This window comes from Pyrgilauda ruficollis, unplaced genomic scaffold (genome assembly GCF_017590135.1).
Source record: "Pyrgilauda ruficollis isolate IOZ18807 unplaced genomic scaffold, ASM1759013v1 scaffold233, whole genome shotgun sequence".
NCBI classification, from domain to species: Eukaryota; Metazoa; Chordata; class Aves; order Passeriformes; family Passeridae; genus Pyrgilauda; species Pyrgilauda ruficollis.
In genome coordinates, this window is record NW_024522873.1 from 225,606 (window position 1) to 295,342 (window position 69,737).

General features: G+C 47.1%; 2 protein-coding genes across 2 annotated transcripts; both read right to left on the reverse strand.

Annotated features, from left to right (window-relative positions):
• Positions 1 to 1,278: 1,278 nt before the first annotated feature.
• LOC121354675 (serine/threonine-protein kinase TNNI3K) lies at positions 1,279 to 25,675 on the reverse strand. The gene is made up of 24 exons (XM_041469440.1): positions 25,543 to 25,675; positions 24,869 to 24,977; positions 23,462 to 23,547; positions 21,571 to 21,668; positions 20,988 to 21,098; positions 17,491 to 17,589; positions 17,075 to 17,213; positions 14,485 to 14,629; positions 14,293 to 14,397; positions 13,504 to 13,598; positions 12,774 to 12,923; positions 12,160 to 12,246; positions 11,717 to 11,773; positions 10,612 to 10,704; positions 10,469 to 10,526; positions 10,160 to 10,354; positions 9,718 to 9,822; positions 5,834 to 5,886; positions 5,603 to 5,676; positions 4,984 to 5,178; positions 3,380 to 3,439; positions 2,999 to 3,168; positions 1,986 to 2,065; positions 1,279 to 1,879 (listed from the first exon to the last, which is right to left on the reverse strand). Exons 1-24 carry the CDS (start codon positions 25,580 to 25,582, stop codon positions 1,809 to 1,811), a joined length of 2,475 nt encoding a protein of 824 aa, XP_041325374.1. The 5' UTR covers positions 25,583 to 25,675; the 3' UTR covers positions 1,279 to 1,808.
• Positions 25,676 to 29,547: 3,872 nt separating this feature from the next.
• On the reverse strand, positions 29,548 to 36,274 carry FPGT (fucose-1-phosphate guanylyltransferase). Its single transcript, XM_041469441.1, has 5 exons — positions 36,173 to 36,274; positions 34,077 to 34,253; positions 33,648 to 33,894; positions 32,710 to 32,802; positions 29,548 to 31,950 (listed from the first exon to the last, which is right to left on the reverse strand). Exons 1-5 carry the CDS (start codon positions 36,272 to 36,274, stop codon positions 30,488 to 30,490), a joined length of 2,082 nt encoding a protein of 693 aa, XP_041325375.1. The 3' UTR covers positions 29,548 to 30,487.
• Positions 36,275 to 69,737: the final 33,463 nt, after the last annotated feature.

Here is a 69,737-nt window from a genome sequence, read left to right on the forward strand (position 1 = left end):
AGGGTAAGAATCCTCTTAGCATCTCATTCTTGGTAAATATTTTGGTGTGCTGGGGCTTTTCTGGAAACAGCACAGGCTACTTGCACTCTCACAAACTGCTTTGGAACATGTTCTACTCATTTACATTTTTCAGAGATTTTGTTTGTTTTACTAAGTGATGACTCCTGTGAAACACATTTTCCCCCTGAGCCTGATTTTCTTCTATAGAGAGCAATTAACTAAGACATTGTATCCTTCAAGGAACCAGCAATTTTAATTAGTATTAAAATTAATTGCAAGCACTTATCTTTGTAAAGAGCTTTTAAACTAAAAAAAGTTTTGCATTCTGGTATTTTTGTTGTTTTTGTTTCCGTGTGTTCCCCTCTGACGTGTTCTGAGAAGGTGCTCAGGGATGACACCAGCAGCTCAGGTATCAGTGAGTACACAGAGATAGTAATGCACATGAAGTCTGCTTCCTTGCTCCACTTTTGTTTCTCTAATCCAGTTTAGTTTCTGGTTTTCAGGCCTAGTCACTGAATGCAGAGTCACTGCATGGTTACTTTAAGCAAGGGAAAAAGAATGCAGAGATATTTGTAAGAAAAAAGATCCTGTTGAAAAAGAATCAGTGCTGGAACTGATTTTTCAGATATGACAGTGGATCCTTTCTGCACCCATGGTGTTTCTGGCCAATGCAAAGACCAAGGAATGACAGCTAATCTCTATCCACCCTCTTTCATCAGCCTATTCCCTGCCTGTGCTTCTGTAGCTCAGCCATGTGGAGCAGATCATCATCTGGCCAATTAGAGTCAGGTAGGCAATTCTCATCAGCATCCCAGATGCAGCTTCTCCCTTCTGCTCAGCCCCTCTTCCCTCACAGCATGCAAACTGCCAACCTTGCTTGTACTCCTAGGAAAAATACAACAGATTTCCTCCAGTTGTAGACAAATATGGATGTTGTTTAGTTGTGGTTTGCTGGAGCTTTACAGTTGCTCTTGTTCAGCCCCTTCCACGAAAATCTCGTGACTTTTTGGGCCAGGAGATTGCAGACAGGGTCCAGCAGGGTCCAGGTGAGCCCCATCGCAGGCTTTCCTGTGTATTTATTCTGACATTTCTATTGTCCCAGCAGCTGCTGGTGTAAATGGAACAGCACCTGAGTCGTGAGCCCAGTGGAGCAGTGGTAACCACTGACTGGTACCAGGGGCAGTGCTGGGAGAGCTGTGACAGAGCTGTAGCAGCTTCTTCCCATTCAGCTTTTCAGCAAGTGAAACAGAACAGATGGAAAACGACCTCTAAGCTTTACTTAGTGAAATCTTCCCCATTTTTATTGCTTTAGCACTATTGAAGCAATGACAGGTGTGTCATTGAAGCATTATCAGAGCCCACCATGCAGTCCTAGCTCATGTCTGCCACACTGCTTGAGGCCTCTTTGCAGGCCTGCTTCAGGGATCATGGCTGGAGAAAAACAACATCCTCAATAACACCACAGAACCCTGCCATCAGTGGGAAATACTGATTCCTGCTCAGCCAGACAGTCTTACAGATAACTTTTGTTAATTTGAAAAAAGACCCCAGAAAATACCAGTGTGATTAATTCTGTAATTGCTTCTAGAGGAAGAGTTCAACTTCTGCTGCCCTGCCTCTGTTCTCTTTTTAAATGCCCCATGGTCAGAGCTGCTGCTGCAGGGCACGGGGTGATCAGCTGAGGGAGATGCAGGAGCAGAATGCAGGACAGGGACATCTGTCAACAACATTAAGCTGCTCAGTCCGGGGATGTCAGTGTGACACTCAGGGTTCTGTGGTGGTGGCCGGGCTGGGGGATGCTCCCTCCCTCAGCTGCTGTCCTCCAAGCTGCTGCTGCAGGAGTGGAACCTCATGGTGCTCAAGGGGTCGGACACGTACCCTGCAGGAGCAGAGAGGGTCCCTGCAGCTGGCACAGAGCGCTCCCTGCCCTGAGTGCCAGCACAGCCTGTGCCCGGGAGCTCGGGGAGCGCTCTGCAGTAGCTCACCGTTTTTGTCCACGGGTGGGTACTGGAAGTTCCTTCTCATGTCATCCAGAGACAGGCCCTGAGACGGGGGTTGCCCAGTGCTGCAATTTAAACAGGAGGTGTCAGTTTGTAAGACTGATGATGGCACATCTCCAGACCATGAGAACTTTTTTTCCTGAGTGGAAGGAAGGAACAGTACCATGAGGCATCAGCCTGGGGCCCGGCCACAGCAGTGCAGTAAACAAAAAGAGCAAGAAAAAGTCATGAAGTGAGATCATGACCCCCAGGCATGCTGGCACTCACCTACCCTTCTCAGAGTAACTGCCCTCAAATACCCCATTTGGGCCTTCACAACTGTCTCTGGATTGCCATTTGGAAACAATTCCAGGCATCAGTCCAGGGTCATTGACATGTTTTTTATGTGTCACTGCTAAAAGGTTCTTGCAAATACATTTCTCAGGCAAGGAAGATGGTGGAATTATCTTCCAGTCATAGATCAAATCCACTGTCCTGCCAACCCTGATCCTAGAGATGACGGTTGCTGTGTTTGCCCTTGAAACCAGTTCTCCGAGTGGTAGGGTATAATAGTTCAGGTATTTACTTAATGGTACAATAATATAGAACCCATGTGTGTTCCTGCCTTAAAAAACATCAGGAGTTCTTCTTACCCTTCTGTAGCCATGAAATCAGTGATACCCACTTTTAGGATGTACCCTGGTAGGACGAGTCCCAGCAATGCTGACTCCCACAGACCTCTGTCAGGCTCTTCCTTACACAGCTGTCTCCGGCCTCTGTACCTGCTGGAAGGCTCTGGGCTCTGTCTGTCTGTCCCTTCCCTTCTCAGCAAGGACACTTTCACCTCGCCCCGCTGCCCTCCCCGTGGCAGCCTGCGCTCTGGGATGGACAAGCTGCTGGCCTCGAGAGAGAGCAGAGGCGCAGTGCTCTCTCCTGGCCCTGCCACGCCAGCTCCCAGTGCCACAGCCTGGTTCTGGCTCCAGCCTGCCAGGGCAGCCGCGGGCCGGGCTGGCACGCACCGCTGCGCCCAGGCCGCGTAGGCCCGCGCGTTGACGGCGTACTCCAGCTCGAAGCGCGAGCGCAGCGCGGCCACGTGGCTGCGCCCAGGGCCACCGCGGGCCACCAGGCAGTCCGAGGAGGACGAGGGAGACAGGGACCCGCTGCTGTTGCTGGAGGCCGGAGACATTAACTGCATCAAAAAAAAAAAAGGTACCATTATGGCATATTTACAAGTCTTGTCTCATCTCTCTCTCCTAAGTCATATCCCACTTTCCCTTGGACTTTTCCAGCAGCTCCAAAGCCACCGCTGTCCTTGGCTGCTGCCACTGTCCCTGTCCCCACGTGCACTCCCATCTGCTTGCACACACGCAGACCTCCCCTGCTGGTAGCTGGGTCCTTACCTCAATATTGCACAGACACTCCTCTAACTTTGTGACAACTTCTGAAAACTCTGGTCTGCCCTGTGAACACACCAGGAAAACCAGAGCTGGGTTAAAAATAGAAGGGGGCAGATGTGATGTGATTAGATTGACACACAGGGAAGGGATGAGCCACAGCCCCCATCATTTTCCCTCTCTGAATTTCATGGCATAGCTGTCAGTCTGTTTGGGAATCTGATGAAATCTGCAGGTTCAGTGCTGAGCTACAACATGAAGACCTGTGTGCATACGAACTTTAACTGCATTTCATCTTTTTTTTCTGTAACAATTAGATTTGAGCTAATGATGACTAGATCACAAAAAAACTATCAATAACTTATTGGCTCTGCTCTTTAGGTTGACTTTCTCTTTGCCCATGAACAGGACTTCAGACACAGCAACTGCAGAGATAAGCAGTGGACAAGTTCCTGGCCAGCCTGCCTGTATGGCCATCCTCCTCCCTCCCTTGTCCATGAGAGCTGCACTTAATACAACTAAATGTTTACTTCTTTACAGAGCTCAGCCCTAGACCTTATGGCAAATTCTCTGGCTCTAATTAAAGCTCACAAATCCAATTAGCCAATGAAAAAGGCTTCTCAGGAGATGCTGCTAGTCTTCTAATCACCAGCTTGCCTTTGGAAACAGCTGCTGTCAAAAGTTTCTGGGAAACAGATGTTCAAGTACCTGATAAATAGAAACAGGGACATGGCACATGGGAAGTAGTTTTCAGCTGGGATGAGCCTTGAATGAAATGAAAGACAAATAAAAGGATACATTTTCTAACTTGGAGGCATTTCATGGCCATCCAGCAAAATCTCTGCAGGTATACTCCATTTTCTGGCTTTTTTTTCTTTAAACTGAGCAGACCTTGTGGAGAATTTTGACCTGTGAACACTCATTGAGCCCCAAAACTCACCTAACAAATGGTAGCAAAGTAAAATAGAGCCTAATAAAGAACAGTAGCAAAAAACTCTTAATAAAGATAATTTTGACAAGGTTTTGCTCACACCTTGTGCAAAGTTCTGGCCATCCATGGGCTAAATGAGCCATCAATTGTTTTATAGTTCTGTCCTGAAGCTCTAAAACACTGGCAAGATGAAGTGACATGGAGTCATACTGATGGGTAACAAACTGCACTGGGACTCTAAAAAGAGTTTGAAAATGGTTTCTCCTTATAGGGGCTGACTGGCTGTGGGAATGCTGACAAGACACAGGGACTGCACCCACCTCAGTGCCTGCTTAAGTCAGCACTTTAATATGACACCTTATTAATGAATTTTAAATGAATGTGTGTTACATGCTGTCATTAACCATTGCTTACAAAAATCTGAGAGCAGCAAGGAATTTTCTACTCATTCTGTAACAGCTCAAGTCATAATCAGCATTACGTGATTAATTAAGTTTTGTTGAAAGGCCAAATGTTAATTTACTTTCCTCCTCAATTCACCAACTCTGCTGCATTTCCTGACACACCCCATTGTCTGCCTGGGGGCTTTCTGCAGTGACCCTTCCCACAGGAAAAAACTGTGATTTTGGGGGCATCAGCCGAGCAAAGTGCCCATTTTCCCTCTGCTGGGGGCACTCACCTCAGGACAGGCGTTCCAGCCCCTCATCAGCAAGGCAGAGATGGGCTTGGGGATGGAGTAGCCGATGGGGGGGCGGATGTGGTGATAAGCCATGTCTGCTGCTGCTGCCGCTGCAGGGCACAGCCAGAGACACCCGTCAGCACCCGGAGTCACCCATCCTGGCCCACATTGATAGCTGGGATGGTGTGAACATTCCTGGCCATGGAGTGACACACAGGACACACCAGGACTCAAACCCATGAAGACAACAACTGTCTTGTAAATCTGACTGTGAGCAACAGACTGTGGTGAAGAAAAGAACTGCAAAATAAGGGAACCAGTGCTGAGTGGCTGTTAGAAAAGAACCACCTGCCAACAGCATGTGAGTAGGGAAAAGAGGATTAAAAATAACTCTTTAGTAAGGAATTGGAGCAAGAGAGCTCCAAAGATAGCCTTAAAAAGCATTTTGTTCTGCTGCAGATGTTATGTATTCCTTCATCTGTGTTACTGAAGACAGAGGAAAAAAATAAAACCAAGACAGAGAAACATTAAGAGTACACCTGTCTATCTATTCCAACAAATGTATTTCCAATGTCTTCTCCTATGCCTGTATGTTTGATATTAATTATGTGCATCAAAAAAAGAAACAAAAGAAACAAACCCCAGGTTGTTTTGTCATGTTGTCTTCATCCAGGGATTGCAGAAATCGAGATTCTGAAGCAGAGCAAGAAAAGTAATTACTCTCAGGCCAATACACTTATTATACAGAAGTCCTACCTTAGGTACAATTCCAATTACCCTCTCAGTAAGCACATGCTTAGTTTTAGAGAATTTGGGGTTAATTTATAAGTGTTTAATAAAAACTCCTTACCTCCAAAATCAGCGACTACTGCATGACCATCCTCATACAGGAGAATATTGTGACTGGGGAAAAAAAAACTATAGGTAATTGTTTGATAGCATCTTAAAGATGGTGAAAATGCTACAGTTTTTGGGTCACAGCTAAACATTTGAGTTCAAATCACCTCCTTGGATAGCTAAATGTCTATAGGCATGCTCATATTTACTGTTATAAACTACACATTACCCCAGAGAGGGCAAGCCAACCTTTGAGTGATTTGCATGCAACAAATCCAGAGAGACTTTTAGAAACTGGCAACAAAAACACAGGGTTTCAAACAAAATAGAAACTTGGGGAAAGACCCACAAGCTGCTTTAGCTAGGTCACAAGTTTCCAGTACCTCTGGAGATGAAGATTTCCCTGCCCCAGTCACTACACCTTCATGGCATAGGGCTGTGGAAGGGCTGAGCAAATCACAACAGAAGGAATGTGAACACAGCAATGCTCTCAGGATGTTTATCAAATGCTGACTGAGCCAAGAAAATTCAGAAGAGTGAAAAGTGTATGAAAAACAGAAATGAAAAAGCTGGCAAGAGTTTACATGAGGAGGGAAAATGGAAGTAATATTGATGGTCTCAACAAAAAGCACAACTTGCTCATATTAGAGCTGTGGATACAAACAAGAACAGTCAAGTGAGGAACACAAATTTTACCAGATAACAGTCTTAGGACAGAAAAAAATTTAAGCTTTCCCAAGCAGGACTCCCACAAATCACTGTCTTCAAGATTTCCACCTTCACCTAAACCCAACCCTTGGGATGATAAATTTAATCATAAAAATGTAACCATGACTCTCTTGATTTATATTCAATCTGATTTTAGCTCTCATATGTACTTTCCATCAAAATATTGACGTGATTTTAGTATGACATGTGGAATTGTTTTGAGACCCACACCATATGCCACATGAAAATATGAATCAAACACAAGGCTGAACTGGAGAGACTCGAAGGCTGTGCCCCAGGGTGGGTGTAGGTGCACAAGTCATACACAGCTACAGACTTTGCTGTGGTCTTCACTCAAATTTGGCCTCTGTCAGTAGGGACAGAAATTATCACCATGTCTCAATGTGAATAAACTGCACTGAGCTCCAGCTTCAACTTCAATCTATTCCAGGATTGTGTAGAATAAATCCAACTTGACAAGTCAAGACATAATGAAGACCTAGACTGACAGTTTGTGTGGAGAAGCAGAGAAATAAACTGGAATTCCCTTTCTCCTCATGTCATGCATCAGCCTTTCATAGAATCACAGAATCTTTGAGACTGGAAAAGAAGTCTCCAGGACCTCCAGGATCACAGAGTCCAACCTGTGACAATCCACAGCCTGTCCCCAGCCCAGAGCACTGTGTGCCATGTCCAGCTGTTCTTTGGACACCTCCAGGGATGGGAATCCACCACTGCCCTGGGCAGCCTCTTCCAATGCCTGAGCACGCTTTCAGTGAAGAAATTCTCCCTGATGCCCAGCTTGAACCTCTCCTGGCCCAGGATCTGAGCCACAGTGCAGAAATGCTCATCTTGGTGCTGAGTGCATTGATGGGCATGTCTGAGAGCAGCAGGCTCTGGGGGGGTTTGTCAGACTGGCACCTCCAGGGAGCACTACAGTTACTGATCTTCCTTTTCTAAAGTAAAAAATACACCCCACAGAAATAAGGCTTGGAAGGTACATCTTAAAATGTTGTTATTGCCTCAGTTGCACTTGAAAATTTGAAAACCTCAGATGAAACAGGTATCCTTAAGCTTGTGTTTTGAGAAATACAGCAAGAAAAATCCAAGGTGAACTGAGCTGGCAGAAGACTAATACTGCATTCAGCAGAATCAGAAATTAATTGCCTTCTGTTAAGGTCACACAGGGATTGCAGTGGTGAGAGGAGGCATTGTTCTCTTCATGAAACCATGGAAGGAAGAAAACAAGATAAGACAGAGGAGTGTGCTTTGTGAAAGGACAGGGTGCTGGGGTCTGCCAGGCACGGAGGCTCCTCTCTCCCATGGCAAGTGACAGGCTCAGCATGTCCCTTTCACAGGGATTCGGGCCATTAAAAGATCCTTCTGCCTTTAACGTGCTGTGGGTGTAATGAAAAGCAATGGATATTTTAAGATTTCACAAGGGATATTTCAACAAAGAGGAGTCGCAGACTCCATCCTCATTACCACCAGGCTGCCATCCTCTCTTTCATGTCCCTCACCAAGCAGCTCTCAGAAGTGTTCACACATAGTTAGAGTCATCAAAAGCAGGTCAGTCGCTCAAAGGCTTCCTCCAGCCATGTTCAGCTGTTATGGCTTAAATTAAATGGATAATAAAATGGTCTCTCTTTTATTAAAGTGCTATAATCATTGTGGCTGCCATCCCTCACCATGGTGTAAGTGGTAATAAGTTGATGCATGTCACCATTTCTGATGGCTGTCAGAACTGAAAAGCAAAATAAAACTCCCAATTATTCTTCAAATGGAAGGATAACCCCTTTTCCAGGGTATAGACACGAAAGATTAATTTTCTTCTCTATTCTGTCAAGCCATATTGCAGGTTTATTTAATGCATTATATGCAGTGCATTAGATTTCAGAATTCACAAAGGTGGTTATGAGTTATGCAAAAATTTAAGGTAAAAAATATGAGGCTCCTGTGAAGCCACTGGCAAAACTTAACACAGAATTTCACTCTTAGTCTTTCTCTTAAACTGTTGCAAAGATTTTCATCTGGTAATTGTGCCTGTGGGTTGGCTGGGACTCATGCTGCAAACACGACTGCTGCTCTTGCACTAAACTTTCAGAAGCAGCACACATCAATGGCACCAACAACCCCAGAGCACATTATCTTCTGACCCTGACAAATTTGATCTGTGCACTGCTGTGGGGCTTTCTGGCTCTCTAGGAGGACACTGGCTTGGGTTTTCTTTTGAGGAAATCATTATTTAAAATCCTTCAAGGCAGAACCGTTCTCCTAAGAGGCACCAAGGCATGGAGCTGCACTGTGAGGTCTCAGCCCTGGCTGCCCTGCTGCGAGCCCTGGCTCCCCCAGAGCAGCTCCACAGGCTGCAGAGTCAGGCACGGGGCTCCTGGCTCGTGCCACTGCCTCGGAAGCAAGGCTCTCCCTGGAACAACACAGGTCTGTGGCCTGGAAGGACTGGGCAGGGATGCAGGTACGTGGAGGAGCCTCAAAGGACAGTGGGGGATGCCATTCCAGCCTGCCTGCTGCTCTGCAGGGCTGACAGAGCTAAGAACCACGTTTTGGCTTCAGCAAAAGGATCATTTTCACCTCCAATCCTGCAATCAGTGCAGCTCAGCTGTTTCATCCCCTGCTGCTGCAGCATGCACAAGACTGCTCCCACAGCTAGAACAGACAGAACAGGCTTTTCCCTGCAGACACCGAGGCCTCAGTGCTCCCACTGGGACACACCAAAGAGATGGATGAGTGCCCAGTCCCGTGCAAGATCCCAGCTCCCAGGGGCAGCAATCAGAGCTGCTGCTAGCTGTAAACGAGCCAAGCAAACCAAGGAACAAACCGAGGAGCAAACACCAACTCCGTGATAGCGGGGAAATATTTACAGTAAAAGGGACAAAGCAAAGGGATGGAGATGAAGCAATGAGGGAATGTGACCAAGTGCCCTCTGACAGACCGTGTTAGGCTGAAACTCAGCACTGGAAAACAGAGATTCAGGAAAACAGATGCAGGAAAACACTGTGAGTGACTGCAGCCTTCCAGGACAACCACAGCTCAGCTACTGTGACTTGTACAGGTTTGTATAAACCCCTGAGATTATTTTCAGCTGAGTGCTAATGAGGTTGCAGGAGACTGCACAGTGTCCCTTTGAGCTTTCATGTTGTCTAAATTTTTAGGTTAGAGACAGAAACTGACCTGTTCAGATCCCGATGTATGATGGGCTGCGTGAGATTGTGGAGGTACTCCATGCCTTTGGCCACATCTACAGCAATGATTAATTTAGACTGCAGATCAAGAATTCTGTATTTTGTAAAAAAATAAAAGATTACTTGAAGTTAATAGACAGTTGAAAATTATTCTGATCTGTAAATCATGCAACATTTAAAACTGTTTTACATACAAAATAATGTCACATAATCTCTGTAAAGTAAATCTATGTACTGTAAAATAATGACAATAACAAGTTTGTGAAGACTTATCAGTTTACCTTGTATACCCAATAAACTGAACCAAAGGTCAACATTTTCTAGGTGTTCCTTTCTCTGTTGTCCTATGCTAAAATGAATATTTACATCAGCTTAGGTCCCCTGCTCTTCCAAACTCTGAAAGCAGGCCCGCTGGTGGATGAAGGCAATACCTCTTCTGCTCATGGAGCAGGGAGAAGAGCGATCCCCCAGAGATGTACTGGGTGACAATGGCAAACTGGCTGGGGTCATCCAGGCAGGCTCCCACGAACTGGATGACGCAGGGATGGTTCAGGCGGCACAGGATGGAAACCTCGCGGCAGAACATGTCCACGTCAGACTTGGAGCAGTAGGTGTTGGCTCGGTAACTTAGAATTGACACCACAGGAAGCAGAAGGCAAGGGTTTTACAAAATGTGGGCTTTTGAAATGCTTCAAACCAGGTGATTGACCAAGCAGGATGGAAAAGCCTGACGAACTTACCGTTTGATTGCAACAATTTTATTTCTACATCGTCCCTTATAGACTTTTCCAAAAGACCCTAAAATAGTTTAAAATAAATAAGCTCAAACATGCTTGTTATGAACATCAAACATTTAAAGTGAATGCACTTTCACTTCTGGTACCTGAGCCAATGATCTCGTGGAACTCTATCTCAGAGAGCTGCAGGTGGAAGTGTGACGGCAAACCAGCTCGGAGGAGGAGCACATCAGCCTTTTCTGCAAGAGAAACACCCACTCTGTTTGTAAAACATGGCCAGGGGGAGGACCAAGCACAAAAGCACTGCACTTCAGAACTCTTGCACTGGGAAAGCTGATTTTTGCTGTAAATTGACTGCTGATCCTGCTCCCTGCTACAGCAAAGCCCAGTGACAGACACACCCTTGCAATGCCACAGGGCTCTCCTGGCTTTAGCACCTGCCAGCCATCAGCACTGCCCCACATTCCCAAACTCTGCCTGCACCACGGGATGGCAGCACAGAATTCCTTACTTGGAGAATTCATCCCTTCCCTCTGGGTAGCCTGTGCTCATTGCTGGGGATGCTATTCCAGAGCCGACTTGGTGACATGTGGAATCTGAACTTTGCGAATGAATTTAGTTGTTAAATGTCTCTATCTTGTTGATCTTTTTAGTTTATTATTATAAAGTTCATCAGAATATTTCTAAACAGAGCATTTTGATGCTGCTATGTAAAGGACATAAGGACTTTATTATATTCAGAGTGAACATTTAAAGTGGAAAATTGAAACTACCAAAAAAAAAAAAAAAAAAAAGGAAATATCTTAAAATACCTTAAAATATTTATCTGAATGTTTCAGCTGTATTTGTTTCGGAGCAACAAATTATTAATTTTTTTTTGACAGAATTTTTGTTATAAGGATAATTCAGGCATTCTATGTTGTGATTTAAATGATTCTTATTTGCATTCATGGAGAAATGGGTATTTCATTAGTGCTATTTTTTTTTTTTCACATCACAGCCTTTCCTCAAAGAAATAGAAAGAAACAAATATATATTTTTAAAGTGAATGAAAACAAGGCAAATACAGGAATTGTCATTATACTAAGTAACAAAGCTAAGTATATTGTTTCCTAATATTATCCCAGGGAAATGGAACAATGTACCATAAAAAGTCCAGGAATAATGAACCTGTGCAGGATGTTCAGGCTGACAAACACATTGGATCAAAGGACCACAAAAGTTCATGTTTTCCCTTGCCATTGCAAATACCTTTTGTCATGCTTTTAATCTTCCCCAGCGGGGATGGCACTGACACGTAGGAGCCGTCTGAAATAAAGAACTGAGTGAAATTAGGGAGTTCAGCGACAACATGGTGATGGTGTTGATACATTAACGAGTCAGTGATGCCAGAAAGAATTAATAATAAAGGGTGAGAATTCAGATAAACACACTGACACATCAGATGGGAGTGGTTTGGGCTGGGATACAGTTCATTTTCCTCACTGTGCCAGGCACAGCAGACTGGGGTGTTGTATGGCTGCAGCCTCGAAAGGAATCTGTGTGTGGCCAGAAAATGGTGAGTGCCATGACTGTGACTTTATTTGTGCTGGACAGGACTGACCCAAAGCTCTCTGACAGGGGTGGAGCACTTCCAGAGATTTCAGCAGTCTTTGGATCAGGCCCTTTGAATAAAATGATGGCTCAGCCCATACCTCCTCCAGGCTGGGAGTATTCGTTGCAGGGGGATTCATCCTGAGGTCTCTTGTAATGCTTCAGGAGGGTCACAATTGCATCGTGACCTAGGAAAGAAAGAGGAATACAAGGATTTGCAGGTAACTCAACAGACTTTTAAAAAAATTAATTTATACGAAATCAGGGGATTTTTTAAAAAATGTAAAACATGACTAAAAAATATGCAAATACATGGTGATATTAATCTAAACCTACTGTGATTCCAAATTGTACAAATATGGGAAATTTCTGCCAGTAAAAACAAGCATGCTATTTTCTCGAGTCCAGCTACTCCTAAAATGTAAGATATGGAAAAGGAAAACCCTGCTGCAGAAATCCTGCAGTGGAAGTTGAAGATAGTCTTCAGTGAACTCTTCTTGAGTTTGTGCTGGATTAAACTAATGCTTAGCAGAGATCTGAGATGACAAATTGAAGGGCTGGTGTTTATAACCCTTAGTGCCCGGGCAGCAGGTGTGGGAGCTCTGTCTGCAGGCACTGGCAGGTTATTTTGCAGCGTTATCTCCTTCCCAAGCTGCCCTCTCCTTCCTGCACAGCCTCTGTGGGTTTTGTAGCAGAAACCGGAAAATTGAAATACCTTTCTCATAAGCCCACATCAGACAGGTCTGCTCATCCTTTTCTCCACTGGACCTGCTGGGATCACAAGCTACAAGATTCATATCAGCTCCATTATCCAGCAAGAACTGCACAAGGCGAATGTGGCCATGGTAGCAAGCACAGTGCAATCCTGCAACATCAGAGAAGTGTGGGGAGCACAGCTGTCAGAACGTGGCCACGGGACTGCAGCAACAACTGTAAAGTGCAAACTGATCTCCTCGATAAACAAATATGTTGTCAAAAAAATACCTGAGGCAAGAGGTGAAACATTAAGGCTGCAAGAACCAATCTATTGCCTCTGCACAATGTGCCACCACTTGCTTTGCCACCTGCAAACCACATTTAATGACTCTGTATGTGAGAAAATCAAGTGGAAACAAAGGCAGCTCTGTGTAGTGGGGACAGGAAGGTGTGCAGCCCTTCAGACAATACATTCCAGAAGCCTATCTCTTTGCAGAATAATTTCTAACACTACTTAGAAGCCTTAATATGGGAGGAACAGTTTACACCAGGTTTTGTTACTCATATACACCCTAATGAGCCTGACACATACTCACTGAAGTCTTATCACTTCTATGCCTCCAGTAAAAATATTTCAAAAAAGCTGTGCTCTGAAAGGTACTTGGGTGCTGGAAATCCTGGTGGTGTATGGCTTCCCAATATTTGGTGCTGGTATATACCCCCATACACAGTAAGTAGGGTGATGTTACCTGTGTGCCCATCTCTCCCCTGATGATTGATGCTTACAACATTCTGGTCAAGAAGAAACTTGACAAGTTCTATGTTCTTTCCATAGGTGCAAGCACTGCAGAAGTAAAGGGAGTGGTGAATGCTGTAGTCCATAAAAGAGGTACTTTGGGTAGCCAAAAAAGAATTACAAAGAGTAAAAATGCAGTAATAAAGGATCATTAGAAATGTGCAAATGCATGATTAATCCACCAGAGCCTATTCATTTTTATTGTTTCAGAAACATTCTAATTATTGCTGAACCACCTAATTTTGCACAGTTGTGCAAACCCTCTGTGTTGCAAAGTGTCTCTTAAATAGCCCTTTACAAAATTCCAGCAGGCCAACAAACAGTCTTCTGCCACCTGGTTTCTCGTTCAGAGTACCGGGCTCCAGCAGGCATCCAGGTGGAACAAGCTCTGACCCCAGCTCCCAGACTTGACAAGGAGAGGAACCATTGCCCAGCCAGGTGTTGGGGAACCTGATCCTGCTTCTGCCTCTTGCTTCATGCCCTGTCACATATCTCATGACAGAAATCACCCTCCCTCTGTAGCTCCCTGCTCGCTCTGTCCCTCACCTGGCTGCTGGGGAGACATCTGTGATTCTGGGTGGTGTGAGACATTGGTAATTGTGGGTGTTGTGTGACATTTGTGATTCTGGGTGTTGTGAGACATTTGTAATTCTGGGTGTTGTGAGACACTGGTAATTCTGGGTGTTGTGCTGCACATTTGTGTAAGTGGAGCTCCACTGACAATGGCATTTGAACACCTCACCTGTGGAAAGCTGTTTCACTGAATATATTTTCTTTAGTGAGACTTTCTGTTCCTGAGAGCTGAATTATTTCCTTGACAACTTCAAACTTCCCATTGTAACAGGCACTGAAGAGGAAGCCAGTACAGAGGTGTTACAAAACCAGCCTTCCCAAGAGCCCCAAACCTGTCCAGCTGCTGCTCCAGGGCACTCACAGGTGCAGAGGTGTGTCTCCATAGATATTCACCACGTGGGGCTGCACCTCGAAGCTGCTCTGCAGTAAGAACTTCACAATATCATGGTGCCCAAACCGAGAGCAGAAGTGCAGAGGCACATGATCTTCGTTGTCCTGAGCATTCACTGCCGGTTGACCCAGAAAAAGATCACAGAAAGGATTTTATCCTTAACACAGTGTGTCTGGGATTGTTTGGGATATTTAGTAGAATTTTATGTGCTGTGTCTATGCATTTTGAAACCTCCTGGAAAAAAATATTTGTGAACGTATTTGTTTAAAATTGAAATTTCTGTATCTTTTGGATATCAAACCCACATTGCTCTGTGCCACCTGCAGTGCACTGTCAAGGTGATTTTTCAGAACTTGGAGCATGACTGCTTTCTTCCAGCTGCAAACTTCTTGAGTCTTTTGACAAAGCTTTCCATGAAGGAAACATGAGTTATAAAAGACCCTTAGAAAGAGCAATTTTGAAGCAAAAGTAAGATAGTAGCAACACCAACAGAACTGAGAACGTCCAGGCAGCACAGAACTGCTGGCATCTACCAGTAGCAGCCAAATATTCCAAGGGCAGTTGCACAGAGTGTCCCTGGGGGGTCCGTGGCCTGCAGATGGGAATGCTGGAGGCTGCCAGCTGTCACGGAGCACATCCATGCCAGGGAGCTCCTGCCTGCTCGTGGGTGGGACGGGCAATGGCTGCGGCTCTGGGCTCACTAGCGAGTCACACCGTGTCAAAAGAAACAGTTCAAGTTTGTGACCCCAATTACTGCTCTGCACTGAGCAGTGCCAAATTTATTCCGGTTCTTTCCCCAGTTCCTTTCATTCCTGGGCACTAAAGACTTTTCCTCTGCTGCTGCATTTACAGCAAGTTTCAAAGTGTGCTACTTTAAGAGCAAAAGGCTTCCCGCTTCCAGTCTCCCTTTTCTTTTTTTCTGTGCTGAAGATTTTGAGTTTAAAGAAAAGGACCTGAAACGGTGCCCCAGATTCTTTTCTTTTGGTATAAACTCTCTAACAGAGGGCAAACCTCCCACTGCCTTGTCATGATGAGAGAACGTGTCTTTTTTCCCCCCTTTATTATAATTATATCAGCCCAGTGCACACACATCGAGGCTGAAACACCCTGAGCTCACTCCTGAAAACAGCACACAGACCTGACTGTGCTGCTTCCCTTTTTATTGCAGGAGGAGGATGTGTGATTGCAGGCAGGACTCACAGAGAACATGGTAAACTGATGTGCTAACGAGCAGTACGTTTCCAAGCAATGTACTGATACTTCCCAAAAAACATTTCTGTCTCTTACTCTGAGGATAAGAAATTAATTTTTAAATAATTTGGAATTTGCTCAGTATTTAAAAGAATTGTAGAATGGCCTGGGTTACAAGGGACCCTGATCTTTAAGTCAGGGACACCTCCCACTGTGCCAGGTGCTCCAGCCCCAGTGCCCAGCCTGGCCTTGGGCACTGCCAGGGATCCAGGGCAGCCACAGCTGCTCTGGGCACCTGTGCCAGGGCTGCCCACCCTGCCAGGGAAGGATTTTTTCCTGGTCTTTAATCTAACCCTGCCCTCTGTGAAGCCAGTCCCCTCGTCCTGGCACTCCAGGAGTAAATAGTCTCTCTCCATCCTTCTTTAAGGCTCCCTTCAGGTACAGGTAAGAATCTCTGCACTGATAATCACAACATGCCAAAAATGTCACCTGTAAGCATTTGTATGCCTTGGTGGGTGTGCCAGCAGTATGCAGGGGCACACCTGTGACACAGGTGACACACAGGTGGCACAGCAGTGGAGGAGAAAGGCTGGAGTGTGGCACATTTTGTGCTTTCAGCATTACTGAAGCAGCAAAAGGAGCGGGAACGGAGCAAGAACAAGAACCCAGCAGAACCGCCAGCTGCACGCTGACATTAGCCACAGGAGAAAATATTTTACATTTTATATTAATGCAGAATATAAGCAATGAAGTGCAATGTCCCAGCCTGAGTGACATCACTGTGAGGCCACCTCAACTAAGAACTCATCCAATGCCCAAAGTGTGCTAAGACACTTTTGTTCAGCCCATCAAGTCTTCACACAGGAAATTTCTCAGACAGAAAATGGCCCACAGTGAAGAGCGGGAAGTTTGTGGAGCATAATAAATCATGTGCTAAAAAATCCCCTTTTCTGTGGAATTTTGACTTCCATATGAATTATTTTAAATTACCTGCTGCATAATTTTGACTTAAAATTGTTCTCCTGTACCTCATTCACTAGTTCTCTGTGCATTTGAGTTGCTTTGACTACACATCCCCTCCACATATTCCCTGCTTGGATCAATGTCCAAAAAATAATCCACCTCTGTATATTCATCTTAATTTTGTTTTCTGCCCCGTTTTTCACCTCTAACTTATTACTGAAAATAGAGTAAACGTGAGATGACAAACCAGCATACTTAACCAAGGAAAGCTTTCCAGCTGCTGTTTTCTTGTTTTAGTTGTCCAAAGATGATATACAGCCCCACATACAAAGAGAATGTGCTAGGAAGCTAAGACTCTGTCTAGAAAATGCAGTGTTAAAGATGATTTTTAGATATATTTTCTTACCATCAGCTTTGCTTCCCTCTTCCATCAAAAGCTTTGTGATGTTGAGAAAGCCCTTGGCAGCAGCCAGGTGGAGAGGTCTGTCCCCAACTTCACCACTCGCATTCACATCGGCTCCAAACTTCAGTAACAGGTGGGTTACCTAAGTATTTAATTAGGGTTAATTAAAATATCACATGAAAATAAAACCTTGAGAAAACCAGATACAATAGTGCATTGGGTAATACTATATGTGAGCATCCCTGTAAAGTTAAAACAGGGCGAAGAGATTCAATAGAAAACTCATTTTGAAGTTACATGTCTACAAAAATATTAAAATCCTCAGAAGCAAGCAGACACTCATTCTCAGACACACTCTCAGTGGTGGAAGGACACCAGAGCACCCAGCAGGGCAGAGGAACAGCTCAGCCCCACGTCACCTGCTCGTGGCCGCAGTAGGCAGCGATGTGCAGCGGCGTGAAGAACACGGCATCCTGCACGTTCACGTAGGCCCCGTGCTGCAGCAGGATGTCCACAGCCTGCAAGGAAACCAGCAGCAATGCCACCTCGAGCACTCCGCACGCACCACGGTGCTCGGGTGGTCAAACTGGGCTTTGGGACCTCATGCCTCCCGTTTAAAGAATGTCAAACAGCCCCAAACAACGAGATAAAGGTGCAGAGCTGGACACAGCGTGTAAAAGTGATTAACTTACAGTTCTTGGTCTGAACACTGAATGTCACTGATGCTTTATAAATGAGCCTGAAAATCGGTGTGCCACTAAAAAACCTGATTTATGAAGTAAGAGGCACAGAAATGGCTGTCTGGAAATTCTCTCTCATAAACAACCTTTAATTTTGCTTTTAGCCATTATGAACAAAGAGCTGTAAACATATCAGAGTTTTTAGAAGTGAAAAAGTCACACAAAATGAAAGAACCTTTTAAATCTAAATGTGTGAAGGTAAATCCTCAAACATGGAAAGATTTCTTTGTATTTTAGAAGAGCTCTTTGGCGTCAATAACTAACCTTAAGTGCTTTCTTTCAAATTTCTACTTTTTTTGGTCCCTCAGGAGGCCCATTTTTTTCAAAAGCCATGAACTCTCAAGAAATGCCTTGCAATAGAAGCCTGAATGAAACCACTTTGGGTTCTACACTGAAGCCTGAGGGGGGTTTTCTGAAGCACGAGGGAATCCTTGGGCTGAGGATTACTGCACAAGTTCTGATGGGTGCAAAGGTTTGAGTGTCAGGATGATGAACCAGGACCAGGCACCACGACAGGGTGAAGAGCTGGGATTGAAGGGCTGCCAAGGACGGGGCAGGGCCAGCTCCTGCACTGTGCTGCTCACACAGGTGCCTGCCCACCGAGAGCCCCTGGAGGAGGGCAGCCAGTGCCAGCTGTCCCTGTGCACATCTGTCACCCGCTCCCTTGGCTCAGACCCCCAAATCACATCAAATGTGCATAAACAAGGACAGTCAGTTCAACCCAGGGAACTCTGGAGTGCTCAGAGGACACAAACTCTTCCCCAGCAACATCAGTGCACAGGGATTGCTTCTTTACACAACTGCAATTATGCTTTTTTCATAGGATTGCCTGAAGATATTTTCTGCATAACCTCTGTGCCCTGACGTATGTAAATGTCTCCATTTCCCATTAGTTTTGACCATTTTCCTATGGCATCAGCGATGATTTCCCCTGGAGGCAGCACTGCAGGGCCGGGTCTGATTATTGCCAAGTCTGGGGGTTCTGCATGCTCCCTGGAATGCCCTCAGTGCTGCACCACTCTCGTTGTGATCCCCTCGCCCCCTTCACAGACAGTCAGAATTTCCCTTGCTAAATGGCACGTGTGTTGACATCCTTTACTGCTGATCTCAAAAAAGCACTTGACTACATCACAAAAATCTGAAGAAAGATCCCCTGAGATCTTTCTGCTGGCTGTTCTAGCAGCTCAGCAACAGGCTCTCATGGGATGGGTGGGAATGAGCTCAGGTGCTAAATAAAGAACAAACTCCATTATTTAGTTAACACAGCGGATTCCCTGCACTCTGTTTCCCGTGTCTGGCCAATTTTCAATATCTTGGTGGGCCAGAGGTGGGAACACAGAGCCAGCCAGCCAGGGATTTAATAGTTTGGTGGCTTTCAAATGATTAGTCTAAGACATTTTCCAGCAAACTGCCATGATAAAACTGAAGTTGTAGCTGCTGTCTCTGAAAAGAGATGTTTGGGCCTGTAGCTTTTACACTAATATGACTGAAATGTCTTTGGATCAGCCTGATTTTAATTTAGCCATGAACTGTGAGGCTGCAGCACATTCAGGGATGTGACCATAACTCCAATTAATAACTCCATACTCTCCTCAAACTGTTTGGGAGCTGGAATTAAAAATTTAGATTCATCTAGAAGCTTTCAAGGTGGATCTTCAAGGTGAAAAAACTGTGTTGAGTGATGTGGATCCATCCCTGATGATGAACATAAAACTAGATGGGTTTTGACACATTTTCCAGGCTGTAGCAATGGCAGCCGTGCTTGCTGCTTTGTGATCCCCTGATAAATAGAATTTTGTGTGCTGTACTAAGCAAACTCCACTCAAGTGTAAATGATGAGAGGGGTACAGAGACAGGCTTGATAGTTTCTGAGACAAGATATCTTTCTAGGAAAGAAAAAAGGAGTCTTAGAAAGCACTGAAAGCTGTCATAGGCATCACAAGTAGGAGGCTATGCTGGAGAGATGTGCAAGGATAGAAATACTTCAGAAACTAAGGAGAAAAAAAAAGATTTTTATCCTCAGGAGACTGACAGTGAGTGAAGGTGAAGCTTGTAACCCAGGGGACGTTCCCAAGCTGCAGAGAAAGCAGCTGGGTGGGCTGGTCTGAGGCAGCCAGCAGCATCCCCGTGGGGTTCCCACCAGCACAGCCTGCAGAACAAGGGGAACTAACGCTTCCCTTCTCCTTCTACAACCAAATGTTATTTCAAAACAATACTTTAAACAACTTGCACAATAATCTTACTTTGAAATTTTTCTTAAAATTCTCTTACAAAAGGTTTATACGTTCAAGTCAATGATTTTCACTTCAAAGACAATTAATTAAGCCACTCTTAAGGTTAAAAGGATCCAACAAAAACCCCATGAGACAGACGTAAGGACTTTGTCTTTTGGAAAAGGGCAAGGGATAAAAACTCATCCTTGTAAGGGGGTTTTAAAAAATTATTCCATGTTTCCATGAATATTAATGAAATTGTGGACAAAACAAGGTACTTTATCTGGCAGAGGAACTTCTGAGCTGACTGAAAATTTCACAGCTATGTAAAGAAGGAAAGCAAGAACTTGGACTATAAATCCTTGGTTCCCAGAGCAGCAGGTGAACCAAATGAGTTTAAATATATAGAGCCCCACTCCATTTATGGAGGTGCTTCTGATACAGAGTTGATCGTTCCCAAGGAAGAAATAAGAACTTTCAAAACTACTAACAGTTTCTTTCTTATTGAGTTAATACTGTTGGGTTGCGAGCATCCTAAACCTGCCCATAACCTCAGCAGGAGCTCAGGATGTGGGAGCAACAGCAGGTCTGCCTTTGGCAATTACAGCAGAAGGCCCAGGTGTTTTAGAAATGACTTGAAACCCCAGAGTGCTCAGAGAAGACCTCTTTGTACTGTCCACAGAGGAGACATTAAATACCTGTGAATGTCAGGGCTCAGGTTAACAGCTCCACCATCATTCTGCACAGAACCATCAGACTCAAAGAATCATCAAGGCTGGAAAAGACCCCAAGACCTATCAAGGCCAACCTTTGACCTGCGTCCTTTTGTGCACGTTTGCTCAGCGTAAACATATACGCACAGACACGATTTCCCCAAAACGCAGAAAAAATCAGGCCAGTTCTGTGTTTTGTTCTGAAGGACAGCAAGGCCAAACAGAGCGGCCTGCCCGCAGCAGCACGTACCTTGCGGTGGCCGGCGATGGTGGCGACGTGCAGGGCGGTCAGCGCGCCGTACCCGACCTGCTGGATGTCGGCCCCGCCGTGCAGCAGCGCCGTCAGCAGCTCCGCGTCGTCCTGCAGGCCAGCATTAACCCTCACGGCTGCCGGGACAGGCCCTCAGAGCTGAGGGAGCCCAGCAGCCCTGGCTCCCCGGCTGCGGCACTGCTGGGGCCCGGGGGCTCCGGGTGCCACGGGAGGTGGGCGAGCTCTGTCCAGCACCGGGCCTCCCTCGGCAGCTACACTGAGGCCTGGCTGTTAAAAAAGTCTCTGTCCTGATTTTATGGTGGCACCGCACAACTCCTCTGTCTTGAGTTGCGCCGGATGTCTCCACCAGCCATTCCAAAGCAATATCCCACCCCATGGATGACCTGCAAAAGCACAAGCTGGTTCCTGTGCATGGCTCTTTATGGGGCAGTTTCCCATGCACCACAGATGTGAAAGTTACGTTTTCACAGAAATAATGGCTAGAGAGCTCATCTAGACAGTTCAGACAAATCAGTTGCTCAGTTCTGATTTCCTGTCCCCAATTCTATTTAAAATAATTTACCTTATAAGCTGCCAAGTGCAGAGCTGTAAATCCATTTCTTGTTAGTCTGGATGGGCGCAGCCCTTTCAGCATGAGAGTTCTGATGTGGGATTTGTTGCCTTTACAGAGAAAAGCAGAAAAAAAGACAGTTACAGGAAAGAACATGCAGATGAGGTCAGAAGATCCTGCGTGAGTTTGAAAGCAGAGGATATCTCGACTGCTGAACTGAGGCGAGTAATAAAATATGTATTTTGAAATTCAAAATGATGAGGTTGATGGAAATATCTCATTGGCCAGGACAATTGCAGGTCTGGCCACATACAAGCTCACTATTTGTTCACACTTTAATGAGGATTTGGTAAGGGTAACTGAGCTTCTAGAGAAGCTAACTCCTCCTTTAGCATCCAGAGCATGCTGCAGAGAGCTCCATGAACCAGACAGTGCTTCTGGAACCTCTGGCTCCTCAGTCACTGAGCTCTTCTGCCATCTCAGAACTGGAGCACTGCTCTCCCTGCACAGGGCGTCCTTACAAGGACATCATTTTGGGCAGTGCTAATGTGGGTCCATTAATGTGGCCCAGGCCAGGAGCTTTGCTCTGACCTTTCTGACACACAGTGAATAAATACATAAATTCAATAAATTCATCTGCCTTTTGAGTACTTGTGACAGTAGCCAAGGACAATGTCAGATCTAGTGGCTCTTTGCCCTTCTCTGAGTGCTCACAGAACTAATGATAAGTGTGTGTTTTCCTAAACTTCCTCTCAGCTACCCCAACGGTGCTGATATTTCCATGTATTAATGCATCTTTGGATAGGATCTTGCACTCAAAAATGACAAGTAAAAATCCACTCATTTTTCAGTAGTGCAGGATCAGGTTGTTCCTCATGGTGAACATCTAACTGAGATTGATAAAATCATTTATGCATGTCATTAGTCAGTACTTTGTAGAGCTGAAACCTCAGGGTATAAGTCTCTGCTTCTCTCAGCCAATTTCTGCTGAAAATTGTATAACAAGAGCAAAGCAAGTGCATGAACTAATGACTTTTTTGTGGATAACAGAGCAGCTGTGTGGATCCAAGTGGAAAATCCTACCATTAGTATGTTTGTATGAGCATCCCAGAACACATCTTGCCCCCTTCCCTTGTGTATTTGATGTGCTGTCTGGAAAAGCCCTATCAGCTGATGTTTGTCACTAGAGCTTCTCAGTTATTCTTCTTTTAATCAATGTGAAATAAAATACAGATATTTTCAATACAGTAGAAAAGTTGGTGCTGAAAGCATGGCAAAGTGCTGCTACAACCAGGTCCCTGCCCTGGAGCCCGAGCCAGGACAGAATCCAGAAACGTGGAGCCAGAAATGCGGAGCCAGGAGTGCTCTGTGATGGGTTTGGTTAACGAATGCACACAGAAGCAATTCAGCCAGGAGTGCTCTGTGATGGGTTTGGTTAACGAATGCACACAGAAGCAATTCAGCCAGGAGGGTTCTGTGATGGGTTTGGTTAACCAATGCCCACAGAAGCAATTCAGCCAGGAGTGCTCTGTGATGGGTTTGGTTAACCAATGCACACAGAAGCAATTCAGCCAGGAGTGCTCTGTGATGGGTTTGGTTAACGAATGCACACAGAAGCAATTCAGCCAGGAGTGCTCTGTCATGGGTGTGGATTAACGAATGCACACAGAAGCAATTCAGGATGAGCTGAACACCTGAGCAAGTCCTGCTGCATCCTCCACAGAGCTCGGTCAGACCAAGGATCAGCTGCTGTGGCTCCACACAACCCGCATGCCGGGCAGCTCGGAGCCATGCTGCTCCTGCAGCTCCAGCTGCACTGCTCCCCGAGAGCTCAGCCCTGCTGCCAGGCAGAGCAGAGCAGAGCCTGCTGCAGCCAGGTGCCCTGCCCCACAGCCACACCTACCCCCACACACGCAGCACAGGTGCAGCAGCGAGAGCCCGTTCTCCGTGCGGTAATTCAGGTTGACTTTGCAGAAGGCTTCATCCGAGCTGGAAAAGGGATTTTACAGGTGATTACTCCTTTCATCTTCCAGCACCGCTTCTTGCGTGTGGGAAACGTTTAAAAGAGAAATCTCAGTGTAATTTTTTTGAGACACAAGGCTGAATTTATACCCAGTTTACAGTCTGTAAATCTAGAAATACTTTACTACTATCAGGTTGAGTGGCCCAGATTTATTGTTTTCTGAGAAATCCGGCTTAGCAACCACAATATATACATTCTAAATTTATCTAAATCAGGGGAAATAAGAGGAAAGGCTCTTTAAAAATATAAATTATCAATATAAACTGAGCACCTCTATTAATGCAATAATAACTATGATGTATTTTTAAAATACGTGTATTGATTTTAAAATGGTGAGCAGAACATGCATAGAGCAGAGCAGGGGCCGCCTTGCTAAATGAAAAGAATAACCAGGAAAAACCTATAAAAAAGTGAGTTTATACTCCCCAGATGAAATCACAGGGACAGTGATCACTGTGCTTGCTTACAGGTTGTTAAATGAGACAGTACTTGGACATTCTAGCTTTTGTCATCGAGCCTTGTGGGTTTCCTTCAGCAAAGACTGATTTGTTAGTGATCCATCAGACACTCTAAGTAATTACATTTGTTGAAAACGAAATAGACCTACAGTTAATATTGCTTTGGAGAACCTCAATTTTAGCCTGCCCATAAAAGCTTCCATTCAGTATCAGCACACCCATGACCCTGAGTTTGCAGAACACTTGGATTTGTGTAACTATAAACCCACCCAGAGGCAGGAGCAACCATTACACATATTTAACAAGGTTACAATAAAAAAAAAATAACATTTCAATACTTTTCTCAACTGATTTCCAGTCCGTGAGGTGGGAGCTTGCTGCACTGGAGCTTTGCAGGTAATGAACACGTCTGTGTTACTCAGCATGTGCTATCCTGAGAAAACCAATATTATCCTAACTTTGAATCCACTGCTTTTGTGTTTGCTTACAGTGGTGCACTTCAGCAATATTCCTTGTGCAGAAACACATCAGCAAAACTGAAAAGTGCACCGACAAATCATACATTGTACTAGAGCTAATTATTTTACCAAAGTATATAGGTGTTTGTTGTAAAATATTTGCATTAATAATCAGCAGCCACTAATTTTGGTACTCTGCTGGGGGGCTCTGCCCAGCACTGAGATGACATAGTCCCAAAAATAGACATAAGGAACATGCATTCCACACAGAAGAAACTCTGTCCACATAAAACACCTGAAACTGAAAATACTGTTTGATAACAAACAGTCATTTTAAATAAGTCAATAAAGAGATTCACAGAATATTTTACCTGAAAACATGCTTTAACTCTGCCAGCTCCTTTTCCTTGATTTGCAGGTCGTCCTCCAGCCGCTCCGTGACTGTGGCATAGGATTCACTGACTTTCTTCTTCCATTCATCTACAACAAAAACTCCAAACTGATAAAACACTTCAAAGCACAGAAATAATAATGTCGCCAAGGCAACCAAACCACTTGATTTTTAAACACCCAATTGTACAATTTCATATATATTTCTATTAAAGTTTAAAATATTACAGCTATTAAACTGTTCCTGCTGCAGCCAATACAGAAACATATACAAGGATTTCAGAGACAGTGCATATGTATTTTAATATTAAATAATATTCAAGAGAAAACTTAAAGTTCAGGTTACATTTGCTAGTTCTTTTTTCCTCAGCAGACACACAGCAGAAAAAGGTTAGAGACTTAAAGGTTTTTCTCATTAAGTATGAGTTAAATCAACATAGTATACAAGTTATTATGATCTTATATAATTGCCCAAATAAACTTGGTTTGGTAGCTTTTTTGTCTTCTTTCACAGCCTGTATCTGGGTTAAGTCACGAACAATACCTGAGCCTTGAACTCAAGAGTAAACCAGGAATGAGTTATCTCCTGAAATACCATTTGCTCCTTGCTGATGGATGGATGGCACACTGCCTGTAAAAAAGTGACATTAGTTACCCGTGCAAGTCTGGGTTGGTCTAGATTTATAATTTCCCATTTGTCCAATTTATCTTCTTTGTTTCAGCAAAGTTCTTGCAGTAATATGATTCCCTGTTCTGGGGCAGTGACAGTCCTGCTGAAAAATACTTGTGATAGTCTCTGGCTAAAAATAAACATTGTGCCAAGAGGAATGTCATGCAACAATAGCACGGAGCGAAACAGCCTGTGCTGTCCGCTGGGCTAACGCCATACAAACACCCACCCAGCTTGCTTAAAAATCTCCATTCCCACACAAACACTTGCCTCCATCTGTTGAACACTTTACAACTAGTGGGAAGTGGTAATTTGGCAGCTTGCTAGTGATTTTGTAGAGAAAAGGGAATTTGAGCACCTGAATCCCAGGTGTTCTGCGAGGATCCCCAAGGAGTGCAGGGGGTCCCGGGCTCAGAGGCCAGGGATGAGTGCCCCCCACAGCCCCCTGGCACTGGGGGTGGCACTGCGACCATCTGGCTATGGCACTTAGGAAGGGCAATATATGATTCAAAGTGAAATGCAAACACACACATAAATATTTATATTTATATATTTATGTATTTAAAGTGTGGTGATTGACCTTGGCAGCTGTTCTGTGTGTGAGTTCTCATCTCAGCAAAGGATTTCAGGCAAGCAGACAAGTTAATAGAACACACATCTCAAACAGCTGGGAGAACTGAGGTTTTACATGTCCTTCACAGGGAGGGTTTACAGGAGCAAAACAGGAGTCTTGATTTCAAATTAATCAGAACATATTCACAATTAACACAGATCACATCTATCATGTACTTGAAGAAGCTGTAAGCTGCTCCCATAAACCTCATTGCCGTTCTGGTGACATTCAGATATGTCCCAGGAAATGAAAAGGGTGCTAAAAGAAAATACGTGTTCTCCAGAAGAAAGTGGAGGGAGCCTGGCCCTTGTAAGGGAGCAGGGGATTGCAGTGGCTCCCCCGTGGCAGCAGATGAACAGTGTACAGCAGCACTGCGGTTATTTTTGCTCTCACATTAGAGAGGCCTTTGCATGGGGGCTCAAGCGCAGAGAGCAAAAAACAAAAGCTCTGACATCAGAGGTTTGGGAACGAGAAGAGGCTGAAGTTCAGAGCTCGAGCAAAAACACCCTGACAAGGCACGAACAGTGCTCTGCAGATCCCACTGATCCTCGGAGCTTACTTCCTCTCGTCAGCTCCCCAAATCCTTCTGGCACAGAATCCTCTCAGCTGCTCACTTTTATTTCAGCTGCCTTCCCTTGTGCTCTTTGTTAAGTGCCCAGTTTCTCAGATTTCAGTTTCCTGCACCAAAGGTCACTGAAATACCCCCTCTCAGGTTTCAGAATAACACAGACAGCAGGGCTAAACCTCTGCTGATCATGGTGCCTGCTCAAGGCATTCAGGGAAATCATTGCAATCATGTTCATTATGAGCCCTATTATTGCACTACACAGCAAAACTAATTAAATAAAGCAAGCTGACATGAAAAAAAAAATCATTAAAAGCTCATCTTGACTTTGAGATTGTACCAGCCCGAATTGCATTCCAGGATAGATGGAGCCAGACAATGATCTAGAGATAAATGAACATTGCACCCATCTGGGACACTGTGAGGACCAGCCAAAATCAAACTGTAGGTTTCCGTAGATGACTCCCATCCACAGAGGTCCTGCACTCTCATGACTGTATCCTTCATCACTCAGACTGCAGGAAAATCACGGGCCAGGATGCTGTGATGGTCATGTTTTAAGAGCCTGGTACTGGAAACCGGCAACGCGCAAATTACTGACCTTGCTGAAGTTCTACTGGGTGGCCTTGCACAAGTTTCTGTTTCCTTGGGACACACTTATCCCAGCTGGCTGCATGAGAAAATGGTTGTCATCTACACTAACAGCAGACTGGGGAATACAGAGATTACCTGGAGCTGTAAATGCAATATGGATAAAATGCATACATGGATTGAATACCTCAGCCTTGGATTATTATTGTCAGGAAGGGTCTGATCTGCAGGCTTTCTGATTTTAATAAGATGTACTCACACTGTAGCATGACCCTTGCTGTAAGGACTGCCATTTGTTATAGCTAAAAATGTACACACTTCATAAATAGCTGCAATACAGAGAACTGTAGGATCAAAGAAGCATGTGGACAGAAAAAGCCCTCCCAGACCATCAAGTCCAACCATTCCCCTGGCACTGCCATGGCCAACACTGACCTCCTTCTCCAAGTGTCACATCCACGTGGCTTTTGAATACCTCCATATGGGAAAATAATTAATATAACTCTCTAAAAATACTAAAATATATATTGTAATGTTCTTCATAACATTTTACATTAAACTTGATTGCAGTTAAAAAATGAAGAATGGTACACCACCAGATATTCCCATACCTGCAGAGTAAATCCATTAAACCTGCTGATGTTATCCAGGGCTAATACTGATCAAAATCTGCCTTCTCAACTTGAAACAAAAATGTTCAGAGTAAGAGGAAAGCAGTGGGTGACACACAGAATTAAAGCAGTGCAATGTTTCTTACCTGGTAAATCCATGCTTATTCTGTTACAACAGATTTTTTTTTTTTCATTAAAACCTTTGCCTCAAGATCTGACCTGGGGGCTAGCTGTGCTAGTCCATGGCTACCACCAGGATGACACTCTTTTTGTCTTGGAATTCACACTGCTCCCTAAACCACAGCAGCTGCTGCTGGCCCAACCTACCGCAACCTTCCACAAGCTGTTCTGTCACTGCTTTTCCTCATTCTCTTTTCCCAATACTTATGTGCCAGAAATAAACTCACTTCCTATTTTTATCCAGTTTGCTTTCAGTAATGAAATCAGCACCTGGTACTCAGGGAATTCAGAACAAATGCAATTGTAACAGTTAAAGTGGATAACCATGTTAAAAGGATGCATTTTGCTGTTGCCGAACACTCACCTGGCAGCACAGCAACCCTCAGGGAAGTCTGTACCAAACACATTAAGGTCTCAAACTCAAGATGCAAAGTCTGCATCAAACACGCTTCTCCTAAAATCTTTTGTGCAACAACAGATGAATAAATCACGCCAACAGGATGATATACAAATGACAACTCCATGCTCTATGGCTACTTTCACTTTGTGACTTAAAGGGTTTATCTTGGACTTGACTGTTCCCCAACCTACTGCTTCCATTGTTTAACTAATATTTCATACTGACTTTTAGACCCTCTATTTGCTCAGAAAATCTTATTCCTTTGAAGCCAACTCCAGCAATTCCCAACCTCCACATTTAACTTCTTTGTATTTCTCCTTGGAAGGTTTATTAAGGAAGAAAAAACCTAGTGCAGGTTAAAGAAGGGTGGGTAATGCTCAGGGGACATTACTCTGCTGCCTCGTAGGTGGCATAAGAAAGGTGCCATTTGGGATTTCAGTCAGCAGGGAGATAAACACTGTCATCGTGAGACATTAAATAAAACATGAAAACCCACAGAGACATTCAAGAGAAAAAGACGCATCAGCTAAATCACGCTGATACACTGCACAGCATTCTCCTAAAAATAGCAGATTTATCTGTCTGGAGCTGGATCTTGGGCATCTAAACTAGAAACAGGAGGACTTTAATACTAACTTTATTTGCAGAAGGGGGAGAAGGGGAAGTTTCTCTGAAGATATGTGCTGTGGTGCCACTCACAACAAACTTCTCTGGTTTTTCCTCCGCCCCACCAAGGACAGCAAAGAGTGCAACAGCTCAGTTTAGAGAAAGACAAGGTGCTGCTTTTTGCATGGCACATATCAGTCAATCTGGGGTAACAAAGAGCTGGCAGCTTCTCCATCACACTGCCAGCTTCCAACAACTACTAGAAAAAAAAATCATTATGTCCTGATGACTGGTGTTGACCCCAGCACTACGAGTCACAAGGGGAAGAATAATCACTCATGCCAATCTTTTTTCTTCTGATAAAAACCAGGAAAGGATAAAAAGTTGCAAAACAAAAGAGAAAAATGTATTAATGCCCAAGACATTAAATTAAAAGCACTTTTAATCATTTTACTTCTACCTAACTACTGTTTGAAACTGTATTAAATGGCAGCATAAAGAGAGAAACACAAGTTGTTGTATTATTCCACATTGCTGGAGCTAATATTCTACCCTTTAAAAGCTTTTAAAGCTGTTTTCAGCCAAATTGACAATTTTTTCTGTATTGTATTCTGAGAAAAAACTACAAGACATAACATGCAAGCCACAGAAGGTCACCATCCCGGCAGGTTCCAGCCGGGCTGAGCCCGGTGGGTGCCGTGGCCAGGATAACTCGGTGGAGGCTCAGAGCAGGTCCGATGTCCCAAGCCATTCCCAGCTGCAGGCAGCCAAGCAAGCTTAAGGATTTCAGCTCTTAGTGATTACCAGCTCTGTGATTTCAGCTCTTTTGGCTTGCTTGTGGCCGTAGCAGACGCAGGGAGAGAGAGGAGAAGGCTGTGTGAGGTTCCGCAGGATTCTTTAACAGGGTGTCCCACGAAGGGTCTCAGTGACAGCTCTTCTGCCAAACCAGGCAGAATTAGGGGTTTTATACCCTACAGGGGTTTGGGAAATTGTCCAACAGCAAGGGTCAGGGGAAAGCGACCTATAGGCTTACAGAGAGACAAGCAGGGTCCGAAAGGTGGAAGAGAGGGGCTTCTAAGGTCCGAGTCATCGTGACTTGGCATTTCCTAGCTCAGTCTTCTGACCTCCAAAGAGGCCTGGCAGGCCCTGGGCCTGCTACAGGTCACCAAATAGTGTTTTTAGACCTGAAATATTTCCCTATTTTCATCAAAAGAATACTTTATCTGGATTTGCTGCTTTATTAATGTTATGCAATTTCTTCATTTCTACTACACTGAGATCAGAGAAGAGATCTGCGTACTTTTCCCTTAGGATTCTTACAAGCTGGGAAGTAATCAATCCTCCACAAATTAAAACAGGTTTGTTCAAGTACTTTTCATTCTATAATCAGACCTCTCTTTTTGTCTTTGTAGGCAGATTTCATCATAAATTTGCTTCCTAAAGTTCAGCATGTCTTCTATGTCTTTGTAGGTGAGCATTTCTTGAACAGACAAAAGCTGAAAGCCATTCAGTTTGAAAGCTGACTTGTGCTGCACAGAATTCAGCATGTTCAGTGACATCCTAACTGATTCACTCAGAGTAGAACAAACAGGGAAAATCCTTGCAGTCCACAGCCCCAGACGTGTGTCCTCACTGGAGAAGAGCTGGTCTGAAGCCTCTAAGCTCCAGAGGTCAAGGCATTCTGGTAAGCTGGCCCCAAAAAACTGGAGGGAGTGTATATCTGACAGCAATTTCACACTCTTTTTCAAGTCGTCACCTACACTGAACACCATGGTGACATACTCCACTCGATCAGTAATTTTCACACTTACAGAACTCAGGAAGCAGTTTGAGGGTACATCTACATTGAAATTTATGTGGGACCCACTAACAATGCTGCCTCTCCCTACTGAGACCTCGGGCCCAATTCTGGAGTACTCAATGACAGAGCCAGGCCCTACCACACACCCGGGCTCCAGGACGCTCTGGATGACACTCAAGTGATCCAAGGTCTTGGCTGTGTCAGGGAAGATGCTAAAAGCCACAGGCTGCAAGTTAAGCTCATATCTCAGTTTGCTCTCAGCAGTAAAATGAAACAAATACTCCTGAGTAGTCCCAATGTGGTAGAACTGGGAGTTGTTGAGGACTATGACATTTAGGGCAGTGCCTTGCAGGAGGGAGTACAGCTGCTGCCGCATTGCCACCAGCCCTGAGTCCTCCTTGGAGACATTATTTGTGTTTTTGGTGTAATCTGGAGTGGCTCCAGGCCCCAGGGCCTGGAGAAAGTCACCATATGCATCTATTTCACAGCAAAGAGTGCCCACGTGCTTGTAGAACTCTAGCAGCTGCTGGGCAGTGCTGTGGTCAATGTAGAATACACTGTCTGTGTACACACACTCCGAGGCCGTGGCCGAGTCTCCACAGCCCCCAGGGGAGCTGAGCTGAGGGCGATCCCCCCTCACACACACTGCACCACTCTGCTGCATGGTCTCCAGGTCAGGCTTGTGCAGGAAACGATAGCATGATCCGTATTCCAGTCCTCCCTTTCCCGAAAAACTGGACGGATCTAGCACAAACACCCCGTGCGTGGTCCCGACTGCCAGATCCGAGGGGTGAGCCAAGGCAGTAAACCCAGGTCTATCAAAGGTGATGGTTTCTGTGACCCCAGTGCTGTACAGCTCTATGTCATCCGAACACGTGATGAGGACCCCTGGTTTCATGTGACGGGGGAAGTCGATGTACATGGCCAGTTTCAGCTCCAGCATCTGGTACACGGGATCGCCCAACGGCAGGGCTGTGAAGATCTTGCCCAGGGCACTTGCATTTGGCAAACGCTGGCTGTAACCACCTGGAAAAAGACTCCTTTAGTTACACAGAGACACTGCACGTATGTGAGCAAAAAACCAAACCTAGGCAGCTATTTCACAGGCACACAAAAGCATTAACAACCTCCCAGCTTGGTCATACACCAAGTCTCAAAGCACATCTGACCTTATGTCCAAAACCCAGCCTGCCTTACACAGCTCATATTAAAAGTGTGATTGGTTTTGTTACCTTTTTGTTTCAGAGCTATCTGTCACTGAAGTGACAAAAGGAATAATTACCTGCTTTTTGCTTGGAGGAGAACCACCACATTCCTGATGGGAATTTTAAGCCAGTGATGAATCAAAAAGGCAAAGGTTTGGTCACAACACTTGCTATCACTTGGTTTGTTTCTCCTCTGCAGCACTGATGTTCTTCCACATCTGGAAGTGGCGTGACTCAGTGGATAAGAAGGCAAGTATTCAGCCTGCCCAGAGGCATGAGGAGCCCAAGGTCCCCCAAGAGAGGGCTGTGTTCCTTAAACGGATGTTTCGAGGCAGAAATTTAAATCGCACCTGTGAATCACATCTTTCTCACTGACTGAGCAACTTTAGTGCTGAGAAGAAATGCTGAAGTGACAGTAACATCTTGCAAGCAACAACCTAATTTCAAAGGGTCAGACACGCGGGTTACTTTTCACAGGGAACTGTATTTTGGACTCCAGCTCCTCTGCCATTTTATTATTTTAAGGAAGAACAAAATAAAAGGCGTCATTTTAGAGCAAAATATATAAAACTGAATTTACCAGAATGGATTAGCAGCACAGTGAAGGAAGTCCACTGATCACCATACTGCTCTTCCAAGCACCGAAGCGCATGAAGAGTTGATCCACCATTGCCTAAAGAAAAAGTATTTTAGTATCTGTGAGAAGAGCTCCAGTAACGCCTGTTCTGACAGGTGAGGTGTACTGCTGCCCAGCCAGAGAGATGGGACAGTCCTTCTACCGTATCATGGTTGACAGGATCATGCACAGATGCTGGTGGACAGTCCCTCTGGAAGTCTGCACTCTCTGAGGGGACGGCATCCTGAGCAGACAGCTCCAGGGAAATTTCTGTCATTTCCCCTCCCAGTCACCTTGCACAGCCCCACCATTTGAAGCCTTTAATCTATTAAATAGGTCATAACACAGCCACAAAACAGCTCCTGTAAGAAACAAGTCACATAAAAGCCGGCTAACAGATTCAAGGCAGTGTGCAGAAGTACTCCTGACATTTACAGTATGGAAATAAGGAAGATTTGGGATCTGAGGAAATGGTTTGGGATATTTTATAAGCTCCTGCAACTTAAAACTGCCAGATTCCTGAGAATTAGCCTCTACATATTACTCTACACCGCAGATAATACTGAGATTATTTAATTTGTACATCGAAATGAACAGGAATTAAGAATTACAGGATGGTATTACGAGCAGTGAGACCAGTTTTACATCACCACTGTAGTGTACTACAGCACGATCAGACTGTTTAAATAACCAGGCTAAGGTAAGTACGGATGTGTAACACAGGAGCTGGCGCTATCCCACACGCACAGGACCCGCTCTGAGGAGGGCACAGCTCGTTCACCAGCACCACCGCGGCCCCACGTGTGCTGCCGCCGCCCCGCTGCCCGCCATCCCCGCACCGAGCCCCGGCCCGCGGGGTGCGGAGCGGCCCGGCCGGCGCAGGACGCCCGCGGCCCACGCACCGATCCTGGGCCCCGGCGGGTCGGCGCACACGAGGTACCGGACGGCCCTGGGCAGCTGCTCCCGCCGCAGCTTCTCCGCCAGCTGCTCCCGGAACGCGCCCGCCTGCGCCGCGTCCGCCGCCGTCAGCACCACCACGTCCCACAGCTCGCCGGGCCGGGCGGCCGCGCCTGTGGGGAGCGGCCCGCTCAGCCCCCGCCGGCACGGCCCGGCCCGGCCCGGCCCGGCTCGGCTCTGCCGGGCTCGGCTCTGCGGAGCTCCGGGCTCCGGGCTCCGGGCTCGGCTCTGCCGGGCTCAGCTCTGCGGAGCTCCGGGCTCCGGGCGCTGTGGGCGCGGCTCTGCGGGGCTCCGGGCTCTGGGCTCGGCTCTGCCGGGCTCGGCTCTGCCGGGCTCCGGGGCTCTGGGCGCGGCTCGGGGGCCGCTCCCTGCACCCGCCGCGGGTGGAGGCGGGCGCCCGGTTTGTAAATCCTTTGAGGAGCAGAGTCCGAGCCGCGGCCGGACTCGCCCGCTCGCTGCCCGCCCTGCCCGCTTCTCCGGCCGCAGCCGCAGCGCTCGGGGCTGGCAGCCGCACCTAGCAGGCTGCTAGCGCCTGTTCTCTCTGATAGCGACTGGCAGGAGCCACACAGCTGAAGGTTTTTCGCTCTGCGGTTCCTTGCCTCGGATATTGTGGGGTTTGATTGCGGGTTCCGTTTGTATTCAGAGTCTGTTGAGATTACAGATAGCAGATGCAGTCAGAGGGGAATGAAAGAAGGCTTTGCTGTGATAAGATCTCATTATACACAAATCTTACAATAAAAAGTAGCTGTAAAAGCACAATAGGAGCTACTGAGGAAAAAAAAAAGGATTTATGAAGTTAAAAAAATGTACGATAAATCCATAGTTTTTCGTGATTGTAAACCGCTGACAGAGAAGATTAAAGAAAAAAAGATAAATGCTTCACTGTGCTTCCTCAGTGTGAGGCTGTGATGCAGGTGATAGCATCCTAATCAGAGCAGTGCACACCACAAAGATCCATTTGATCTTCCTTGTGCTCTCGACTCACTCCAGTAAGGACGATGGTCTCTCCTGTTGGAGCTGCGCCTCTGCTCTTTCGTACGGGGTTTTCATTGCTGGCAGCAGTGCTGCCCAGCAGTTCTGGCTTTTCCAGGAGTCCTTTTTTCTGCTCAGAGCCCAGGATCTCCAGGCCGTGCACATCTGTGGCCCCTCGCCGGGCTGTGCAGCATTCTCATGCTGGGGAGCTGGACCCAGCACCTTGTGCTGTGACTACAGGACACAGTCCGAGCTGAATTTATCACTGAGCACGTATCCCTTCACTCGCTGCTGTACTACAGTAGTGCAGTAATAAAACAAGCACAGGCTTTTGTTTCTGAGCACACTTATTGCACCAAATTCCATCAAAATGTGTGAGGAAGAGGATTGCCACACCTGTGGTGTGAGCTATGCTGCCAGTGGAAGAGCCTGAGTCCCTCCAACACCTCAGATGGAAAATGCTCAAGCCCTGAATATTTATGGGAGTGCTGAGATTTGATGTCATTTTTGTAATCTAAGCTCTTGCAGAGGCACAGTGAGAAACTACTTGTTCTCAGCAGTGATGGACCTGTAACACCAGACCCGCTGCTCAGCTTTGCCTGGCTTAAATAGTAACAAAATATAACTACTAAAGTAAAGTCTCTGATTTAGCTCAGATTTCCTATAATCCCACCCAGAACAGTAAATATCTGGTATTTCAAGGTGAATTAAATGTGTTGATAGGTGCTGTGAATCTGTGCTCTTACTGGTCCTTTTTCTTAGAACTAGATTTTAAATGCTGCATAAAAATGGGAGGAAATGTCTACATGGTTCAGGTGGCAAAAATAAACAGGTGTGGTGCTGGTTTGTGCCATGCAGGGAGAATTTCCTCACCGAAAGGGTGCTCAGGCGGTGGCAGGGGCTGCCCAGGCAGGTTGGGAGTGCCCATCCCTGCAGGTGGCACTCAGGGCTCTGGGCTGGGGACAGGTGGGCATCGGGCACAGCTGGGTCTCTGTAGGAGTGACGGGGTTGGGATGGATGGGATGGATGGAGACGAGAGATCTCTGGAGCCAGGTCTGGAGCTTGTGGTTTATTGCCAAGGGCTGGGTGCAGAGAGATGCCAGCCACAGCTCAGAGCAGGCCCAAGAGAAGTAAAGAGAGTGGTAAAGAGAGAGAAGGCAAGAGCATGGTAAAGAGAAAATGAGAGCGAGGTTCCCGTTACAATACCATAACTCTTCTTCTGCGCTGAATATTCTAATTCTCACTAGCCAATCTAGTACAAGATACAAATCCTATAGCATTTACATACAACCTATAAGAATCATTACATTACCATACTATGTTACATTTTAAACCCTAAAAACTGCTCTTTGGACCCTTTCTGCCAAGCTGGCAGGGTCTGCTCTGACCCTTGGGCCTGTCTGCAAGCAGAGGGATTGTTCCATCAAAAGGGGATTACCTTCAGCAGCCATGCCTTTGTTTTCCAGTTTTTCAGTAACTAAGGTATCTCCAAGCTTGCCTTCATTTCAATCTCGCTTACAGTTTCCATATTTTCAAACTCTTTTGCCAGGCAATCATATTTATAAGGCTTTCCTGTTTCATCTTCCCCGGAGGCGATCATCTGATCCCGGAGGTGTTTTCCAGCCCCGCTGATCCTGTGACTCCGTGCCCAGGACCTGCAGAGCGTGGCCCTGCTCTGCTCCCCTCCCCTCTATCCCCACGCCTGGCACAGCCCTTGTTCCTGCCTGCCAGCGCTCATTAGTGCTGTCTCTGCTTGATTAGTTTCCCAGTTCTCACACATGCAGTTACTTATGGTTTGGGTTTATTTTGCATATATTATCTGTGTATCTGTGTCACAGTGGAAATGTCCCCACTGCATGCTGGTGGCCAGGTCAGCTCATGGAAAAATAACTTACATGTGTTGTTATTGGTATACTACTGTATATTAGTATAAATATTGTTACACTGGTGGTATTATAAAAAAAGGGGATACAATTCAGACCATGTGCCTGTAAATAACCTTTCCCTCCCTAAAATCTTTCTGGGTAGAAGAAATTATTTTTTTTAGCAATATATAATTTGGTAAAAAAGCTTCCACAAAAATAGAGGTGAAACATTTTATAAACATTTTATTAAAGTCATATATAAGAAAAATGTTAAATATTTTCCAGGCACATCAGTTGTGACTATGCTGGGCTTAGATACCTGTCAAAGGTAATATCTGCAATTTATTGGAGACAAAGCAATTGAAATGCTTAGCAGAAGATAAATGATCTTTTTAGCTGCAGTATAGAGTCCATAATTACAGGGGGAAACAGATTAGGAAAAATAGCATTCCATCATTTCTCCTGTTTGACATTTGCAGAAGTTCAGGGTATTTATTTAATATTTAAACAGCCCATCTCAGGAATGTTTTCAATGTTTGATTTGGTTGAGCACTTCCCTGACACCCTTCATCATTCACCCAGATTATTTTCGCAGGCATACATACAATATTTTAAGATTCTGTCTTTTTTTCTGCTGTGTGTCTGTACCTGGACAGTTTGTTAAACTGCTAATGAGTCCCACGGGGCAGTGTGTTAGAATTAAACAGACATTGATACCTGCTAGAAATAAATTTACAAAGCCCAGAAAAAAAGTCTCTCTCTCCCTGTGTACAGAGTCTGAAGCTGCGCTGTCACACTCTGGGCTGGCTGCTGGGTTGCCTCCTCCCTTCGCTGGGTGGGCAAGCTGGCACCTTGCAGGCACTGCAGGGCTGCTGCAGCGCCGTGCCCAGTGGGACCCCAGCTCAGCAAGGACCTGGAGCTGCTGGAGAGCCCGGGGGGCCACGGAGCTGCTGCAGGGCTGGAGCCCCTCTGGAGCCGGGCTGGGAGAGGAGGATGCAGGGAGAGCTCAGAGCCCCTGCCAGGGCCTGGAGGAACTTAGGAAAAGGGGGAGAGTGACTTGTGGCAGATAGTGATAGGTCAAGGGGGAATGGTTTTAAACTAGAGAGGAGACATTAAGATTGGAGGTTAGGGACAAATTTTGACCTGTGAGGGTGGGCAGCCCTGGCACAGGTGCCCAGAGCAGCTGTGGCTGCCCCTGGATCCCTGGCAGTGCCCAAGGCCAGGCTGGAGCACCTGGGACAGTGGAAATGTCCCTGCCAGGGCAGGGTGGCACTGGGTGGGCTCTGAGGTCCTTCCCAACCCAAACCAGTCTGGGATTCTGTGAACTGTAGGGAATTAAAATCAATTGCCTCTCAAGGTTTTTTGACACAAACACTTCACTGTTGGTAGATTGGGTTATACTGTCCAGGAGATGGCACCATACATTCAGTCTTTTTTAAAAAACAAACCCAACCCCAACCACAGTAAAATCTTCATAAAGTATGGAGGGAATGCTTGCAGAAGTCCAATGTGTTATCATGACAGTGTTGTGCACAAGTTTCTATTTTTGATATAATCACCAAATATTTGATAACTGCTACTCCTAGTGTAAATCAGTCTTTGAGAAACGGCTGGTGAGAAGCAGAGTGGAGGATTTCAGGAGAAATACTCCAGTGGAGTATTCAGTGAGTGGGAGAAGGAGTCTGTTTCTGACTGTAGTGTGATTTTGGAGCCTGAAGAGCAAGACGGGGGGATGGGGTTGGTTTGTTCTGACAGGAACACGAGATCCTGTAACCCAGGCTTGACACTAAAAGTGATGATACTTTTAGTAGGATTGATAGGATTGGATCCAAGTTCCCTGATAGCAAATGTACCTGAGAAATGTTTCTTTTTTTTTTTTCTTTTGTTTTGGTGGGGTTTTTTACCTTGATTATTTGTTTGTTTTTAAATGTTTGGGCTTGTTCTTTGCTGTTTCAGCCACCTGAGGATCTCCCCTTGGGCTGCCCTGGCGAGGGTGGTGGCTGCATCTGCAGCTCAGCTGGGCTCTGGCTCAGCCCCAGGACCCACCTTGGCCCCAGCCTGGGCGTTCCTGGGCAGGGCTGGCTCCTGGCACCCGCCCAGGTCTGACCTTGTAGCTCTGTACTCGTATGGAAGTGAGGGCTTCCTAGCAGAAACTGGCTTTGCATTCTCCAGGTGTGCTCCCTGAACAGTGATGCTGATGCAGGAAGACAGGAATGATTATTTTGTACTGCTCCTGGCAGCAGTATCAATATTCTTATTTTCTGTTCATTCCCAGCACTTTCCCTTTTCAATACAGCACTTTTTTCCTTTAATACATCGCTTTTGTTTCTGTTGCACTTATTTGTTATATATTATTGTCTATTGGTAGCACAAATGTCTTTTGGGAATTTTTTCTTCAAAGGCAGGGAAGGAAACAGAGAAAGAAGAGAGATTTTCTTCTGCTCTTGGGGCTGGCCAGTGCTCCTGGTCAGCCAGGGAGGCAACTCCACTGGAGCCTGTGTACCATGTCCTGTGTGGGACAGATAAGCCCAGGGATTGCTGAGCATTTCTGGAGCAATTTTTCTAATGCATTAGGCACAAACTGTCTTTCTTCCTTTCAAAGTCAGGCAAGTGTGTCTCATCCTAATTATGTTCTTTCCCCTCTAACCCATTTTTGTTCAAGTTGTTGCTATGGGCAATTGTGACAATGTTCTCCTTCCATTGCTACTATATAGAGGGGATCTGCTATAATTATTGCTTAAACTGAGTTTTTTGTAATTGAAAAGGTTAGAACACATATTGACCAAATATGCTGGCTTTGGGCCAGGCTGAAATGTGCCTTCTGTCTCCTGGTCATCCTGCTGTTGGGGGTGTGCAGGGCAGGCTCCAGGGGTGCAGGCAGGAGGGCAGGCACAAAGCAACGTGATGTTCATTTAAAACTTTTTGCTGTATTTCCCATTTATTTGAAAAACAATTAATCTCGACTCTTGCATGACCAACAGAGGAGATGTCTCAGGTCTGTGTCAGTGGGCAGACATGTGGGAACACTTCCACAGCATCTAGATTTCCCTTCAAATGTGAAAAAAAGTAGAGAGACTTACAAATAATTCTCTCTTTTTCCATCCCTGTCTTTAATAAAAGTCTAACAATGCTGTGTTGAAATGAGAAAGTAACTGTTAGATGTATAATTAAACCTCCCTGTGTAATCTGGGGCACTGCAAGATCGAATGAACCATGAGTTTCCCTTCTGGATATATGACCTTACTGAAAGCTCTCAATATTTTTCAGCAAGAAAGACTGAAAGATGTGGGTTTTTGAAGAATGGGGAACTTATAGACTACAAAGCTGCCTAATATTGGCTCTGAAAGGAAAACAGCAAAGTCTACAAAGAGCTATTGTTGGTTGTATGGACATCCAGGAGCCAGTGGTGCCGGGAGCTGATGGGTGTGGAACAGCTTCAGTGTTGTGTTGCTGTTCTCAGACCCTTGTTTACAAGTTCATCATCAAGATTTAGTCCTGTAATGGTTTCTGGTTAGTGAAAAGATGAAGAATGTTACCAATTACATTTTAGATGCAAAAAGTGGGTGCTTGATTTTTCTTGTCTTTATCGCATCCTTAAAGGAAGGAGAAAAGACACGAGGAGCCTTTGGCAGACGGGGAAGGAAGCCAGGCTCCCAGAAGACTTTTTAACGTGGCTCTAAAGAGATTCCAGGCACTGCAAAACAGCAAAGCACTTTTTAAACTGCAGAGAAAAATAAATATTTTTAAAGGATTTCAGCATATTTAACATAAAACTTGTTGATTTATAAGAGTCTAATTATTACAGTCATTAAAAGACCATGATTATCATTAAAAGGCTATTATCAGAAACTAAATGCTAAGAACAAATGATATATATTGAATAGGATCCGACGTATTTCATAGAACATATTATACTGCAAAATAAGCTGACACGTAGCCATGGCAATGACTTTTAGGTTACCCTTTTTGATGCCTTAATGCACTGCTCTGCGTGTTTCAGTGTCAAGCCTCTGAACAAGCCCAGCACTCAAAAGCTCCAGCTGAGAGTGAATATAAAGTAATAATTATGTACCTAACTGGTCACATGCATGGATAAATGGTGTTTGTGGGCACAGGCCATGTCCCTGGGAGCCTGAGCTGTTGGAGGGGAGCTGGAGGTATGGGACAGGAGCTGGAGGTGAGATTAAAATGACTTCAGGTTTGTGGTGGAGAACAGTTTCTACATATCAGACTTCCTAAAAGCAGAAGGTCTGCTGAACTCTCATGTACCCTCTCATTAGAGCACATGGGACAGGAGCTGGTCTTGGTCCAGATGCTGCAAAAGCCACTGAAATCTTTTATTGCAGTCTTTTATTGCAGCTGCCTCACTGAGGAGTCAGGGATGGAATCATCCACGTGAAATCCTTGCTGGCAGTGTGGAGTTCCTTGTGAAGAGCCTCTCCTTGTCACACCTGGTGTTTGTTGCTCTCTGGGCTCTCCCCATTTGCACTGGCTGGCGCTGGTGTTGGGCTCCTGTGGCTGCAGCTGGTGGGGGGACCTGCAGGAGTGAGGAGATGGGGCTCCCCAGAGGCAGCTGTCACCCAAATGCACCTGGGGAGAAATCCAGGTGTCTGGCCTGGGGGAGAGCTCAGAAAGCACAAGGTGCCCAGAGCAGCTGTGGCTGCCCCTGGATCCCTGGCAGTGCCCAAGGCCAGGCTGGATGGGGCTTGGAGCAGCCTGGGATGGTGGAAGGTGTCCCTGCCATGGCAGGATGTGAAACTGGATGAACTTTAAGGCCCCTTTCAACCCAAGCCAGTGATTCTGTAATTCTGTGTGTCTTTGGCGTTTAAATAGGGAGCGTAGAAGAATATCTCATGTGCCTGCTCACACCTGAACAGCCCACCCTGCATGGGGCAACCCTGCAATCATGTCATCAGGGTACCTTACACAACCTCCAAGGTGACATTGCAGTCACTCAGAAATTACACAGATGTGGTAGAAGGTGACATTCTTGTCGTCTTGACACAGTGGTGACATTAGCATCTAATTATCTTGTAGTCAATTTAACAGCACCAGTCACATCCTGTAGATCACATATTGTACCACCTTGATGAACTCAATCTCCTGGGGACATTAAATGAGTTTGGATCACCAAAATTCAGGTGATCAAGGAAGCATTCAATGGATTCAATAAGCATGGCAGCGCTGAGTTGTCTCTGCAATGGTGGTTTGCTGCTGTCAGGCCTGGGTATACAGGGATGCCATGGTAAAAATGAATGGAAAGAAGAGCTTGGGCTGGAAAACCAGAGAGGGATAGTGTTACACCAGCACCTGGTGCCTGTGGGATGTGGCAGCAGCCCTGAGAACCAGGCACAGGAGGCACCGTGACAGAACCCAGCTTTGCTGGGAGGACAAGCCTGGTCATTCACACAGCTCAATTACAGCTGACCTGACTCGAACTGGATCAGCTTCTTCCTGTTGTTAGGCCTCCCTACCTTCTCATTAGCCCTGGCTGCAGTCAGGGCTATCACAGAGGTTTTGTGCGGGCTGGTGAAACACAGCCTGGAGAAGCAGGGACAGGGTGGTCATCGCTGTCCTCGCTGGAGCCTGATGGTTTCACCCTGGGACAGCGCTGAGGCTGGTCACGCAACCAGAGACGGCAGCCAGCGAGTGCTCCACAGACATTGCAGCGTGACTGAGAGAAACCATCTGTGGCAGAGGCTCTGGATGCAGCCCGAGGTGTCCAGATGCTGCTGCTGCTCCGAGAGGCGCTCGTTGTCTCGGGGGTGAAGGTTCCCCAGTCTCTGAGCTCCTCTGCAGCGCTCGCACTGAACGCTGCTCACACACCACGGCTCCTCGCCTAATGAGCCCTTCTGAACAACAACTGCCAGCCTGGCTCTGGGAGTCCAGCCACCAGGATGCTTTCCTCTAGCTAATTAGGTAACAGTCAACATATTTCAGAAATAATGTCTCTCTCTCAAGAACCGTTTGTTGTAGGTGTCTAGTTTTCTGTTTCTCAATTACCCCTTTTTCAGAAAGCATTTCTGGTTTTGATTGATCCTCGGTTGTTATTAATGCGTTCCTGGCTGTATTGCCCAGAAATGAGAACTATAAATTCATATCTCTGGATGTAATCACACCTCTCTTACTGTCCATCACAGAACACACAACAAAAAATTAATGCAGCTTTACATCTCAGAATTATTCAAATGAGTTCTGATTCTTCTTTTTTATTTTAATGGGTGACCTGGTTTGGGGACAGTTTTATGCATGTTTAATGTAACCACACCTAAATATTACCTTCTGCCTTAGCATTTGAGGTCACTTAAGGTAATTGCAAAATTTAGTTTTAATGACATGCATGGTTAGTAATGAATTGCATTGGCCACCCAGAGCAGTTGTCCTCATGTTATCAGTCACTGCTTAGATATTCACAAGGGAAATCTTATCATCTTGCACAGAAACAGAGAAACAAACATTATATTTAACTGTATGACCAAGCACCAGAGAAATAATCTTTATATGACAGTTAATGATTTCACTACTCATCAATTCACTTATTATGTGAAAAGTCTTCACTCTTTGAAAAGTGAAGTGTTGAACAAATAAGTAGATCTTTCTCTTCTACATATGCAAAGACAGAGTGTGATTGAGTAAGCCTACTGAAAATTTTCATTTTATATGAATTGTTCCACTAAATCATGATGGCATCTCTGTGTCTGGTCAAATGGATATCTCTTTCAAATTTGGGAAAAAGTTTTCAGATAATTAATATATTTCATGAAGTCTGAAGGAGAATCAAGCAACAGCATGAAAGTCACAGAGTCAGACTGAAATTTTGGTGCTAGTTTGGTGAGTTTTCTAAAGTCCTGACATACATTTGTTCTGTGTTTTATGAGCAAGCTGTAGTGGCCATTCCAAGCAGTGTGGTCAAAGAGCTGCTGAAGTGTGATGTGTTTAATTTGTACACCTGCTAAGGAGGCCAGCCCAGGCTGACGTGTCCGTGTGGATTCCCTGCAGCGGGCAGGGAGCCTGGTGAGCCTGGTGCCCAGGGGTGTTTGCCAGCCCTGCTGGGGCTGCAGGGCTGCTCGCAGCTGCAGGGCAGCCTTGCTTCTTGCTGAGGAAACGGCACAGGGCCTGAATGAAAGCTTCTGTTTGACTCCTGGAAAGAGATTAGATGTGGGCATGTTTTCTCCCAACCGTGTGGATATGTGTGACTGATAGAGGCAAATACAAACAAAGATAGACTCTCTTACCAAGCTGTCTGTGCATGCTGGGGGACAGGGGCCTCGCTGTGTCATGCTGGCATCAGGAGAGCTAAACCAGCCTTCTCACCTTTAATGGAACCCAGGAGTTAATTTGTCCCTGCAATGGCAATGGAGATGTATCCACCCGCAGCATGGTGCACGCTGGCTTCCTTCCCATTCAGTAACTCTTGCTGTGTTCCTCTGCTTCACCTCTGGAACCAAAACTCTTCAGCAGGCTCAGGCTTTAGCTTATATTTATATGATTGTAGTGCTGGCAATAAAGCTTTCATGTGGAGCAAGAAGGAGATGAACATTAAAACAGGTTAAGTGGCCCAGTAATTGAACCTGCTAACAAATGGGGGGAAGCCCTCTTTGTAGTAATTTCTTTGCTTTGCATAATGTGCGAGTCTGAGGCGAACAGGGTTTTCCGTGGGCTGTTGATGTGTGTGTACTCGATGTGCCACCTTAATAATGCACATGGAAATTGAGTAATCGGCAGGCTGTCCTCTCAGCACACAGACTGCCATTGCCCAGAGTGCGTGGCAAACGAGGAGATCAATAATCCATACAGGGCTGTGCGCTCGGCAGAACAGAGGGAGGGAGGGTAATCCTGCCTCAGAGTGGGATCACCCCGAGCAAAGCCCTTTGGGAAGTGCAAAGGGTCATAAACAAGCAGTGTCTGAGCTGCTGCTCTGTGTGTTTCAGCCAGACCACACTTCAGTTATTGCTTTCCAGACTCATTGGATTGTTCTGGCTGTGTTGGTCTGCAGTCCCAGCACCATCCTGACCTGCCAGGGTTTTGTCCCTGTGTTCCCTTTTGCGGTGCTTCTGCTGCCCTTGGCAGGCACTGGGTGCTCTGCTCCCCAGGGTGCTGCACAGGTGATGGCTCTGACCACCTCCGTCTGCTCACGGGCCCCTGTGCCCCTCGGGCCAGGTGACAGAGGGCATTCAGAGAGGTGATGCACCTGTTTGAGGATGGCTCAGAATTGCTCCTGCAGGAGCAGCAGGGCAGATCAGGAGGGATCCCTGTGGGGTTGTGGCTTTCTCAGGATGCCCAGTGCCTGCTACTCTCTGCTGCCTGCCCACTACCTGTTGCCCAGTGCCTGGGGACTTGGTGCCACCTCCCCTCATCTTCCTGCCTTGCTGCCACTGTCAGGACCCCGCTCCAGCACACACTGCACCCACATAATTCCCCCTCTGATTTCTGTTCTTGTGCATTATTAAGCAGCATCGTGGCCTCTCAGTGTTTCTGTGTTGCTGTTTCCCTTTATGCTGTTGCTGCGTGCAAATGCTGAGATGCACAAACACCTCAGTGAAATCCCCCTCTCTGTGCAGAACTCACAGTGATTCTGTCATTTTTAATACTGCACCTAATTTACAACCCTCAGCATGCTGCTGGAGCAGCAGAACGATAACAAATTACCAACCTCATTTATTTTGTTGCATAGTTTGTTTTGTAATTACAGGAGGAGGGTGGTGGTGGTTGGTGGGGCTGCTCTCAGGCTCTGGTGGGTGTGTGTCTGTCTCAGGCATGGTGAATGCTTCTGACATGGCACTGAGTGCTTGGTCACCCTCGGAGGATGGTTGGCACAGCTGCTTGCATGTCTCTGGTTCATGGAATGATAGAATCAGACTGGTTTGGATTGGAAGGGACATTAAATCTCACCTCATTCCACCCCCCTGCCATGGGCAGGGACACCTTCCATTAGGCTGAGTTGCTCTAAGCCCTGCCAGCCTGGCCTTGGACACTGGTGGGAAGGAGGACTGGTCATCCTGCTTCCTTCTGTGCTGCTTCATCTGGAGCCCCTGCACACCAAATGCACAGCCCATCTAGCCTCCAGGATTTATACTGGTTTTGAAGCTGTCAGTGCAGCTGGGACCACTCCAGCAGTGTGCATGGGGCAGGAACTCCCTCCTGACACGGCACCCAGTGCTGCCAAGGCAGCGTGGTGTGACACACTGGCATTGTGCATCCCCTTCTCATCTGCAGGATTTCAGTCTGCCTCTTCATCCTGCGTCAGTTCTACGAATGCAGTGCATGGCCGTGGTGCTGGAGCTCCCCTCCCTGCTGGCATCACTCTTTCAAACGGCTGGCTGGTGGGGCAGAGGCCCTGATGTGGTTGCCAACCTCACCAGCCGGTGCCTGTGAGACAAACCCCTGCAAGGGGAACCCCCTCGTCTGCTCCCCGACTTGCTGGGCTCATAGCGCCCCGCAGGTGGGCGGGCAGGGATCCCACTGCCCCAGGACACAGTGCCAGCCCCGGCTCTGTGCCAGGGACAGGGCTGACTGAGCAGGTGAAACAGGAGCTCAGGGGCGTGCTGGGCTGCCTGGGAGTCCCCCCTCTCCGGCCAAGGTGGACCATGAGGGTGCTGAAGGGAGCAGCGGGAACTGGGAAGAAGGGGCCCAGGATGCCAGAAAATGAAAACTGAAAATGCAGGAGGAAAAAGGTCACGTGTCTTATTTTTAACTGTTGCATTTTTTTAAAATGAGGCTTAATACTGGATTTTTCAGCAAAATGCCTCCCTGCGCTGGCATTAATACCAGCCTGGCCAAGGTTTCTGCCTGGTTTGTGAGTGACACTAAAGGCTTTGAGATTCAACAGTTGCCACATTCTGTGTATTGCCAGTGACAACTGGGGCTAAAGAAAATACCAGCAATCCCTGAATTAATCAGCAAATGAATTTGCTCTGCCTGTGCTAACATTGATTTTTTCCTCCAGTTTTGCAAATCTTGGCTAATGAACTTCCTGGCAAGAGTGCTTGCCAAAAAAGAAAAATTTGGTCAAATATTGTAGAATTTTGATGGCATATGAAATGAGTGCATAAATCCCAGAGTATATTTGCTAGAACCCAGTTATGAAGCTCATCTTGCCAAGAAAAATATGAACTACTATCTGACTTGCTTGCAAGTAGGCAGCAGACAAATTTACTTCCAGGATGAATTCAGGGAATGGCTTAGAGCTGCACAAGAGAGAGCGTGGTCTCCGAGGCAAAGGCTGTTGAGGAGTTCGAACAGCTACTCGCTGTAGTTTATTTACCCAGCTCCCAGTGCAGGCTGTGACTGCTGAAATCTCCCTGTTGAACACTGCTCCAGCTGCAATACTCGGTGCTGGAAGGCAAGCTAAAGAAAATGGTGTTTAACTCAGCAGCATCAGGGCGTCTCCTCGGTGGCTGGGCGATGGGAAGGCAGGGCAGGGTGGCCACTGTTGTGTCCAGTGCTGGCCAGGAGGAGAGAGGGTAACCCTTCACCCCCTCTACCCCTAGAAGGGTCTAGGAACAGTCACTGCAGCTCCTGTCTGCACAGCTGGCAGCAGCAGGAATTGGGGTTTTGTCCTGGTCTCCAGCACTTTCCAGCAGCACCTCTGGAGTGCTGCAGGACAGTCCTGTGGTGTCATCCCCATCGGCTCCAGATGGAAGGATGAAGGAACAGAGCTTGTGTCCAGAGACATGGCCAGGGGCTGAAAAAGCCTCTGTTGCCCTTGGTGCCATTTGAGCTATTTTAATTTTAAGCTAATTTTTTGTGTTGTCAGACTCAATATCATCAGCGTCACCCCCACGCCTCTGCAGCACGGCCACTGCTGCTGCCACCACTGTGGCCATGGTGTCACTGCTGATAGCTTCACTCTGATATTAGGGAGATTAATTTACAATGAAAATGACCCTCAGGAGACTTGTACAGACACAGGATGAATCATATTTCAAAAATCAGATGTCTCATTGTTTCAGAAGTTCTAATTAACTTTTTTTAGTCATCAAAAGTAGTGGTTGCAGGCAGATCATGCCTGCCCCATGCTTCCAGTGGGATGGCTCAAGGAGCAAGACCCTCTTACCATTCTGTGGGAGGCAGGATGATTGCTGTGTTGTGCTGGGACCTGCTCAGCCAGGCTGTTTCCATCCTGTGCACTTTCATTGTGAAGGCAAAAGAATATGTCTTGGATAAACTTGGAGCTAAGACTTCTCATCTTTTTCTGGAAAACCTATCAAATGTTTCAAATAATCAAACAGAGACTCTGTTTGGGACCTGTGAGACTGGAGAACATGAGAAATTAAACCAAACTTTCATTTTAAATCTGTAACTGTCTCAGTTTTATGATAAATAATCTGGTTTTGTTTTTCCTGAGGTTATTATAATTTTCCTCACTGTTTCTCCTGTTTTCACCTTTATCCAATATTCTATAAAATATGATAATACAAAACTCTCCAGACATAGAGGCTGTAATAAGACCCAGCAAAGAGTCCAGCTGGGGAATTTCTACTATCTAAGTGGTTTTGTCTTCTTATTTAGGCCCATTTGATATGCCCAAGCAGGTTCCTGCTGTAGGAAATGGTGTGTATCAGCTGTGCAGTCCAGCTGGGATGTGGCTGAGATGTGTTTGAGGGCAGTGAATCACCTGCTCACACCTGGGAGGAGGAGGAGGAGGAGATGACACAACCGCAGCATGAGTTGAGTCTGGCACGCTGCTGGTGGTAGAACAAAAGAAAAGGAAAAGGTGTTTTCCTCTTTCTTGCCTGGACCCCTGTCTGTGAGTGGTGCCTCCAGAGCACCCTTGCTGGCCTATTTTCAGCCCGAGGTTTGGGTGCTCAGAGCACTTTGCAGCAGAGCCCCGGGGTTTGCTCTGCCTGTCTCTGCAGGAAGCCACACCTTAATCACCTGTGCCCTTGGCCACTGCCACCCCCACCGTCACCCAGATATCAGTGACGGATTCTGAGCCAACCCCCAGAGCAGCAACAGACTGGGATAAACCCTGTTTCCCAGGTGTTACCCTCTCTTCTCCCAGGAAAAGGCAGGGTGAGCTCAGCTCATGGTCTGAGCTCCAGGCGTGCTCATAGGAGCTGGGGACTTTCCTGATGTGGTTGGTAAGAGCTGAGGCTGGCTTGGGGAGCTCTCCTCTTCTGAGGTGCTGTGTTTGCTGAGGTCAGACAATAACTGAAGGCAATTCTTTCTGCTTTGAAGGTGCTAGCAGCAGTTCCTTCTGTTGGGAGGTCTCTGATGAGAAATCCCCAGTCTGAGCAGCAGCCCTGGCACGGGGCTGTGCCAGCTGGTGTGCCCAGTGTCTCTGCTGCTGGTTCACTCAAGATGTGCAGAGGGAAGTCAGAGGGAGCTCTGAGTGTGCTCCCCCAGGACAGCTCTCCTCACCCTGCTGCCATTCTGCTGCACAGCTGCAGCTCAGGCTTCCTGCTCCTGCTCTTGCCCACAGCCCTGCCAAGCAGTGAGCTGATGCTGTGCCACTGCTGCCAGCTGTGCCACAGCCTTCCCTCTCCCTACTGGGCTGGGACAGCACCGAGATTTCTGTTCCACTTCATATGTAAAAGCTCTGTCTTGAGCATTATGGTTGAAAGCTTCCTGATGGCTCTTGCTTGGAAACTTGGCACCAGCTTCATTAAGTTGGAGAACAGACAATTCATCCATTGGGTTTCCTAGAGCAGCTTTCTGGTTTGCAAAGGAAAAAAAAAAAAAAAACCAAAAAAAACCGACCCAAAAACATACATCCACAAAAAAGCATTGGGTAGCATGTGTCAGAACCATCTGCACATGTAAAACATGGAAGGGAGGGGGAAACTGTTGTTAAAATGTAAATGCCAGAATTCCATAATTTGCATTCAGGAGATTTGAATGACCTGATTTCAGCAATAACCATAAGATTCCCAATTTACCAGCCTGTGTGTGGAATGGACACCTCAGCTGGCAGAGGGGAGCTCTGGCTGCACCTGGGGGTGCCCCAGGCTCAGTGCCTGGGCTGCTCCCAGCCTGCTGCTCCAGAGTGCAGGCGGGCTGTGGGCTGGCAGCCAGCTGCTCTCAGCCACCCCCCTGGCTGGGGTCACTCAGTCAGCTTGCAATGCATCTTCTCCCTCACCCTCTTCTGTGCAGTTTTATCTGGGTTTCTGTACCGGTGTGATAAGGAAAGGCAGAGAGTTTTTGTCACTGACAGACATGATGTAAAAGGCGATGGGCTGCTAGAGGTGTGGCCAGCTGCTCACTGGGATTTTCCCAAGGCTTACTTTTTTTGGAAATATATTTAACTCTTACTAATATAAATGTTTTCATCAACTTCTGTTTAAGCTGGGCATCTGTCTAGTTTGAAAATCCATCTGAGAAGTTATGGGCAGTTATGGGCAAGGGTTTTACCCAAACACCCTCAAAAGCCAGGCTTTTGCATACAGCCATGATGGACAACAGCAGTGAGTTCCCAGGTGGATTGTGCACCCCTGGCTGGAGGCTCAGCCATGACCCCCAGCCCAAGCTGTGCACGCTGTGTTTGGAGCTGGGGGAAAGGCAGGGCTGCCAGGTGGGGCAGGACAGCTGCCACGAGTCCAGGGCTGGGGAACATTTCCCTCCTGGGCTGGAAAACGTTGTTGGTGTCACTGTCTGCTGGATGGAGACGCTGCTGCAGAAGGTCTCTGATCTTGGTGCCCTCGGTTTGAGTTCCTTACTGTCAGAAGAGCTGTTGCCCTGGGGCGTGTGGGACTCGGCGCTGTGCTGCCAGGGCAGTGCAGGTACGGGCAGCAAAGGTATTAATGAGCAAAGTAATCAGCGAGCAAGCAAATGAACACCCCGGCCGTTTGTCACGAGCCAGCTCCATGGGCAGAGCGCTCTGCAGATCCCTCAGAGAGAAAAACAGCTCTGTGCCAGCTTGTCTGTCAGTGTAAGGAGACCGCAAGGCGCTGAGGTCTGGAGACAGCTGTCCCGGGGGCAGGGGGCTGTGGTGGGCTGCTGGGAGCAGCCAGCACTCGGGCTGGGCTGTGTGGGGCACGGCAGAGCGCTGGGGCCACAGCCCTGGCTGGCACCGGCGCTGCTGAACCAACCTGCTCCAAAATGCCTCGAAGGCCTGCTCGGATGGCGTGCTGCAGCCAGCTCTCCGAGCTCCCAGCTAGTGTCTGAGCAGTGCCGTGCCTCCTTCTGCTTTCTTACTGGACCTGGTGCTGGGATTTTACTGCCTTTCCTTCAAAAAACTCTTCGGCTACTGCTCTCCAGCTGGCAAGTGGCAGCTGCAGCACCTGCCTGTGCAGGGAGCAGGCTGGGACTGCCGAGCCATCTGCACAGGTGTGCAGCACTGAGCACAGGTGTGCAGCGCCGGGCACAGGTGTGCAGCGGCAGGGAGCAGGCTGGAGCTGCCGAGCCATCTGCACAGGTGCGCAGCACTGGGCACAGGTGTGCAGCACTGAGCATAGGTGTGCAGCGCTGGGCACAGGTGTGCAGCCCTGGCACAGGTGTGCAGCACTGAGCACAGGTGTGCAGCCCTGGCACAGGTGTGCAGCCCTGGCACAGGTATGCAGCCCTGGCACAGGTGTGCAGCGCTGGGCACAGGTGTGCAGCGCTGAGCACAGGTGTGCAGCACTGGGCACAGGTGTGCAGCCCTGGCACAGGTGTGCAGCACTGCGCTGGGAACGATCCCCCGGCACTGGTGGCACTGGTGGCACTGGTGGCACTGGTGGCACTGGTGGCACTGGGACATAGCTCCCAAAGCTCTGGGTCAAGGCTCCACACCCTGATGTCTCTCTCCAGCCCTGACCTGTCAGGGGGGATCTTCTCTCTCCGCACAGCTCCTGCCAGGAGGGGACAGCCGGGGGGTCGGGCTGTGCTCCAGGAACAGGGACAGGAGCAGAGGGAACGGCCCCAGGCTGGGCCAGGGCAGGCTCGGGGTGGATTTTGGGAATATTCCTTCCTGGAAAGGGCTGTCCAGCCCTGGCACAGCTGCCCAGAGCAGTGCTGAGTGCCCATCCCTGGAGGGGTTTAAAAGCCCTGTGGATGGCACTTGGGCATGTGGGTAGTGGTGGCCTTGGCAGCGCTGGGGGATGGTTGGGCTTGGTGGTCTGGTAGGGCTTTTCCAACTGAAACGATTTTGTGATTCCCAGATGTTGTGAGGGGATGGGAATGTGCTGCAAAGTTGTTTTGAATTGACAAGTCATGACAGCATGTTTATAGGTACTGTTGGGAGAAAAATCAACCACAAAGGGAACTCAGTTTTATTTGTCATTAATTTTGAATTGCTTCAACAGATGTTTGCTGGGAGCTGCTTTAACCTGCTTAATTTGTCTCTGTGTAAAGCAAAACAGATAGCCTCAATTAAGAGACTGATTAGCAAGTTCTTTAATGACTTTCAATAGTTTTAGCCATTATTGCTGATACAGAATACTGAATCCTGAATCCTGGGAGCTGGGATTTAGTTATTGTGTAAAAGCTAAAACACATTGCAGTTGTGTGTGTACAGGGCTTTTTTGTTTTTATTTTGGTAGGGAATGGTGCCTTGGGGTGTCCACCATTAACAGGTTTAACAGAGATGCCATTAATGAATGGCATCTCTGGCTGACTGCCAGCAGACACATCTCCAAGGCTGTTAGAGGTGACAGGTTGTCATCTCAAAGGTGCATATTCCAGCCCTCCACAGGCATTCCCTGTTCTCCTGTGGGCAGGTGCCAGGATCAGCTCCTCTCCTGGCAGCTTGTCTTGCACAGCTGCTGGAGTTTTCCCTGGTGCCATCCCATCCCACTGCCCCACAGCACACACCAGCTGGAGGCTGCTCTCTGCTGCTGTCCCTGACATCAGGCTGAAGGGACTGTTTTACCTGGCCACCCACGGCCTTGGAGCCATGGAGAGGTTTGCCTGGGAAGGGCTGGTCCAGCCAAACAGTGCACACTTCATCTAAGTGCTGGTGTTCAAAAACCAGTGAGGTGAAATGCTGGTTGGTGGTGATTTCACCCGGGCAGCAGCTGCTGAGGAGTGATTGATTTAATCAGATGTGGAGCTCACGCTGTGCTGGCTCCTGCCTGCACTGCTTGGGCAGAGCTTCTCCCTGCGCCCCCAGAGTTTGGGGTTTTCCAAACCCCAGGGTTTGGAAGCCCTGATGGCACGAGCTGGGACACGGTGCTGGGAGCAGCTGCAGACTCACAGTGATCCGCTGCATCACCTGGGGAAGGCCAGGCTGGTGAATCCTCCCCTGTGTGGTGACAGCACAGAACACTTACAGCTCCCTCCTTGGCTCTCAGGTGGGAGCTGCGTCTGTTTTCCCAGATATATCGAAGTCAAGTGTTCCTTGACTTACTGAAGTCCATTACTTCTCCCTGCATATCTGGCTTCTCAAGCATCCTCTGGCCATTGGGACTGTCACACCAGCTGGTGGCAGTGACTGGGCACGTCCATGGGGCTCCTTCATTGAGCCTGGATGCTGAAGGACCTGTTGTGTCTCACAGCCCTGCCATGTCTGGGACTGTCCTCTGGTTTATGTTAAACACAAATACTCCGTGTTTCCTATTTAGTGGGAATGCGGCTTGCACTATGAGGGCAGCCAAATTTTTTAAAAAATAAATAATTGTTTTGAGAGCCACCATTTAAAAACAAACAAACAAACATATTGAGAAATTACATGCTGAAAAAGTTGCAAGCTGGCTACACAAAACAGCCAATCATTTCTGGAAATCTTGACCAGCAATATTTTGTCCCTGTTTGGCTCCGCTCAGCTTACACATCTTAATGCCATGTCCTGGAGCCAATGTGTGCTTTGATCACTGAGAATTAAGTCAATAAATGAATGTAGAGAACTCAGCCAAGGGCAAAATCAGTCTCTACAGCACCGTGAAAAGGTGTTATTTATTTATTTCTATTGTCACTCAGAGAGTGCTGCCACAGTCACATTGAAAGTTATAAGCCATTTGTGGCTGAAAATTGCATTTTAGGCAGATGAGGCCAGTTTTTCTGGTAAAAAGAGAAAAATAAAGCAAAGAGAGGAAAGAAGGTCTGGGAGAAGGAGCCACGGGAAAGCAGTAAATTCCAAAAGAGCAGGGCAAAGTCTCTGTCCAAATCATCTCACTGAAGGCCGATGGTGACAGCAGTTTAGCCCTGGTGAGAGGAGGCGCTCGCTCTGCAGATGGGGCTGTGGCACGAGGCCCTGGAGATCTCAGTGTGCAGTCACACATCCACTTTGGTGATCTGCTCTCAAGCTCTTCTGCCTGGGAAGCTCGGGAGGAAGGTTGTGCTGTGGAGAGGGAGGGTGGGGAGGGTTTTGGCAGAGGCTCGTGGTGGCCCCGCTCTGGGCGGCCCGAGCTGCAGTGTCCAGCACCAAGAGCAGCCTCTGCAGTGGCAGTGCAAACAGGAATGACAGTGATCCTTCCCAGGTGCCTCTAAACTGTGCCACTGCCTTCAGAGCAACATGGGAGCAGGCAAGATTTAATCCAGGAAATGTTTATAGCCAAACCTTGTTTCATTTTCATTTTAATATGTGAAGCTCTCTGCTGGTGTGCAAAATTCCTTGAGTTTTTGCAGATGTGCAATGTGGATATAATAATCTCTGGAAATGTGTTTTGTGTAAGTGATTATTTTCAAGGGTAAAAGAAGAAAACAGACTTCCAGTTCTGGTTGGGATTTTGGTTTCACCAGTTGAAGCTCTTTTTCTTCTAGGACATCATAAGCAATCTGTTGAACTGTGGAAGGACCTGTCAAGAGACATCTGTGAAGACGTGAGGTAAGGAGTGGAACAGCACACAGGGGCTGTCCCTCAGGCTGAGCTCGTTAAAAGGCACCACTGACATACATGCTACAGGTTTTTAATGGAGTTTTATTTGGGATTGTTACATCAACACCTACCACGGTTACAGCAGAAGAGAGACCAGAAGAATTGATTTCTTCTGCAGGTGGTTTTGAGCCTCTCTGTTTTGAGCAGCTAACACTTTGAGGTTTTTTTCTCTCTGTGTCTCAGTCAGGCCATTGCTCTTCCTTCTGCACGTTCAGTGCCCCCCTAAGTCCAGCATTCACGACAAGGACTGTGCATCAAGGGTGTGGGCAAGGGCTCTGCTGGTCTGGAGCCACAGGTTCCCTCAGTTTTTAAAGACAGTGTTACAGGGAAGGTGCAAGTTATTTTTTTCAGCAGGGCAATGGGATGATAAGGCAGTAAAAGTGGTGAACGAGACCTGACAGTAATTACAGTGTACCATGTACTTGGAATAACCTGACCCAAACATTGCCCAGCTGGCAGTTCTGAGGGAAGGCTGCGGGTCAGAAACACACTTCAAACCTGCAGCTCTGCAGGGGCACAGACCGAGTCCTGGCCAGCTCCTCACGCCAGAGGGAGGGCACCTTCCCCTGGTGGTGCTGCTGTGGACTGACACAAGCCCACCTCTGAGTGGCACGGCAGCTTGGAGGAGTCAGCACCAGGCTGAGCCGGACAGGTAGCATCAGAAAGCAGGAAGAGACACAGCCATATCTGGTCATTAGCTTTAAAATTGTCCTATAAAAGCCTCCATTGTTTCATTCGAGCAAAATTACCGGGATTGTTTGTGACAACGGAATGGCAGCTGATGATTTTGCCTGGATTTGCTCTGGCAGGGGCCCTCATGAGGACAGGCTGGCGATGGGGAGCCCTGCCACCAGGCGTGTGTGTGCAAGGCTGGAGCCAGAGAGCTGGGGCAGGGGCTGTGCCCGCGGCAGGGCATGGCAAGGGCCGTGCCAGCCCTGGGATCACAGCCCTCGTGTCCTCCGTGCGGCCTGGGATGGCTGCCAGGGTCCTGCAGCCCCCGCCCGGGAAGGAGCCACCTCTGGAACGGGCTGCAGCTGGGGAGGGCTGCAGCTCCACGCTATTTTGCTGTGTATCTGGTCAGCGCCAGTCTGTCGTGTGGGCAGATTGTGCTTGTCTCAAGGTATTTGGAGTGGATAATCTGATCAGTGCCAGTCCGTTCTTGGCTGCTCTGTCCACCTGCTGACTCCCTTGTGTCACCCTTCTGGTGCTTCATCCATCTGTCAAGAATTTACTTACAAAATGCATTAAAATAAATCACTGGGATTTTATGTGCACAGGGATTCCTGTTTCCAGCACTTCAAACCCCAATAAATACCCGTGTCTGTAGTAACAGTGTTGTAAAGTCCTGCACTAGTGATTTACAGAATGCCATGATGCCTGGGGAGCAGCTTTTTGACGTTCAGATTTGGTGGTTTTCAGGGCTAATTTTATACCTTGTTGTTGAGTAATACAGGTTTTCAGTGTGGGTGCATGTGCTGGGCACTGCTATCAAAGAAATATATTCAGGTGCAGAGCACAGCAACAGCTTCGATGGAATAATTGCCTGACTGAAGGAGTTCATAGCTGAGACGTGGGGCTACAGAAATCCTACAGATTCAGGCATTTGTCACTTTCTGGGCTATTGATTTGTCATGGGGAAGAACAGGGTGACCCTTCGAGGAGGGGGTTGACTGACCCAGGGATTAAGATCTTTGAATGTTATGTCCAGATAGTGAGCAATGTCATACAAAAATATTCTAATGCATTCAGCACAGCCAAACACAGCAAGACCTGAACAAACCCCGAGGACACCAGGACAGCCAACCTAAAATACAGGTCAATGGTTTCAAATTTGGTGTAAGTTCTTTTTGCCTAATTAATCTACATCTGTCTATATGTAAATGAGAGGGAGAGGCAGAAAGCTGACTGCTGCTGAAAGGTCCCTGAGGCTGAAAGAAAACACCTCCAGCTTGTGGCTAATTATTTCTTTCCTCCGGAAGATAAGCAAACACGGAGTTTATTTGACCTGTGCACCTTGTACCAGACTCTCTTTCCAAACACTGCTCTTTAAAACAGCAATTAAAATATTAGAGACAGGGAAGAGAATGCTGCTGGCAGCACAGCGATGCAGGCCGGAGACGGGCCTGGCCTGAAATCGCAGCTGCTGCACCGAGGTGCTCACGGCCTGTGGCTGGGCCCGTGCAGAGTTTCCAGCCTTGCTGATCCTCCTCAGTCCCATGACACCGCTGTTTCCCCGGAGAGCCCAAGCCTGCCAGCGTGCAGCTGAAGGGGGCTCGTCACTGCAGCTCCGTGTGCCGCTCTGCAGGGCAGCCAGGCACGGCCACAGGCTGCGGCCAAGGGCTGCCGCTGCCTGTCTCACCCACTGCTCTCCATCCCTCCCCAAGGTGAGCTGTAATCCTCAGGGAGCTATCAGGGTATCTGATTTATGCAGGAGTCTGTAATAAACTGGCAACAGTTATTTCTGTAGCTAATGGGAATGTAAATTTTCAGATAACATATGTTAGTAATGATAAGCAAAACTTCTGATAAGAACACCCCCCACCGGGGAAGGAAACTCTGCTCTGCCTGCTGCAGTGCTCTGCCCCTTGCTGTCAGGAGCTTCCCTGAAGGATGAATTTGTGGTGTAGAAGTGGCTGCTGAGAGTGAAAGTGTCTGTCTGGACAGACACCTTGCTCTTCCCAAGCAGGGAGTTGGTTGTGCCTGTGTGTGGTGTCTCCATTTAGCCTGGAATGAGGCAGAGAAGGGCCTTTCTGATTTACATTCTGATTTACCTTTCTGATTTACATTCTGATTTACTTTTCTGATATACATTCTGTTGCATCTTTGGGAAATAAATCTGAAAATGCAATGCCCGGGCGGTGCTCAGGGCGATGCCGGTGAGAGCCGTGGCACACAGCTGCTCCCACCAGTGACTGACTGGGGCCCAGGGGCTCCAGATGGGGCTTTGATCATCTGTGGATGGCTCTGAAATGCGCAGATTTGCTCCCTCCATCCTAAAGGCTTCATAACAAATTCATGGTCTCGCTCTTCAGAGTGAGGTTAAGATGTGACTGACTGTGCTGCTGAGCAAATGGCTTTGCTTTGTGGCGTTTCTGTTAGGCTTGAAAGCAAGTATCACTGCCTGGCCTAAGAGGAGGTTTATATTTCATGTAATGGAGGCTATGCATCCCGATGTGCATTTGTAATGCACTGGTGGAATTTGTCATAGGAACATCCAGACCTCTTCAACACGCACTAAATTTAACTTTAAAGCAATGCTAATTCGGGGGGAAAAACCAGTATGCATCATCTGTCGTCAATCTGATAGTCTGTGATATGTGTAACCAATTGTTCTTATTTACATTAATTTGCATTGTGAAAAGCAATTTTACAGTTTCAGTCAGACTTAATAGGCAATTTGCAGCTCGCTGCCTAATGGCGCAGTTACTTAAGCCTGCCCCGGGGTGCTTTCGAGACCTGAGAGGAGACTAAACCTTTTAAATGTTCAATTGAACAGCTTAAAAAGTCAGGAAGTCCTCAGCTGTTAGCTCTGGCTCCTGCCTGCCTTGTCATATTTGACATTGTTGCTTCAGATGCCCTTTGATTCGGATAGATTTTGCCCTAGACAGCCGAAGCGCTGATGTGATCCTGCAGAACATCGTGGCACCAGTGGCTCCCAGCCTGCAGAGACACTGTGCTCGAGGAAGGGCAAGGTGAGAGTGTCCCCCAAACCCCGTGCTGTGGCACTTGTGGGTCACTGGATCTGCTGCCTGTGTTTAATGACTGAATTTGCACCGAGGCTGCTCACCTCAATGACCCATTTCTGCATTTACCAACACATGAACCGCCCTGGGTAGGTGTGATAAAGGCAAATTCTACAAGATGATTGAATGAAAGCCCTTAATTCGCAGCAATTTTTCTTCAGGTTAAATGTTTACGATCAAATTGTAAAATAAGCTACAACTGGGTGAGCAGCAGAGGCTGTTGTGATTTCAGCACACTCGAGCACTGCCTAAGAAAGGTCTCTGCCCCATCCAGGAGATTGTCTTTGTTCTAGGAGTTGGTTTCCTTGCTGCAGAGGTGCTTTGGGAAAGCTGTGAGCAGGTCCTGTGGGGAAGGGCTCTGTCTCTGTGCAGCACAGATGAGGGGGGAAGTAACAAATACCTTCTCACAAGTTGGAGCACCATTAGGTCCTCACTCTGGTAACGAGTGGAGGTCACAGGAAGTCTGAAGTTGTGTATTGTATGACGAATGCAATGTACACGAGACTGAAGCAGGCCACTGGTGGCAGTCATTGGTCATGACCATGGTTTTTCTCTGGCCTTTGAACATGGTGGGTCATGTGAAATCACAGAATCCTCAGTGCTGGAAAAGACCTTCGAGGTCATCCAATCCAGCTGTAACCCACCACCACCTCCACAGTCACCCCTAAACCATACCCACAAATGCCACTCGGCAGCTCCAACAAGAGCGAGTTTTGTGAGGACTGCACAAGAGCTGGGCTGTTTGGCCATGCTTGTACTAATGGCTGATGGCGAGCTGGGACTCTCACACACCCCCGTGACACCCTGGTGTGTCTGAGGTCACTGTGACCCAATGACTGTGCTAATGCTGTGGTGGGACAGGGATCCTCTGCCACACTCAGCAGCGCTTGCTCTCAGCATGCTTCCAGACGGTGAGGGATTGATTTTGTACCCATGCTGAAGTCACATAAAGATATGCCCCAGTGAACTAACTCAGTACCCCCATCCTGCTTCTTTAGGAGCTTGATTAATCCCTGCAAGAGGGTTTTACTTCCAGAGATGTTGCAATTCACTTCACAGCAGAGTAGCAGAGAGATTCCAGAGCAGTGCTACAGCTCTGTGCTCCTGGGCATATCTGGTGTTTGCAGCATTGTGTGGAGGAACATGGAGAGATAGGCAGGGGAAGTTCCTGATCAAATCATTCCGTGTCCTCACTCACAGAGTCCCTTATCTACAATTAGCTCAAAGGGTTTGAGGCTGTGAATATCCCTGCCATTTTAGTGAAAAATAGCTAAAGTAGAATTATGCTTTTATAATGTTTTTCAACTAGATCTGGCTAGTTTGAGGCCATCTGAGCTTTGTGATGCATGGAGGTGGTGTAGGTAGCCGAGACAATCTGGCACTGTCTATATTTGTACTTCAGGACAGCAGAGATCCAACCAATTTTCAGTTTTAAACTTTTTTTTTTTAGGATGGCCTTGCTGTTTTCTCATGGATACATAACTAAAAAGCATGAAAGTTCAGAAGCCAAAGTGTGAGAGGTTGAAACCAGCTCATTTAAATGAGAGGTTTGGGACATATTCACAGCACTAGCAAAATCTTTACTGCCTTTGGAGGTTCACTTGTAACGCAGCTGATATTTTTAGCTTTTTGTGGGAAATAGTGACAATTGCAGCTGCACACGGTGAGACCTGTGCTCCGTGGCTGAAAGCAGTGTTAGCCCTGGGGCAGGAAGAAGGCTGGAGCTCCTCTTCTCCCACCCCGGCTCAGACAGCCTTGGTGAAGGTCTGCCATGCCCCAGTGATGCCTCACTGCAGCCCACGACTCTCACAGCTGACTTTGCTGCTCTCCTTTGACACCAGCTCCTCTGGCAATCCTGCTGCAGTGTCTGCCACAAAACCCACCAGGAATAATATATTTTTCAACCTGCTCAGGATTGTTTCTCTGCACTGACCAAGAAGTCCCTGCCTAGAGAAAAAGGCTGTCACCTGAGCTCACCATCCACTGCTGAGGTTTGGATTGCTGCTCGCCACTCTGGAGTGTTCACTCACCGTCCCAACGGTGCTGGAAGCAGTTGCTGTTGTTGGCCACACGTTTTAGAAGCAGGATCTGGTGAAGCTGCCCCCCAGTCTGTGTTCTGCTGCTCGGACACCCAGCCCTCTGCTTGGCTCTGGAAGGCAGATGGGTTTTATGTTCTGGAGTCTGTAGTCTCTAAAATGCAGAGGCAGCATTTAAGAAAAAACCAAAATGATGCAGGGTTTTGATACAGTTGTACTCTTTTTACCTTTAAATCAAGGACTGAAAGGGACAATTTCTAATTTGCAGCACAGTGCAGACACAAAGCTGTTGGCTAACATTTCATACACAACAGCCTGCAGATACAGGATGGCACATTATGGGCTCGTACTCCTGTTCCTGTGAAGATGACTTGCTGCATCTCATCCTTCTGGTAAAGGACACTGGGCTTTTCATCTTTCTTTGATTTTTGAAGATGAGTTTCATCAGCTGAGCTGCAAACCCTCTGGTTCATGCTGAACACTGAGTACATTCCTTAAAGCGTAGAGGAATGCTCAGGGAAGCCATTAGTCTGTTAATCACTTGGATGTATAATGACCTTCATGCCTGTCTCTTGCAGGGTTGGCTGTGGCTGCCTGCACCGTGACACCAGGGAGTGTTTGTCCCCAGCCCGGGTGAGAAGCAGACACGTGCTCTCCAGAGGTGGGCACAGAGGAACAGCACCCACAGAGAATGGGATTGGTGTGCAGAGCCACCAAAACACAGACCTGGAGCAGCAGTAAACTGCTGTGGAAGAGGGGATGGTGCAGCAGTGCCCAGCAGGTTGGTGCTGGCACAGCGAGCCCCAGTGCCATGTGTGTCCCTCCCTGCAGGGCCAGGGCCGTGGGATGAGCCAGCACGGAGAGCTCTGCACCAGCCAGAGCAGCTGACATTGCTCTTTAAGGCACTGAGACACACAGAGAGGGCTCTGGCACTTCGATGTGCTGAAATTAATCTCGTGCAGATTCACAGCTGTACCCTGGGCACACACAGGGTCCAGGCAGGGGCACTGGGGGACAGGAGGGGACAGGCAATACCTGTGTACTAAAATAAGCATGGCCTCGAGCACAGGGTCACTCAGACAAGGCTGGCTGTGGCTGCATCACTTGTTTCTGTCTTGAGGAGGAATGCGTGGAGGTGCTGCTGTAATACAGCCTGTGTGAGCAGTGTAGTGATAGAAAAACACTGAATTCACCCTGAGTGGTTCTGATACACTGAGAATCCTGCTCTCACTGTGGTTTACTTTTCTTTCCCATACACGGAGCTGCATCCTTCCCAGGTAACTCCAGTGTCTACTCTGAAGGTTCTTTGTTTTCCTCTTTGTTTCCTCCCTGCTAGACATTGAAACAGAGAGATGTCTCCATCAGCTCTCTTGGCAAGGCTCCTTGCCTGTTCTCGGAACACCCACACCCGAGCAGCTTGTCTGTGGGTTTTCAGTGAACTGCTGGGGAAACTGCTTTGTGACAAAAGTATGATTAATGATTGCTTTTGCATGTTTCTTATAAATGAGATGCTCTGTCACCAAATAAATACACAAATAAATGGGCTGGGTGTAAAAGAACATGTTTTTCACCAAAAATGACATCCTTAGTTGTAAATTTTAACAGATGTCATGAAACCAAAGATATTATAATCTATTACAAAAACCCTTTGAAGTTCTATTTTAATTAACTGGCAAAGCCATCAGAACTCTTGGAGAGAAAATGATATGTGCATGTATCTCAGGAATCTCTTGAATGTGATCAGGAGGATGTGATTGGCATGGTTGGAAGATGAAGTGCTGGGGAATAGAAGTCAAGAGCAGGCGCTGCTGTCACAAAGCATAGCTGATACTTAGCAAAGGAACTCTGGCATGGAAAGCAACTGAGAAAACATTGGTGCCTTAAAACCCCTTCGTTTTCCAGCAGCAACAGGGGACGGCGCTGCAGCTGAGCCAGCACTTGGTGCCCCTCTGCAGCCAGGCTGGGTTAAGCAGCTCAGTTTACCTGCAGTTTAGGTCAAAAGGAACAAGAAAATTTAGAGTTTGACCAGTGCTACGAATAGGGTGTAAGAGTTGGCTCATACAAATGAGGAGGAGTCATTAAGTGTGGTGGGAAGAAGTTGTGTGACAGTTTATTGTTCTTTTGACATGTACTTTTGTTGTCCCAGTTTGGCTTTGAGCCTTTTTCTGAGCGGGGACATCTGCTGCTGGCAGGCCTGGCAGGGTGACACCTCACCATTAACCAGGGTGCGAGAGGGGCTCCGCCAATGAGGGGCACGGAGGGACTGACTGACAGGCCTTGGGAGGAGCCAGGGCTGCTTATGCAGATGAGGCCACGCCCATAGGAGGAGCCAATGTACATATATGGGCAAAGACACTGGTTGTGGGTGGTGCCAGAGGCCATATGAGGACTGCTCATGAATATTAACGCCACTGTTGCAACCTTGGGCCTATAAAAGGCGGAGATGCCATTTTGGGTGCTGAGCCTCTGGTGGGCAGGAGCCCCGCCAAGCTCTCAGCCCCATCTCCCTTTTGCTTTGTGTTTTTAATTGGTTCTTTATACCATTTTTGTTATTCATTCCTGCCTGGGGCCTGCGTTGTTCCTAACGTCAGTGAGAAATGGTTGTGACCCTGTTTCAGCAGGGGTGGAAGGAAGCAAGCGCCACAGCTGTGGCATCAGCCAGGAGGCTCTGCCGTCCTTTGGAGTCTGACCCTCACGCGTTCAGCCTGGGCCGTGGGGGAGCCCAGGCCATTCCTGCCGCTGGGAAGTGCCAGGAGAGCCTGTCCGTGCTGCCAGGCAGTGCTGCCAGGCAGTGCTGCCAGGCAGTGCTGCCAGCCCCTGCTGCCCTGGGCGAGCGGGGCTGACGGGCAGGGCCCAGCACCGCGCGCCGCCTGGGCCCGGCCTCGCTTGCAGCGCATCTTCCACCTGTGTCCCGTCTCAGTCGGGTCTTCTGAATGATGTCTTCAGTGCGTTTGACTTCTAACGTGTCCCCCTTGTGTTAGAAAATAGGCTTTTTAGAGATGATCACGTCTTCTGAATGGCTCTGTCAGCTGCTTGGCTGGGAAGTGAAGTGCCTAGAAAAATCTGATCCTGCAGCCTTCCAGGGAAATGGTGGGAAGTCCCTTCCTCCTGGATTGAGGCCGCTCTCAAAAAGATGCCCAGGTTTTAGCCCTGGGTTTATCTCAACAACAGTCATTCCAGAGCTTCCCAAGCTTTTGGTACTTACAATAAATATTTCTAATGCAACTTCAGAGCATCCAAAGTAAACACGTCGAGCTTGGCAGACAGCTTGTATAAACCTGCTCTGTTCAATCATAAGGTCAAACTGAATAAATTTCCACCTTCTTCAAAGAAAATTGTGAGTGAATGTTGAGGCTGAAGGGATTTTAACTTCCTTGACAGGGAAGCTTTAGTTACATCAAGGAACAATGAGCAGTTGAAAGATGCAATTTTGGTTATAAAAGGCATACAGCAAGTACATATTGAAAGACAAAATAATTCTTGCTATTCACCACACCATAGTATTTAAATACATATAGCATTTATATAGTAAGGTTTATTTCTAGAGTCAGCTGATGGCTCTGAAACTTAGTCCCCACACAGCCTGTCAGATCCTTGAGCTTCCCAGGAAGGGAAGAGCTGTGCAGGAACCTGTGTTCTCTGGCAGAGCTGTCACCCTCTTCTGGAGCCCTAAGTGGCAGTAAATGGAGCTCTGGGGATGGGGAGGTTGCTGCAGGGTGTTTGGAGAGCAAAGGACTATTTTGTGTCTGTTTAGAGACTTTTCTCTATTTATTGGTGTGTGTTTTTCAGCAGCTGGGTAATGGGCCTCAGAAAAAAAGTGTTGTTTAAGGAAAATAGCAGTGGTTTGGGGGGGAATAACTGAATCAAAATTTCTGGGAAGCCATGGCTGTTCCTTAGGCATTGAAATGTATCTGCTGCTAAGAGCAAAGCAATTTTTTCTAATTCCAAAATCCCAGTTCGCAAGATGCTAAATCATCCTCAGGCTTAACACAACAGTCTCTTGGCAACTGCAGATGCTTATCTTGAAAGATTTGCTTTAACAACAGATTGAATTCTCAGAAAAGAGGCCAAACATAAAGATGTTAGAAATCAAAGTGAAAATCCAAAAGGATTTTGAGGCTTGATTTGGTTAGGCATCAAAATGTTTGGATATTTATTTGAAACTTATTCAAGCTGCTTAAATCTAAAACGGGGTAATAGGCTCTATCCCCGCTCGGTGATGGGAGTCTTGGCACATGCAGTTCCAAATTGCATTGACCTTTTGGGCTGCCAAATTCTATTGCATTTTCATGTCTAATTTACTGTCCAACCCAGCCCCAAGGTCTCCAGCTTTACTGCTTTTCTAGGTTTCCATTTCCTGTCCAATATGTGCTTTTCCCCCTTGCCTCATAGGTTTCATTTCCCCCCATTAAGTCCCATATTATTACTCAGAAGTTTAGAGAGTGATACAGGAAATCAGACTGACAATCCATCCCTTTTGTTATTCTTTCTTCTATAATTTGCCAGGCTCAGATGCTTCAGAAGACACAGGAATACTCAGAAATGGATGGTCATGGAGACCTTTATCCACAGGAAAAGCTCTTAGTGTGTTTCTGTGCAATATATTGCAGAGGGATTTGTACCCTCTTCCATAAAATCCAGCTGAAATAAGTGTTTCACTTTGGCACCAATCTACATATTCATGTTTTTCTGAATCCTGATAAATATCTGCTCTCAGCAATATCCACTGGCAATGAGTTCTACAGGTTTATTCCGGAGGTTTTTTGGGTGTCTGTGTCCACAGAGTATTTCCTCTGATGATGCCGGTATCACCTATCTTCTTTGCTGGTTTGCTAATTTCCCAAAGAGGTGTCACTTGTAATTGTCATTAACGTGGTGTCACTTCCTTTGAGTGCCAGGAGGCTGCTGTGCAAGGTGAGCTGCAATGCTCATCCTCCCTTGAACTTTGAAGTGCATTCGTACAAAGGATGTTTTAAAACACATTTTAAAGTATATGGTAAAGGATGGGGAGCTCGGGTGACTCCTTACCAAGGGAGCAGGGTGTGGGATGGGGGACCCCTGTGCTGCTGACCCCTTGCCCCCAGCACGGGTGCCTGTGGGGGCTGTAGGGGCTGTGGGTGCTGTGACAGGCTGTGGGTGCAGTGGGTTTTGTGGGTGCTGTGGGTTTTTGTGGGTGCTGTGGGTGCAGTGGGTGCTGTGGGTGCTGTGGGTTCCTGTGGGTTCTGGGGTTGGTTCTGCTGGCTGTGCACTGGATGGGCTGGGCCCCGGTGAGCAGTGCGAGCCCTGCTCCAGGCTGGGCTTTGGTGCCTGAGTCAGACCCGAGGTTGGGTTTACCTGGGACTTTGCCTCTTCCCTTGATTTATTTCCTTGTTTCAGCCCTTCTGGGCTGCTGGGACCTTTGCAGATGTTCCCGGCAGCACTTCCTGGCTCGCACTCACTTTCCTTCTCTGTCTTGGGTGCTTTTGATCCGTGCACGGGATTTACTGGTTTAATTAATCTAATCTCTGCAGTATCGTCCTGCTAACTGAAATAATTCCTGACAATGTTTTGTTGATCCCTGTGACTGCTGAATGTCAGCAAAGTGATGTGACAGCATATGGCAGAATTTCTTATCTGTGATGGCTCAGTTTAGCATTTTAGAGGTTTTTTTCAAGTCCTTTTCCTTTTAATCAGAGTTGTCTACTTGCTAAGAGATTAGGCTGGTTTTGTGTGTTTCCTCTTTGATAAAACTGTGGGATTTAATGTTCTGTGAAATCCTGTTGTGTTCCCACAGACTTCTGCAGGAGCAAACTTCACACACAAATCACTGGGTGTTGCTGCAGTGAAAGGCAGTGGTGGGGTGCACACGCTTGAAGTATTAAGAGTTGTTTGTTTTTAAATGCTTGCAGAAAGGATAATGCTCTTTAATTCAGTACCTGTCTGGATCATCCAGGACTGCTGCCAGCAATGGCAATGCCATGGTTTCAGTCCCTCAGTGGTCACCCCAGTGACATTCCCTCAGCAGTGCCCCATCCCCAGTGAGGTGGGAGCTCTGCTGATGATGATCCATGGATGTGCTGGAGCGTTTGGATCCCCGTGCCTGGTGTTTACAGGCTGCTCTGCTTGGACAGGAGCTAATCCTGTAAAGTTTGATGTCCAAGCCGCAAGGGGTGCTCACAGCAGCCCACCTGGCTATGAACCCGTGACTCCAGTCAGTTTTGCTGGAAGCAGGGTCAGGCCCAGACCCCGCAGAGGATGTCGTGTCACAGCTGCCATCGGTGCTGCCCAGCACTGCAGCACACAGCAGCACCAGTCTGCAGCTCTGCACCTAATCCACCCATCAGCTAAACTGGATTTGATTCTGAGAAGTCTTATGGACCCCAATAAAGATCAGTAATCATTAAAATTAACCACATGCTGATTTAATCAACATATAGCTTTGTTAATTACCAGCTCTTTCTTCATGTCCATCTGTTTTAAAGTTTTTAGTGAACCTGCAGCAGATGTTCATGTAAATATAATAAGCTAGTTGCCACGTAAATATACAATTTTCAGGAGTATTTGTGTATCAGGCACCCAATTTATTTGTGCTGTTGTCAGGATCACATCTTCAGGGCCTTAAACGCAGAACTGATGACTTTGTTATAATCCAGGCTGGAGGCAGTGTCTGCTGCTGGGCCATCCCCCTGCCTGCCCTTGCTCCACACCCCGCTCCATGGCTGGGCCCTGCATTCCAGCATTCCAGCATTCCAGCATTCCAGCGCTGCCCTGGGAGCTGCCGCCCATGAATGAAATCGGACCTGTCTATTCATGCTCCCTTCTGGAGTATGAGCAGTAATTTCTGTCTCGAGGTGAGCACACTCCATGGGGTTGCAGGGACTGGGTCCTGCCTCTGAGCATGGTGGGTGCAGCCAGCATTCCAGAGTGGATCTCCATCTCCATCCCCATCCCATCCCATCGCATCCCATCGCATCCCATTCCCTGTGCACAACCAACATTCCAGAGTGGATCTCCATCCCATTGTCCCATTATCCCATTATCCCATTATCCCATTATCCCACTATCCCATCCCACCATCCCGTTCCCTGCTGCAGTGGGGCGCAGGGCTCCCAGCAGGCTCTGGTGGGGCCGAGGGCAGGTGCCAGCCCAGCCTGGAGCACAGGCCCACTTTTTGTGCTCCCATCCCCACCTTCCTCCGGGTGCTCATGTCCCTCTCTGTGGCAGGGATGTGCCTTTGTGAGGCAAGGTGCAGAGGCTGATCCCCTGCTGCTGGAGAGTGTTTTGGTGCTGCTCGGGCACAGAGGGAAATGTTGGTGTCACTTCCCAGGGTCTGCAGAAAGCTGAGACAGGAGTCGCTGCTCCTTCACACCTGCACTTGGCAACAGCTCTGCTCTCTGAGTTCTGCTCTCGATTTTTAGCTTCTAAGGGAAGGGAGCACAAAATTCAGACTCCTGTGAGTGATGGGGGTGTCCCCAGAGCTGAAGCTGTAGCTACAAACCATGCATGAGGGAGGGGACAAGAGCAGCAAGGTGGGCACAACCCTGACACCTCAGCAGGGGTAAATCCATTTCAGCAACAAAAAAGGGATTTGAAGAGGAGAGAAAATAGTCAGCAATGCAAGCTGGAGTTCATCTAAACCAAGACCATTAATTTTCTTATACAAAGCCACATTACTACCTATTTGTATACTATTTGCTAATATTTCCACTGTTTAATTCTAAAAACATGCCCTTTACTGAACACAAAAAATCCTGGAGAAGCTTTTAGTTCCCACCATAATTGCATCTTACTACGTCAAATCTTTAAATTTCAGATGACAGTGTAAATTAATAGCAAGAATAAAATCTTATAATTGAAACTGAAATGAAACTAAATCTTACAGCTGGGACAGTGGCTTAGACTTCAGCCTGAGTGCCTAAGGAATCACTGTGTGCTTTTTAATTCTTCAATTCTTTACCATAAATGTTTTGACATGCTCAGAAATTTATCTTCATGATTAAGGCTGCTGACCATCACAGACTGATGAGTCCGAAGTCAAAATCTTTACTTACCACTTACTGAGGAATAAATTTCCAGATGAAACTCTACAGTAAGGACTAACTGCTCCTATTAGTCAGTCACACAGGGCGATGCTTTGCTTCTCACCATGGTGCAGCCCTTGGCCTGGGGTGTTCACTGGAAGCCTTTAATTTTTATAATCAAGTAAGGTACTTAATACCTCTTATATTCCTATAACATATAGTCACTCCTGTGGCATACATTCTCCTGCCTAGAAGCCCTGGTATCTGTTCATTTCTAGAGAGAATATTTGTATTTTAGACCATACTGATATTTAATTAATAGATTCAGGACCTTCCCTTCTGCATCTGTTTCTCTTCAAGCCTGTGCTTTCAGTTGTTGCCTTTCCCTTGTGTGCATAATTAGAAGATGGCCTGAAACACACATAGGGAATAGAGGAGGAGCACCTTGAATTTGAGGGTTGGAGAAGAGGACTATGCATGGAGAGAAGAGGACTGTGGATGGAGAGAAGAGGACTGGATGGAGAGAAGAGGACTGTGGATGGAGAGAAGAGGACTATGGATGGAGAGAAGAGGACTGTGGCTCGAGAGAAGAGGACTGTGGATGGAGAGAAGAGGACTGTGGCTCGAGAGAAGAGGCTCTGCGGTGTGCGGGTGTGTTTGTGCTGCCGGGGTGCAGGTGGGCAGGGGCTGCCCGGGGGCAGAGGAGCCGGCGCCAGCCTGGCTCCGGGTTCTGGGGGTTCCGCCCTGGCCCCCCTTTGGTGCTCCTTGCAAGCACTCCGTTGTGATTTACTGGGATCACGCTAAGCCTCTTGCCTTTGGAGCGGAATTAAAGTCACTGCGGAACATTACAGAGGAAAGATCCATTAGCCTTTCCTTCTTTATAATTCACATATCTACAATATACTTTAATTTCCTCTAAGCTGCTTGGGTGCCTGCAAAGCTGAGGAGTTGCGACCCTTCCCAGGCTGTTTATTGCGGAGGTGGGAATCCTTCCCAGGAATGGTCCCTCCTGGAGCCGCCGTGCCCCTGTGGGGCAGGATTGTCTCTGTGCTGCTGAGCCTAGGAGAAGACAGGGTGTTTGTGTTTATTCGTGCTGCAAATCAGCGCTAATTTCCTGAAGAACCAAATTTATTGCCTTTATTCCTTCATTTGAATAATTACTGCCAATAAATATCTCAATAAGCTGCCACTTACAAAGTCATTTTCATAAAAATTAACGTCCGGTTACTGTGCGGTGATAAACCTCCGCGCAGTGTGTGAAGGCACTGCCAGACCTGCCTCTCCCTGGAAATGTTTAGTTACTTTTCCTGATCGAGCTGTTTGTTATTTTTGCTCTTGGCTGTTTTTGCATTTTACAATGTTTAGTTACTTTCCGTTTTTAAATGTTTGGTTATTTTTCGGTTGTTTTACTTCTGGAAGTGTTTGTTCTACCGAAGGCAGCCCTGGACTCTTCTGTTAGTTTAACAAACATATCAGGGGAGGATTCTGCCTAATCGCCACCGAATCGCTTTTCAATTGCCCCGGAGAAAGCCCATTCCTTTGTTTTGTCTGGGGAAAGGTCTTTATCTCTCGATGCTCCCAGGAAGGAATTTCCGTATCAAGAGAGTGTTAGAGGCGCTCCTAGACTTCCAGGCCATCCCAGAGGTCCCAAAAAAAAAAAAAAAAAAAAAAAAAAAAAAAAAAAC

What these genes read in the sequence shown, in the direction of transcription:
- LOC121354675 (XM_041469440.1), bottom strand. Translation starts at nt 25,582, where the DNA reads ATGGGAAATTATAAATCTAGACCAACCCAGACTTGCACGG. An exon ending in GGGGAGAGATGGGCACACAG is followed by an intron (nt 12,924 to 13,503) that starts GTAACATCACCC and finishes CTGATGTTGCAG; the next exon opens with GATTGCACTGTGCTTGCTAC. An exon ending in CCACGAGATCATTGGCTCAG is followed by an intron (nt 10,527 to 10,611) that starts GTACCAGAAGTG and finishes AAACTATTTTAG; the next exon opens with GGTCTTTTGGAAAAGTCTAT.
- FPGT (XM_041469441.1), bottom strand. Translation starts at nt 36,274, where the DNA reads ATGATCGCCTCCGGGGAAGATGAAACAGGAAAGCCTTATAAATATGAT. An exon ending in TAAGCGAGATTGAAATGAAG is followed by an intron (nt 34,254 to 36,172) that starts GCAAGCTTGGAG and finishes GGCTCCTGCCAG; the next exon opens with TCGCTATCAGAGAGAACAGG. An exon ending in TGTGCTGCTAATCCATTCTG is followed by an intron (nt 31,951 to 32,709) that starts GTAAATTCAGTT and finishes GTCTTTTTCCAG; the next exon opens with GTGGTTACAGCCAGCGTTTG.